The sequence below is a fragment of the Thermobia domestica genome, chromosome 7 (assembly GCF_964235325.1).
Source record: "Thermobia domestica chromosome 7, izTheDome1.hap1.1, whole genome shotgun sequence".
Taxonomy (NCBI): Eukaryota; Metazoa; Arthropoda; class Insecta; order Zygentoma; family Lepismatidae; genus Thermobia; species Thermobia domestica.
Window position 1 is genome coordinate 132,292,175 of NC_137460.1, and position 72,089 is coordinate 132,364,263.

General features: G+C 35.7%; 1 protein-coding gene across 1 annotated transcript; it reads left to right on the top strand.

Annotated features, from left to right (window-relative positions):
• Positions 1 to 23,125: 23,125 nt before the first annotated feature.
• LOC145690399 (uncharacterized) lies at positions 23,126 to 55,713 on the top strand. Its single transcript, XM_081765241.1, has 4 exons — positions 23,126 to 23,281; positions 33,962 to 34,083; positions 50,484 to 50,909; positions 54,695 to 55,713. The coding sequence occupies exons 3-4, from the start codon at positions 50,536 to 50,538 to the stop codon at positions 55,617 to 55,619; spliced, it is 1,299 nt and encodes a 432-aa protein (XP_081621367.1). The 5' UTR covers positions 23,126 to 23,281; positions 33,962 to 34,083; positions 50,484 to 50,535; the 3' UTR covers positions 55,620 to 55,713.
• Positions 55,714 to 72,089: the final 16,376 nt, after the last annotated feature.

Below are 72,089 nucleotides of genomic sequence, written 5' to 3' on the forward strand. Positions count from 1 at the left end.
TGGATCTTAAAGTTCATTTTTTTTCATGTTTTCGGCAGCCCATAACTCCGAAAGGAAGCATTTGTGCACCCGGGTTGGTCTATACATTTTGTCTTATATTGGTGTCAGGAATCACCTCTTAAATGTTGTCGGTATTGCTTGGTGGAAAGTGCGGACTATAGGGGTTTTATCTCCAAATTTGAACTACATAATGGCAGCTGATTTCACAAGACAATAATATCAACTACAATTTAGGTACTAGACGTGTTCCAACACCCGGTTCACTGGTTTGGGTTCGGTTGAAGCTTGAAACAGAATGTGTCCTTTTATTTAAGAAAACGAACCATAATTTGGTTGTTTTGTTTGCAGACACTATATTGGCACCAGAGATGGCGCGGGTCAATGAAAATTTGAGCCACTGTGACTCACAATCCACCAAAACACATAATCAAGTCAAGCACATGATTCACGGCCTCTTCTCTACCGACTAAAGAGTTTATACTTGTTATAAAACCAGGTTATAAAATTCTAACTAATCGGAGTTTAAATTTCTACGGTCAATCGCTCAAGCACCGCTCTGTTACAATAATGATGGATCTGACCTTTACGATATAAAATGGTAATTTGTTTATCATGTGCAAAATTACGATGGATTTCAATTAAATTATCATGGTCTAATTATTTCCTTGTTGAATTATTGATACTTTTCAGTGGAAAATCGTATGAAACTTGAAAGTCCTGACTCAAGGTAAGTAGACCAACGTACAAAAGCTTACATTATAAATTTTGTCTATTTTTCTCATAACTTGATGAATCGATTGCCCTCTGCTCTAAGCGCTCCATATAATAAACAAGCTTCACCAATTATTATAGTAGAAAGCGCATGGTAAACATATATGGATATATATGATGCAGAGCATTTATTTTTTCTCAATTAATATAAAGCATTTTCGATTATTTTTTACAAAGTAACCCACTATCAATTTACCATATATAGAAAGTGCAGCCCCTCCCCATAAAGGAGAATTTTAAAGAATGATAGGAGACGTTCCTGTTCATTTTCAGTAAAGTTAATATACCGAATTTCAGCTCCGTAACTTTAACGGCTTGTGAGATACTCAATTTTTTTCTTAAAAATTTCGGATCCCCACTATCCCTTAAGATATTATTATAATGAAAGCATATGATAACATCCCAGATTGGATTGAGGCCTAACTATACACCAAAATACTATATACATTTCATTTGACTCCAATTTTTCCGTGGTGATTAGGCACACATAGTTACATTCAACTTTTATATACTAACTTATATATTACAGTGATTGAAAAATGCATTTTTCTAGTAGTTAGCTCCTCTAAAAACTCGCAAGCTGTATGTCTCGAAAGCCAAGTAGTAGCATAAGTCCTATTGCTACTATTATAACTACAAATACCAGTATCCAAGAAAGCTTCAACTTTTTTTTCACTTAGAGATATTCATCTCAGTTAAGTAAATAGAAACAAATGAAAAAGGGAAAAGGAGGCCTTGAAAGTAAAACGTAGACAAATTCACCAGTCTTCAGAAGCATATTTTCAAATAACGCTCGACCCTACTCATAGGAGCTAAATACGCGGTTCTGGTTAGTAAGAGATCCGTTTTTACCATGTAGCAAAAATATAGTAGAAATCAAGTGTCTGTTATTGGCGGTCTTCGTGGCCGAGCGTACTAGCGCATGGGGCTAATAATTATAATTGCTTTTGTTGTGGGTTCAAACCCGGCCCAAGGAATGTTTTTTATTTTTATATTTCATTTTTTAAATTTTCATAACACTTTCTTCATTAAATTAAGATGAAAATAACACTCAGAAAAGTGATTTACTTACGTTACGTGTACAGTTTTGCTATACGAATCCACAGTATAATTGGTAGTAGTAGTAGGAACGGGTTAGAAGCACTACATGGCTTGTTTTGTTCCATCTTGATTGCATGTCATAAATTTAACTTCCACTGCTTCAATTTTCTTCTTCAATTCCAAAAAAGAGACAATTTTATTCTATTACTACTATAATACACAATACATATACCAGAAGGTTTGAACAATCCCAAACGGCAATCAATCAGAAACGTGTTTTTAATTTTTATGGCTAGGGTCGAGAGTTAAAAAAAGTATGCTGTTCAGAAGATGCTGTCTACAATGCAGAGTGGGTCGGTGGGTGATGGGTCGCAGTGGATTACGGTTGCTGATGGGTCACAGTGAGTCATGGGGTGGTGTGTCGCAGTGGGTCATTGTGGGTGGTGAGTTGCAGTAGGTTACATGCTGTTCCCCCACAACCCACTGACACTCAGAAAACTCGACCCTCTCCAACTCTGGTACTTTTCAGAATATCAGTTCATATTTCGGAAAAGTTCCAGACGATATGTAACTGTTTCGTTCTAGGTTAATGTATTACGAGTCTGCTGTTTCACTTTTGAATGGAATCACGATTCCCCATGCTTTTTCTCTACACCGTTAATGAGCAATAAAAAATACAACTGTTTTTCGGTTCGGATTGGTTTGGGTTGAAAATGAAATATTTACGTTTAATGTCCCACGATTATGCCTCTTAGGTTAAGAAAGACTATGATTAAAGCAAGTGGATTATGATGGACGAATTGGTGGAATGAGAAAGTGGGAGTGTCATGAGAAAACCTACGTGCACGACGTTGTCAGTCTCAAGCTTACTTGCCTTGGGAACGGACCAGATACTGCACCCATCACCCCATCTGCACCCCATCAGATAGTTCAGTATATGGGGTCTCACTTTCGATTCCCAGTGGGAGAGCCTTTGAAATATTAAATGCCTTTGATGTATCTGTGTTCGTGTCCCTGTCGTTCAATGTTACTGAAAATAACTGTAAAACGAGAATAACCGTATAAGAGAGATAAGTTACGGAGATACTTTCGGTGAATCAGATAAAAGTGGTCTGAGGCATCAGGTTCCAGTTAAGGGTTCGAACTGCTCTTATGACCACTTTCTCCTTCATGTTCTTGCGTGTCTGTATGCCTTTTTTAAATTTAAATTTGAATTATCTGGACTGTAGTATTTTATCATGACCGGAAGCAGTGTTTCATCGTTATAAAATATTGGAATCGTAAACTTGTGCAATTTGCTACATACACTAGTGTTTCTTGACTTACTTAACAGAGCAATGGTAGTGTAGTGGCTTAAGGATTCGTTTCGTAATATAGGAGTCAGCGGTTCGATTCAATCTGAGAAAATTAAGAAAATTTTTTATCATTTTCAATGTTGATATTTCCGATGTATAATAACTTAAAAAATAGTCAATTTCTCTCGTTCTTACGAGTTAGAGCTGAAACGACTTCCTTTACAGGAGAAAAACTGACATGACGTCACAATCTACACTTTCGATTCCTACTGTGTGAAAATTTAGCGTGTTTCGCAAATAATTGATGATTATAAAAGGTCCTAGTATGAGTCATAAATTTGTCTGAAGCGTCATTGTGGAATTTTTTAAAGTTCTCTGACTAGAAATAATATTTTCGTTGCCTCCCAGCCCCCGCCAAGGGAACCGTGTGCTTGGGTTTTCTCGAGCTTCTACTGTTTCCTCCCAGTTTCTTCATTCCACCATTTCATTCATTTCCCATTATCACAGTTTCCTTTACGCAAGCCGGCACAAGCGTAGGACGTAAACCTTAAAGATTTCATTTCATATTTTCGTTCGCCTTTTTCAGCACGTTCCATATAACCGTTCAACCAAAATTGGTAAATAGGAACATTTTTTTCTATATTTGTATGTACATTTTGTTAAAATATCAATCAATATTACGCATATATAACCCGAAGTATTTTACTCAGAGAAAGGGCGTTACTATCTATCATGTTGAAGACAACTTGTACTTAGTTTCTGTAAAGGCATCCGAAGGTTCGATTTTCATATTGTTCAGTAGCTGCACCTTCCTTTTCCGCCTCTTTTCCTTCCAAATTATCCCTTATAAAGCAATTCAACCTTATAGAGAGCCAAAACAAATTGTTTTCATTTTTCGTAACTTCAGTATGCTTGTTTGCGTTGGAATAGGACGTAATATTGAGGTCTCAAATAAGATAATAATAATAATAATAATAATAATAATAATAATAATAATAATAATAATAATAATAATAATAATAATAATAATAATAATATAAAAGACAAATTCCGTATGAGGACAGATTGTATTAAAGTCTGTAAATTCGTCCCTAGCGTTAGGAAAATGTTACAAAATAGTCGGGATTGGAGACAAATGTCAGGACGATCATGACATGCCCTCCTCATACATCCCTACAAATAGCTAAATGTTAAACAGAAAGTTTCGAGGCAAATTTCATGTAGAAAGTAGGGCTACTGAACTTACAAGAGGTTTAAGTAAATTTGTTTTTAATTAATGATTGTGCCGACTAAGCTACAGAAGACGTCGATGATGAGTATGAAAGTAATTTTTGAATCCAGAAAGTGAAGAAACCCGGACCCGGAGAAAACCTACAGAAACGGCGTTTGTCCAGCACAATGCCCACTGGCGGGAGCTGGGTGGAACAAGGTGACCCATTAAATTCACCACACTTCAGTAATAATAATAATAATAATGGTATTAAAAGTTTTGAACTTGCCCTAAAATTTGGCAAAACTTACTTAAAAGTTGGGTCTCGGGGAAGGGGTTCCATACCTTCAAAGCACACCTCTGCAACTACCCAAATTTTAAACGAAAGCGTTCCACAAAAGTTTCATGTAGAAAGTATTCTACTGCACGTTTTAAGGAAAATAACTGTAATAAAAATAACTGAATATCATTGGACAGTAACGCATATTATAAACTAACTTGTAGAATAAGCAGATGCAATTATAAAAGTTTGCTCAAAAATATTTACACAGACAATAATTCAGCGAGTTCTTTAATACAAAGTAATAGCGTATCAGGCGGGCTATACACTACGAGATCAATCCTAGGAAATATCTTAGGATTTATCTTCAGAAAAATGTTATGACATATCTTGTAGGAAATCCTACCCTTTTTGTGCCATACACGTGAAGAGTTTTCCTGTCTGACCAAATGACGTTTATCAACATTGTGAAATAGTTGTATTTAATAAATGTACAAAGTTGAAGAACTGCTGTGCTAACCATACTGCATATCCTACTGATATTAATACCAAGCTCTATATTGTTAAATTGGATACCTAAAAAAACAAATGTCAGAAGGGTGTGGTATACGTTTGGCGCACCACACTTTAGAAGATTTACAAATAAAATTTAATAATTTGCATGAAAAGACATATATATATATATATATATATATATATATATATATATATATATATATATATATATATATATATAAGGATCAAATTTCTGCAAACAGAATTAAATACAAAGTACTATAGCTGTATTTTATGTTTACAATTGTAGGGTTACTAGTGTAAAATCATTATAAATGTTTTAACGACCTATAAAAAAGGAGAGAGACAATGTTTAGCAGAAAGGGTCCAGCTAATTTTTCTAAGAAATGTTACAACTTTGGTAGTTTCTATTTACATTAGTTTAGTTTAGGCTGGTTCAGGTTAGTTACGGTTATGTTACGTTAGATTATATTAGTATATGGTTCCAGCTAATTTTCAAAAAGTGATAGAATTTCGCTTACTTCTATTCATATTAGGTTAATTTAAGTTAGTTAATTTCATTAGGTTAGATTTGGTTAAGTTGTGGTAGTTCTACGTACTTGCATCTTCCATTTCTCCTGTAAATTTTGTATGTTTTGCCTACTTCTGAACCCCTTGTGCGAAACATTTACCTAAGTGAATGCATATGAAAAATGACCGGTGATACTATTTTGCACCACCGGTTTATTTCTGTATAGTTTATGTTTACAAATGGAGCGCTACTACCACGATACCATGACAATTGCTATTCAAACTCGTATCATTGCCGAAACCCACTCGTTTTCACTACATTTACTGATGCGCCTTCTTCCTTCTCTTGCACTCCCTACTTGACACTCACGCCCTTGCTTCGCCCTGCTTTGGCTCGATTAGCTAGCATTCGTACTTTCCACAGGCCACCTAGCACAACTTGGTTTGCGTTTTTTGCACTATAGTTTTTATACTATATATCCGGACCCCGTATTTGTGCGCAAATTGTAAAAGAATTGTAGTTTAACAACAATTGCTTTTCATAGTCCCCTTGGGGGATTTTATCTATGCTATGTGAATACTTTTCATGTCGTTCAACGCTAATCATTTAGGAAACAGTGATAAATTATAATTTTTCAACAATTATTTCGAGTGGTACACCTAAAGTAAACCTGCATGATCAGAAGATAATATAAATTCCTCTTCTCATGGGCAACATTAAACAAAACCGAAATATTTTTTACCAAATGTCACGTTTCTACTTGCAATGGTATGACCTGAGCGATAATAAGTTTATAATTTTTAATCTTCTACGAGATTATTATATAATTCAAGTATTGAAACATCCAAGTATTCAAATATCTGAATATAATAAAAACATGTGTCATCGCCGATCAATCGGCATCAAAAATCCTAAAGTAAAAAAATATCGACGGATTCGATCCAAGAACCTCGAGATTACTGGTCGAGCGCCTTGACCACTAAACCACGATCACTACGCTGTAAATGATTCGTTTTTAATCTGGTTACGTTAGATTTCTTTGCCTGCGCTTTCAAAGTTGTATACCGGTATTATTTTTCTTCGTTTCAAAAAGCCTTTCATATTTCTTTTATGATGAAATAAATGAATAATTTTCGGCAAAGTTTATATTAATAACTTGAGTTGTTTTTAAGCCTTTCGTTCACAAGTTTGTTTCTTCTCCACACCAAACTATAGATATGACAGATTTAATTCTCATACCCTGCATGTTTCAAAGCAGTCGCCATTACCTGATCAAAGACTATACCTTATGAAGTTTATTGGATTCTCCTCTAATTCAGTAGGGTGTTACAAAGTGTGCCTTATAAGCAGATCTGCAATTTTATTATCAGTTTGTTTCATGTGTTCAGATTCTAAGTCAATTCTCTGTAATACTAATATTTTAGTTGTACTCATGTGAAAATTTTGAGGAGAGAAATCATGTCACGGTACTATTAACACAGTGAACCGAAACTTTTCGTCCTAGGATATAATATGAAAAATGCTCGCACAGAAATACCACATACAAGAGTTCTAACTGAAAAAGCGAATAAGAAATTTCGTACAACTTTAGTTTCCTGCTAGCATTTTCAAAAAAAAATCTGTCTTGTCATGTGTTAGCCAGGAAAATTTTCCAGGCTAGCATCCGAAGACAGATGGAAAGGCGTTTAAAAATCTGATTGACTTAAGATCAGAAAGTCGCTTCTCACAACTCTACAACACTGGAGTTAATGCAGTGAAGTTGAGAATGAATTATCTTCTCCATTATAAAACTCTAAGAGAAAGTCTTAATCTTTTCTTAGTTGTAAGCGTTGGAAAGTGTTTTATCGCTTCATATTGTTTTGAATTAGGTTTTGAATCAATGCAGTTAACTATATGGCGTAAAAGAATTTGTTTACAGAAACTGACATTTTTGAAATTAAGAGAGAAATTTTCAACATCGAGACATTTCTAGATTTGTTCCAAATGCGCAATATTTTCCGCCGCATTTGAGCTATAACAATTGTCTAAATACATAACAAAGTGTCTAATATTCAATGTAGGAATTCGAAATGGTTTGTAATATACTCGCTAGACCTCAGATTTATGGGAAGGATGCAAAATACCTATTAACGTCCCAGATATTTTTTTAATTTCGAAGTGAAAATGGGATTTGATCCATAGTATTCCATGATTGCGTCCATGAAACTAAACATTTTCACGCCGAAAATTCTCGAGAATCTATTGCCTCAATCTGAACTTTAGGAAAAATTTACTTTCTTATTTAATAGTCTTAAATCAATCACAGGCCTTACTCCGCAAGATGATTTGCTAAAGCAATGTATAGGATTGCGGTAAATATTAGGTATGTCTTCCGGAATAGTTAATTTGACCCATTTATTCACCTCTGTTTCAAAGATTTATGCATCACCTGGGAGTCTGAACACCGTTTTTAAATCTCCGGCTTATAGACTAATTCAATTTTGTATTGTTCACATTTAATAAGTTATGGGTACTGACAAGAGATTTTATACTTTGTTAACAAAGCTAATAATTTTAAATGTGCTTGAGGGTGCAAATCTTCACTCTCTTTAATATATTCCCTAATTTCACACTGAAATTTCACCATTACCTTTAGTTTCGAAAGAAAAACAATACATGTCATAAGTTTCATTGGATATCTGGTCACTACCTAATTGAGAAAGCAAACTTTGGGGTACGAAAATTTGGGTCACATCTCCTGTCTATTGATTTGGAACACTAATTTTCTATTTCTACTATTTAAAAACCTTAACGAGAAAAGGGGAGTCTAATAGTAAATCTGGTTTCATGTCTGATTACATAAAGAGGAACATTTAATAAATAACCTTGTATATTCAAGGTTAATTCTTATGAACAGTAACTGAAGTTGTCCGTTCGTTCAAAGGCGTTTAAGTAGATCCTGGACACAGGTTTAAAATTTCCTGTGCGAAAAGAATTTTGAATAGTTTTACAAATCTTATAAATTAATTTAGTTGATCTCTATGTCGAAGATTTACTTTACTTGTATTCCTCTAATCTCAATTTATAGATGGATAAGGAAAATTTTCAAAATATTGGTAATGATATATTTCTTCAAACCACAACTTGTTAAAAATTTTACGATTCCGAACCTTCGAGAGTCCCTGTTTAAAATTGTTCTGTATGAATCATCTGTACACTTTGGTTTTAGGTAGAAGTTCTATTGAGCAGACACCGTCTGCCCAAAGAGCTGCTGGCCAATATACACCCTTACCTTGAACTCCCATTGTGTCCATAGCTGTTTTCGGGTTCTCTCATTTCCTTCCACATTCTCGTTCCACTAATTCGTTCATAATCATCCATTGTTACTAACCACTCGTATCCTTTAACGTGCAGGGAATAACCCTTTCCAGTACCCGGTTTTTATGGCTATTTTTTAGACTTTCAGTCAAGCAGCTACTGCATCGTCACTATTTATCCTAGGATCATGGTTCATACTTCATTCTCTTCAGAATGGAGCTGGCTTTCAAATGGTACCACTTGCATCCTCATACCATATACCAGGAGCGGGAAAATGATGTCAAAGGTAAAATTTCGGAGGGAAAATTTTTTCTCGCACTTTGGCCCCCCTGGAGCGGCCCTGTGTGAACGTAGTCATCTAAAAAGTCTGAGAAATAGTACTTGGTATACTGAATGTGTGTGCCAAATTTCAAGTTTCTATCTTGAATACCAAAGGCGGGAGAAATTTTATCAGAAATTCCCACCATGCCCCAAATTACCGTAAAACACCATGATCTCAGGTAAAAAATTTCCTGATACATCCCTAATTACCTTAGGGTCATGTTTCGCCCATCGTTCTCTTCAGATTAGAACTGCCTTTCAGGCGGTATGACTCACGTGTCTCCGTCATGTATCTAAGGCGGGGAAATCCCGAAAAAGGGATTTTTGGGACTAAATATCCTTTTTTCAACTTTTAGCCCCCCCTGGACCCCCTGTTTTAACGCAGAGATCTGAAAAAATCTGGTAAATACCACTCGGTGTACTGAATGTTTGTGCACAATTTCAAACTTCTAGGTGCAAAAATAAGTCCGCAAAAAAATAATACCGAAAATGTCCAAAATTCCCCTATACAGAAGTATATTTTGATAAAAATGCCCTGACCCTTCCCTAATTACTCTAGGGTTATGTGTCGCACATCATTCTCTTCAGAATAGAACTGCCTTTCAGGCGGTACCATTCACTTGTCTCCATCATGTATCTAAGGCGCGAAAATCGCGAAGAAAGGGATTTTTGGTTAAAATATCCCTTTTTTCAACTTTTTGACCCTCTGGATCCCCCCTGTTTTAACGCAGAAATCTGAAGAAAAAATCTGGTAAGTACTACTCGGGGTCTGCATGTTTGTGCAAAATATCAATCTTCTACGTGCAAAAATAAGCCCGCCAAAAATACTTTACATAAACCCCCAAAAAATATTACACCAAAATATAAATTTTAGATTTATGACGTCATCACCTCCTATGTCTCGACGCAGGAAGGTGTGAAACCATACGTAATGTCTTCTACAATGCCTCTAGACTTGGAAAACAAAAAATCCGAACGAAAAAGCTCAAATATGAGAGTTATAACGCGATGTACCATGAAACACCCCGTATGGTACAAATTGTACCATGGGGTCCCCAAAGGGATAATCGTGTTACGAAAACTGAAATTCCATTTAATTTACTAACATTATAATAAGGATGAAACAAAGGGATACACGCCTAGGAGTATTTAATTATCAACATCGCGATTCCCACAATTTTGTATTAACATTACAAGCTACGTCCCTCGTGGGATATATAGAGTAAAATATTTTGTTAACTATATTGGACATACAGTGTACAAATCAATACTTTACCTCAGTTTCTCATATAGTAAGAGAAGGCAAATGTGAAGTGAGAATACCATGTCCCAAATGAGGTGATTGCACATCTTTGTTTTCGATAGCCTAGATCATACCTCGGCCGCCCTGAGGCAGGTGGGCTGCAACCAGAGCCGCAAATCTGTATTCAACATTGAAGGAACAAATAAGACCGTTTCCTTTTTTAAAAGCGATGCTGAAAATAATTGTGAAATTGAAAAACAATCTTATGTAGGATCAGGAATTAGAGTTCTCTTCAACATTAGGAGGCGGGCAGATTTGTGGTTTATTCTGGGGTGACATCAATTTCATTTCACTTTCCATTGTGGCAATCGGACACAAATCACATTTCCCCCCCCCCAAAACAATTCAAATCGGTTTATTGGGGGACATTCCCTCCAGTTCCAAGATTAGAGGGAACATGTCCTCATCCCCCCGGGATTTGCGCCAGTGGCTGGAACTAGTTTCTTTATGATTTCAAGAAGTTCCAAGACATTGGGTTGGCCTCTGCCGGGTTGCGTTCACATGGGGAATTCTGTACCTTGCGATGTCTGGAGCCTCTAGGCACAAAAGGGGTTGCTTTCGCTTTCCTTAAAATGCTCTGCCAACCCTGGAGACGCTGGTAGACTGCCACTAGCTAGTTGAGTACCCACTAGAACATCGCGTATAACTAAGAGATTGCCATATCTGTTAATCTGGTAAGAAAGGCAACTCCAATTGTACATGTGAGAATAGAAGTGCTGTTATCGTTTAAGTCCTTCAAACTCGCTAAGCTCAAAGAAACTAGAAATAAGTAGGGTATAAGCAAACTACATATACAAAATATCAAGAATTTTTTTTCTAAATATGAAAATGTTATCAATATATTATGATATATATGAATATTTTAAAAACCCTATTTTGTTCATCATACCATGCAACATTACGACTTGTTGCCTTGCGCGGCATGACTTATATTATTAAATTTCACATTTTGCCTCTAGTTCCGAAAATAATATTAAATAAACTAATACTTGTTTACGTGTGATAATTTCGGAAAGTAGCGTCTTAATATTTATACAATAATATTAAATAAACTGATGCTTGATTTCATGATATTTCCTAGTACGAAAATGTGATACCCGACAATTATTTATGTAAGAAATTCTGCGCTGTAGAAACTCAACAGCCTAGTGATATATTGAAAAACATTTTGGATGTACTATATTTACTCTGTAGATTTCCAATATTCTTTATTGTACTTGTGTTTATGATTAATGAAGTATTTTCACTGTGTAAACTTTGAGAAGAGCTTTGCAGTTTGAAATTAATTTTCAGACAGTTCTTTTTAAGTACTCTTGCCGGGTATTCAATCTGTATCTACCGAACAAAAATATCACTCACTGCATCCACCTAACTACTCAACAATTTTTCAAAGAAATAGTTAGAAATAATAAACTTACGTTGTTCTTGTCTCTTCTAGTATTATCAACATAAGGAAAGCATAATAAGAAAACTTTATAGTTGGTGATCTGGCATTGCTTCTCTTAGTTTGACTACCTGATAGTGAAAGAGTCCGATAATATGAGAGTAATTAAAATGGCATGGGAAGGGTTTGTATACTGGTAAATATTTTATATATTTTTTTCCGTGTGTGTGTGTTTTAGGTTAGAGATAGCAACAGTTACCAAGAACTAGTATATTAATGTTGCAGACCCTCAAAGTTGCAGACAAAAGTTTCTGACATGCTTTCTCCCTATTGTATTATTATGTCCCTGTTAGCAGATGACAAAACTTGTGTGCTACTTCAGTCAAAGCCAAGCCTCTTCCGCATGAAGGCGATAGTCAAAGAGCGCTTTACATCACCGCCCGCTGTTCTATATAGGTAAATCAATGAAATTGCAAACTAAAGAGAGTTTAAAAGTGGCTGCTGTTCTGAAAAGTCAGATGGGAGAGCAAATCTCAAATAATCCCGCCGTTAAACAAAACAACAGAAATTTTCAATCATTAAGTTTTAACGATTATAAATTAAACATTAATTCCTAAAAAGCTTAATTGATTAAGTTAAAATTAAAAATTTAATTGATTAATAGTTATTTTTAAAGGATTAATTGCAAGCCTGCAGATTAGTAAATAAATGAAATACCGCTTCCGACGAAACACTTGAATTTCGAAAAAATGCATATATAACACAATCTCTCCGTCAGCAAAATACGGAATCAGTGTCTAATCAATAAAGACCTCCATGACAACAGAAAAATCATTGTGAAGTCAATGAGGGAAGAAGCCTACATAAATTCAAATAAACAGAAAATTGTGTATATTTTTGTCAGTGATGTAAATACGAATGCGCATTTTACCTTCAGAGAATGCTCCTACGTAGTCAGCCAAGCAATTGTCCAGCTTTCATTTAAAAATATGTAACATCCTCAGGCTCCTGAACAAACTAAGACACTAAAGTGAGGTTTACCTTTATCTTACTGATGCACTTCGGTGCACTTCTGTGACCACAAGTGGCATAACTTCAAAATTGAAAATTTCCAAGAATGAAAGTTGAAGTTAAGTCTCACATGAACAACTCATGTTTCTGTTATATTGGCAACCATACCTATGTAATTTATAATTTACTGTTTATGAAAAACCTTTTTATAAAATATACCTATCTATAGTAGTGAATGTAAACATCAATTCATAACTAACTAACTCTATGGCTTATAGAATCCGCAGGTTCAATGTCGCGTTCACAAAAAGCTCTCCACTGACTTCTATTTTTAGCCAACTGGAGCCAGTTTCTACTTTGTATTCCTATTTCTGCGATATCCATCTTAATATTTTCTTCCCATCTGCCCCTAGGTCTACCCAATGGTCGTTTTCCGATTGGTCTTCCAGTTAAGACTTTGAAAGCGTTCCTACTTTCTTCCATTGGATGACCCTAACAATGTTTGGTAAACAGTATAAATTATATAGTTCCTCTCTGTGGTTTCCGCCATTCCTCACTCCCGTTCATCTTAGGTTCGAATATTCGTCTCAGGATCTTGTTCTCAAATACTTCCAGTTTATGTTCTTTCCTCAGAGTAAGCGACCATGTTTCGCAAGCATACAGAACAACAGGCATGATCATCGTTTTATATATTTTAAGCTTCAAATTCCTCAGTAGAATTCGCGACGACAACTATTTCAACTGAATAATAACACGAATCCCCTGCTTTTAGTCGACATTAAATTTCTTCGTGAATATGGTTTTCGTTTGTCAATATTGATCCTAGATATTTGAAACTACCCACCTTATCAATAGTATTATTTGATATTTTAACGCATCCATAATTTGCCGTGTTACAATCCCGACGAACTTCCAAGTATTTAGTTTTCTCTTCATTTACTTCTAAACCCATGTTCCTGCAAGCGTTTAATAAGACCTCTGCATGTATTTCTATTGTTCTCCTATCACCTATTAAATTTACATTATCAGCATACGCCATAACCTGCTGAATACCGTTCAACTCTAGGCCCTGGTTGCTGTCTTTTATTTTCTTTATAGGGTATTCCAGAACGAAGTTGAGTTAGAACGGCCACAATGCATCTCCTTGTTTCAGGCCATACTCGATGTGAAAGCTCCGTGACGGGGACATATAGCCGCCGTCCCCATTAACCCCCCTACTCTATCTATCGATGTGAAAGCTCGTGGACAAAAATTTTCCTATCCGGACTATTTTGGGATTCATTTAAACATATCTTGATTAATCTAATTAGCTTTTTCGGTATTCCAAGTTCTGTAAGAATGTTGTACAGTGTTTCTCTCCTAATAAATAAATAGTTGATGTACCGGGCTACTGTATTCCCATTTATTTTCGATTATTTGTCGAATGGTAAATATTTGGTCGATAGTTGATCGATTTCGTCTAAATCAGCACTGATAATCTCCAATAATTTCATCTGCGTATGGGGTCAATCTTGCTAATAGAATGTTTGAAAGGATTTTATAAGATGTTGACAAAACAGAAATGCCTCGATAATTATGACAGTCAGTTTTGTCGCCTTTCTTGTGAATTGGAACAATGATTGATTCTTTGCACACTTCTTGCAAATCTTCATTGTTCCAGATAAGGAGGGTGAGTTTGTGTATCTTGTTCCACAATTTTTCTCCTTCAGCCTTAATTAACTCACCCGGAATTTCATCTACACCCGGGGATTTGTGTTTCTTTAATTTCTTTATAGTGACTTCTACTTCTATTCGGTTAGGTTCTGGAATATACGGTTCTGCGGTGTGTATTCCTCTTTCTCCACGCACGTTGGTTTTTAGCTGCGTGTTAAGCAAATTGTCAAAGAAATCTTCCATCTATTTAAGATGCTATCTGTATCAGTAAGAATTGTTCCGTCAGCTTTCTTTAATATATAAGCACGAGGTTGATAGCCTTTCTTAAATTCGTTGATCCCCTTATACATGTCCCGAATGTTTTTAGTTTTACTATTCAAGTTCCTTAATTTTAGTTTTCAAAAAATCGCGTTTCTTTGTTCTAAAAGTTTTGGAAGTTTCCCGTCTGATATCTACGAAATTTTATGTAGTTATTTCTTTCGGATTTTGTAACCAACATAATGTTGCCTGTATTCTCTTCTCTGCTAGTTGAATACATTCCTGATCGAACCATGATTTGTTCCTACGTATTTCCGCGTGTCCCAATTTTTCTTTTGCTAAAATGTTAATGCTATCTCTAATTTCAATCCAAGTATCTTCAACACTAGTGCACTCCGAATCTTCTAAAGCCGAGAATCTATTCGAAACTTCAATCTGGTATTCCTCTCTTATCTGGCTCTCTTCTAATTTCTTTGAATTAAATGTCTCCCTTTTCACACATTGAATATTTCCTTTATTCAATGATAATCCCTCTCTTGCTATCGCTGTTAAACATCAACCCATATTTCATATTTTGGAGTTACGCCACTTGGGAACCACTTGTTTCCAAGTTGTTCATTAATTTTAATTCCACTATTAAAAATGTTATATCCATATCATAATATATGATATACAGCAAATATTACATTGTACATCTACCTAAGTCAATATGCTACAGCCTATTAAAGCCTCAAAATAGTTGGAAAAACAAATAGTATAGAAGTTATTCTGTAGGCATATTGCGTACATGGGAATGAAAGTACAATGAATATAGCTATGGTAAATTACTATAGAATCCCTATTGCCCACTCTAAGAATTAATAAAGTTCATTTACCGATATCGTAATAGTTTTCTTATACAAATTGGATATCTGGATAGATTCTTAAGTATTATTATTATTATATTTGAAGTACTATCAAATGTTACGGCATACAATTATTAGTTTTAATTAACTGAAATGAGATGAAAATTAAAGCTTATTGTGCAAAAGTTAACTTTTCAGTTTACGCATTCTGTGCCTTTCAAAGTAACAATGTTGGTATTGGTTTCAAGGTAGATAACTGTTCTTAGTCAATACTTTCTTCGGAACAATTTTAAAAATGTTGGTCTCGTTTTCGAGTTGAATCGAGACAAGATTTGAGAAATGTCTCGACTCACACGAACCCCTAGTGTCTTCCACCATAACTCTGGAACACTTGGAGCAATTTTAACCAAACTTAATACACACACTACTTACGATCTAGATTAGTACTGTGGGGGTAAGACCCTCTATCACACTTAGAGTAGTGCGAGTAGGAAGACATCAAAATGATCGAAAAAGACCGATATTAGTATCGAATCTGTAGTTTTCAGCGTCATTGGAATGAACAGTGGCACTCCTGATGACCTTCAAATCCAAACTCAGTCCCCGTTAGTACTCCTGAGGAGGAGTGGTGGCATGTAAAAATAACCGAAAAATGTTCAATAATAGTTCAATATATGTCGAATTCATAGTTCACGAGGTCCCTAATTTGCTCTGATGCCTAGCTCCCAGTAAAGGTAAGACACCTAACCTACCTAGGAATTGCGAGAGGTGACATATAAAATGATCGAAAACGACCAATATTAGTGTCGAATCTATAGTTTAAGGGGTCGCTAAGATGAATAGTGGAAATCTTCGTGCATTTTATTTCCAAGTTCAACCCCCATTAGCACCTCTAAAGGGAGAACGGTGATATGTAAAAACATTCGTAAAGTACCAATATTATTGTCGGATGTATAGTCTTCAGGGTTCGTAAGTAGATTGGTGACATTTCCAATACAATTTAAGTTCAAGTACATACCCCAGTGGGAATAAAGCCCTATAACACACCTAGGGAGAGTGGGAGGGGTAACATATATAATGTTCGGAAATAACTTATATTACTGTGGACTCCATAGTTTTCGAGTTCGCTGAGATGAAGAGTGGCACTCCAGATGACGTTTAAATCCAGGTTCAGTCACTATTAATACCCCTTGTAGGGAAAATAATGACATGAAAAAAGTTCAAAATCGACCTATATTAGTGAGAAGTTGATTGGTTGTACTCTGTATTCAAGTCCACAATTCAATTCAAACGTACAATTCAAGTCTACGTTTAATCCCGGTTAGCAAATCCTAGAGTGATTGGAAGGGGTTGACAATTAAAAGTAATTGAAAATGACCTATATTAGTGTTGTATTCATAGTTTTCAGTGTCGTGAGTTTAATAGTTACACATCACAATTCCATCGGTAAGGGGTGAGAAGGGGTAGAAATAAAATTATCAAATGGCTGAGTTTAGTGTCGAATCGCTGAACTATTAGCTATTAGCTTACAATCACGATGACATTTAATCCGAAATTTAGGTAGGAACGTGTATGTCAGATGCATTGGGAATATATTTAGACGCACTGTAAGACGGGATTACTTTGCACATCAGGGGTTACTTTGCACAAAATATGAAAAGAGTTTCACAGTCCTCTGTCGGCAAAACTATGAACAGTAAAGAGGAAGTTTCAACTGCCATCATAAGATAGAACATCTAACTGTACTTTGGTTATAATGTTGGTGGTTAACATCAGTTCTAATTACCGGAAGGGTTCGTTGTTGTAGAGGTATGGAAAGCAGTCACTTTAAAGGCCACCAAAATTTGAAAGACATCACGTACAAGAATTTCCGTCAAAGTTAAGTCCGTTTCGTAGAATACTACTGTGTATAATGGGACTTCGATGCAATAGTTGAAATTGAAATGTGAAACGTTTTAAAGTCATGAAAAAAGTTGAACTGGGAGAATACGGTTTCAGCCTCTACTCGGGGTTACTTTGCACCGGCCCAAAATAACCCTTAGATAAGAAATTATTACTACTTGGACCTCCTGAATTCTAAATTTAGGTAAATTCCCTATTAGGTAGATGCCGGAATGAATTTCTTGTTGGAAAATAAATTATGAACAGTGGCTGATCCACAAAAGTAGTTTGAGAGGGGCGTCACTCACAAAAGCTTCGTTTAGTTTTAGAAATCACTAGACTTTTTTTGGGGGAAGCTTGCGACTTATACGCATAGAAATGACTAACATTAGATTCTTTAAAAGAGAAATCATGCAATTTGGGTAGGCTTTAGCCTGAAAGTCCCAAACCCCGTAATCCTTCACTGATTACGGTTGGGGTGATATTCTTGGACATAAGGAATAACCAAGGCAAATCAGTTCACGGGGATTTTTTTTCTGTTCCTGAGTTGGCATCTTTGTGGGACATATCCTAAACTATTAGAATGTGGTTCCTGTGCCTGTACCAGAAAATATATACTTTTCTTTACAAATATCGATAGTTCAAAAAATTACCAGTACCATCATTCTAATATCAATATTTGTAGAGGGGGCCGCGGAGGCTCAGTGATAGAGCGTTCACCTCTAGTGTTAGGGGTCTCCGGTTCGATCCCAGCCCCCGCCAAGTGAACTTTGTAGTGCACAAACACCGTGTGCGTGGATTTTCTCGGGGTTCCCCGTTTCCTCTCACTTTCTTCATTCCACCACTTCATTCATTACTCATCATCACCATCTCCTTTACCTAACAGGCATAACCGTAGGACGTAAAACTCAAGGATTTCATTTCATTTTTTCAATATTTGTAGACTACATGCAGTTTTGTGTAGAAAGTAAAATGTATAAATACTGAAGGGAAAACATTGCACAGAAACGTTTTCGTATGTTGAACATACTTTTTTGCATGTTGTGCAAAGTAACCCCACCTACGTATATATTACTGAAATATAGTAAGAAAGTTTATATTTCAATAACTATGGTCATACTGAATGTTTACTAATGAACTTGAACTAATGTTTTCCTCATATATCTACTATGGGCCTTATGCAGAGTCGTTTTGACGTCTGACTAAAACCTTACTACAGGGTTGACTAACAGATGGTTATCAAAATTGTATTCAGAGTCTCTGATTAGGACCTAGTATTGGACGAAGTTAATCATATGTGACTAATTAATCTAGAGCAGAGCCTAATCTTTTACCCACGATTTAGCGTGCGACACAACATTTCGTATTTCGTAATTCATGTATTTTCATTTTTACAGACTACGCATGCGCTTATCTACTTTTCCGTAGTTGCCACGTTTACTTTACTCACCGATGCATTGGGATTCTATAAGTTAATAATACCTAAATCATCATTTTAGTTGTACTAAAAGTAGACTCTGAATACCAAAAAGTGCACCTTCCTTAGTAAAGAGTTAATATGCTAACTAACTAGTCTGTGACTAACCTTCGATTAACGAATTCTCTCTGAATACCGCCTTATATGTTTAAAATACAGAGTTCTAAATCATTATGTTTGTAAGCTACATGCGATTTTCTTTAAAATTGCTTAAATCTTGTGCAAAGTAATGTCTTACGGTATGTCTATGAATGTATATTCCAGAGTAACTACGGTACGTCTGTAACAATTTCAACTAAACTTGTTAGATATTTGACTTTCAATACGAAGAAAATACTGAGTAAGGCACCCCAAGGGATGAGAATTGGAGGGAGTGGCATGCAAAAATAGTGCGGAACGACTGGTATTAGTGTGTAATCCATAGTTTTCAATGTTGCTGAAATGAATAATCCCAATGCCATTTAACTCGAAGTTCATCGACAAAAGGTGTAGGGAGATGAAAAATAAAATATCAAAAATGACTGAGATTTGAATCGAATTCATAGTTTTCGGGTCGGGAAGAACGCTGACTCATTTGAAATGAGTTTTCTAAGGTAGATAGTATCCACTTGAAGCTGGGTTTTGTAATTATTACAATTTGATTAAAGACGTGTTCTGTGGGGATAGGATATTTCAATATTTATGCCAAAAGTAGAGTATCTTCTGTATTTTTATCATTACACTTTGAAAGAAATAAGTATCCTAAGGGGAAGGGGATTGGAATATTTCCCATAAATCTATTCTGTGCATTTCAGCTAGAATAATATAGCATAAAGGAAACAAATAAAATGTGGATCTTTTAGCAACCAACGTTATGGACATATGCATAGTAATACAGGGTTTGTCCGGGAAGTAATAGGACTGATTTTATTTCGCCATGACTGTACTTCGGAGCGTGCGCGCACCGACTGGATCCGGTAGAGGGCGTTCCTAGCTAACGAACGAGCGGCTGGTCAGCTGTCTCCGAGCACACGGAGAGTCAGGACAGGCTTTTTCGCGCGACGTGTTTCTGTGAGTGGTGCAAGCGTTCGTTAGAGCAGAGGTACGCGATTAAATTCTGTGTTAAACTCGGTAAATCTGCTACAGAGACGTTTGATATGATCAAGCAGGCTTACCCAGATGATGCTTTAGCAAGAAGTGGTGTGTTTCGGTGGCACAAGGCCTTTTCGGAGGGCCGGGAAGAGGTCGCCGATGAAGACCGTGCTGGAAGACCTTCGACTTCGACAAACACCGACAATGTGACTCGTGTGCGCGAAGTTTTGAACTCAGACCGTCGACTAAGTATTCGTTTAATTGCCCAAATGTTAAATTTACCAAAAACTGTGGTTCATGAAATTGTGACGGAGCATTTGAACATGCCCAATGTGTGCGCGAAGATTGTCCCAAAAGTGCTCACTGACGACCAGAAATTGCGGCGAGCTACCTGACCAAGGCCGGCATCCCAACACTTCCGCAGCCGCCTTACAGCCCAGATGTGCCCCCCGGACTTCTTTTTGTTTCCTCGCCTGAAACGCCCGATGATAGGCAAGCATTTTGAGACGACAGAGGGGATCCAAAGCAGCTTGCACCGCGGCTCTCAAGGCTATTCCCGACAATGACTTCCGTGACGCCTTCAATTCTTGGAAATCCCGCTGGCAGCGCTGCATCGACGCAGAAGGAGCCTATTTTGAAAGTTTGTAAAGAATTGTAACGATTGGCTCAATATTTTTTTTTAAATCGACTCACTCCTATTACTTTCCGGACAAACCCTGTAGATCCAATCTTTAACGAAGGTCTCTCTTCATTAGTAGGAACAATGTATTCACACTCAAATATTTTGTTTACAAAGACTTAATATAATACAAAATTTCCTTTTTAGTACTCTCGTCTTGTCCAATATATGTAACTGCACATGACATAGTTGTATTTTTTCCTAATCTCAACGTCAGTAGGCGCTTCCCACCTAGAAATCTGAACCATTTTGACTGAAGACGACGCTTCATTCGCATGAATTCGGACAAACCCCAGCCTATTGGGATCTTTCGCATTAGTACATTTTTCATCTATCTTCGAAATTTGCAGGCCGTGTGCACTTTAGACATGACAATTCATTTATATTCGCATTCACCTTCACAATAGCATTTGGATTAAAGGGAGGTGCATCTTAATACAATTGGAAAGATGTAGCTAAGTGTAGTTGCACAAGTCGTCCCACGTAAGCACTTTTGAGTTGAGTTATTTTTGAGTTTATTGTCCCTTTCAGCAGCGAGGCTTTATGAGACGGGACCTATTGATTAACGGGAATCCAAACCACATGAACTTCCGCCGGGAATCGAACCCGGTCTCCCACGCCAATGACGCGTACGCTAACCGCTTAACCACGAAGGAACACCTATGTAGTTTTGGTGAGTGTAACCTTTTAGTATTAGTTTCTCTTCGAAGTATAATTGTAGCCTCTCTGGTGAGAGATCGTGTCCTGAAATATTGGGTAGGTTTCTCTTTGGTGACCGGTCATAGGATATCATCGGCCTTTGTAGACATTTTCTAATTTTATTTTTAACTGATCTGGATAACATCACCTTACAGAATGACCATTGTCAATGCGATTGCCTCTAAGACTCCTCCCCTCTCTCTATCTCAGCATCCATAAATATCTTTCTTAGTTTCTTCATCCCCCTCCCATATACTGTGGCGAAGCGTGTCATGAAAAATTGGGTAGACACAACACACATACACACACACACAACACACATATATATATATATATATATATATATATATATATATATATATATATATATATATGTGTGTGTGTGTGTGTGTGTGTGTGTGTGTTGTGTCTACCCAATTTTTCATACACACACACACACACACACACACATATATATATATATATATGTGTGTGTGTGTGTGTGTGTGTGTGCTCTATGATCATTCCTACAGAGGGTGTGGGAAAATGATGCTCCTCATTTCTAGTTCGTCTTCCCCATCTTCATGAACTACCATCTTACCTTTTGTTCACCTACTTACTCTAGCCATATCACATGGATCGTTTTTTCTGACCCGTACGGTATGATCACTCCCCTATTATTTTACATAATACTGCTTCTCCTTCTATCTTTCCTTCGCTTTCCACCCCCATTCGTTCATCTTCTACCAATCTTGATTGGTCTCCTTATTCTTCCTATTTTGACCACTCTCACTCCTCACTCTGATTCAACCCACCTACTTCTTTCCTCCACCTAACCCTTCCATATCCCAAATAGTGGACTCGGGAATGCCAGCAATGGATTTTCTGAAGGCGCCAAGCTCTTAAAACTTTCTTTGCCATTCAACCGTATAACAAATTCCTCGCGTATCAACAGACTCAAGCTTCTACAACCTTATTCTTCATCAAACGTATCTTCATGTCTGGCGAAAATTTTGTTCCACTCTTCGTTGTGGCACATTTCACTTGTGACCCTTCTTCAGTATCAGTATCTGTTTGTTTGCAATGCCACGGATTTTAAATCTCTACTTCAATCCTTGCAATCCTCCTGGACTTCAAAATCCTCCTGGATTCTCTCTGAAGTCCGTCTCGTTCTTTAAGGCGGATTTTTTATGCAAGCGTCCGTTGCGTGCTTTCCTTGCGATGTGGTTGAATAACCAATTGAGAAAGTTGTTTAAATACGGTTCTACGAGTAAACTTTCTGTTGGCTACACATAGAAATCGCAAGCAGCAGACACTTGCACGAAAATCCGCTCTTATTATAGTATTTCTACTTGTCTAATTTGGTCGAAGAGTTGTGTAGGTATCTCACCACCAGTAACATCGCCTATTTTTTTTTTTTCTCCATACTCCATAAACTTCTTGGTTCTGGCCCCTTTAATGTAGATTAAATAATTTTCACCATGTCTCCACCTGTTCTTTACGCCTATTATCTATATTTACAAAACTCTGCTTTACGTCTCATCTCTGAAAATTCATTTCTTTCATCCATCTTTGCCTTTTGAAGTTACCGAGAGAGATCTTCGCTTAGGTAAGTGAATGTCGAAGAAGCAGAAGAAGAAGAAGAAGAAGAAGAAGCGCTTGATTTGTTGGTGGACAGAGTGTGTTTTGATGCTGCCTCGGTGATACAACACAGATGAAGTACACAAATATGAAAATTCGTTTTAATGGTTAAATATAGGTTCCTTAACTGGATTTGGATATTCAAGTGATTGTTGGAGGTAATAATAATAATAATAATAATAAAAGTGGTATCAAATAGCTCAGGTTTATTTCTGCGAAGCTGGTATTTTGAAAGATTACAAGTACAAATATTTCAATTATGCCCAGGATAAAAGCAATAAATATCAGTAAGAAGCGAATTGGGAGTATGTTTAGTACAAGGGGTCCAGAAGCACGTAAAAAACACAAAATTTACAGGAGAAATGCATGATGCAAGTACTTAGACGTAACATAACGTAACCAAATCTAAGCTAACCTAACATAAACTAACGTAAGCTAACCTGAACTAACCTAAACTAATGTAATATTAGTAGAAATCAGCGAAATTCTATCAATTTTTGGAAAATTATGAGGGAATCCTACACTAATATAACATAAACTAACCTAACGTAACCTAAACTAGCCTAACCTAACTTAAACTAACCAACTCTACCCTAAACTAACCGAATGTAGGCAGAAATTACAAAAATAGTAACATTTTTTAGAGAAAAGAGCTGGACCCCTTCTGCTAAACATAGGCCGCGAATTGATATAAGCGTTATTAAAATAAATGGTATATTTTTGGAACTGGGGAACCAGAATATTTTGCTTAAATTTCGTACTTTTTTGCTATATCTTCTGCATTTTTTTTTTTTTTTTTTTTTTTTATGATTTAGGTAGGTTAGGTTAGGATATTTGAATTTGGGGAGTCAGAATTCTTAGCTTAAAATTTGTACTTTCTTCCTACATTTTCAGTTTTTGATGGTTTAAGCTAGGTTAGGTTAGTAATGACAAGTAACATCAACTCATTTCTCCTGTAAACATGTTGATTCGCCCCCCCCCCCCCCAGTTCCAAAATTATCCCAAATAAATAAATCCTCAAGAGATCTTCTTTCCAGGAATAACATCAGAAAGTAAATAATTTTACCACAGGTAAGTATCCCCGAAAACATTTGTGCTGGGCGATGTGAATATACCGAAATAAGCATAGATAAAGTTTAAAGGGACCACCCAGATTCAATTTACGAGACGTGCAAAAACCCTAACTCTTGTAGGTTTACGATACATTACGTCGTGAAACACTTTTTGAGCTCTAATTGATAATTAACACATTCTGCATACTTATTTCCGTGGCGTTTGTCCAAATAATTGCGTACAGATTAATAGTATAGCCTATGTGTAAACTGATGTGAACTCTTACGGGTGTAGTTACGCGCCCCGGACCAATTACATAAAAACTATTGTGTAAGAAACTTACCGACCTGTCTGAGTCAGAGCAGGAGCGTAGGAGAAAGTCCAGCGCCAAGGTGCGTTCGTAGAAAAAGGCGCGTTGGTGGCGGAGGGTATGTGCACAGACAATGATAGTAAAAAAAAAAAAAAACTTTATATCGCATATAAATAACGTACTTGTATAGGTTAGAGCACTTGTCATGGTTTGACATTAATAACTGTATATTTGTAAATATGACATACACGTTTCCTATGTTGTGCAGAAACATTCCCCCAGTGGATATGTTAGACAGTAATTCACTCACTCTAATCGTAGTATTATGGGTTGATACTTGTAAACACAAAATACTGATTTTCTGCATTATGCAGAAGTGCTCCTCCAGTGGAAATTAATATTTTAGACAGATCTCTTACATATGCACTCATTCATTTTAACCGTAAAATTATGATAGTATATTGTAAATCTACATCATCTAACCAACTTTAGCTAAGTTGCCACTAAAGAGTATGAGTGTAAACAGTTGACTATAATGAGCGTCGAAGTGGCGATACGTTATTAGATATAATATGTGCCATCTCTGTGGATTTTCCTGCATCGCCCAGTTATTCGGAACTGCAGTAAGCCACTGGTCTTTCAGGTTGGGGGTTGTGCTCGGCCGATCACCCGGCATTTAAAACGTGCGATCGAGCAAATTACAAAGGTAAGCCTCGGATGCGGACTGCTTTCTTGTTTCGGCAACCTCGTTATGGCCGGTTTCTGATAATTGATTTGTGATTTGGAAGACGCATGAACTCGGAGTCATGAAACAGGGGTGTGAAGCGTATGCAGTCCCAGCAGGACCGAATAGAGTGGTGCCCTAAATGGTTGATGGGAGTCTTGGGAAATGGATAGACGTCTTCTTTCGTATAAAGTGGACGCGCACCCATCCTCACCGGCTGTTGTATGTGTCCAGTGTTCATGTTGTTCGGGGTTCAAGTCTTTAAAAATATAAAATACAAAAAAAAAAAAAAAAAAAAAAAAAAAGCTATTAAAACACAAAAATGTAAAATAATAAAAAAGCACAAAAAGGTGAAAAAAATCCGCACATTTTCTTCTTTGTGGACTGGTGGGGTCTATCTTCTTATTCAACAGGCTGTTTCTTTTTGTCCGTTTCTTTTTTTTCTGGGGCTATATTTAATTATATAAATGTATATTTAATATCAACTTTTTATGGATACTAAAGTTTTAAAGTGGAATCCGGGCTTTACCCTCTCGCAAAAAGCCCAAACCAAATGAGAGCGAGACAAGCTCTCAAGGTGTAGATATTGTGGAAAAGACAAGTATCGTGTTGCCTGTAGTTCGATATCTTGTAATTAAAGATAAAGATGCTGATAGTGCCAATGCTGAAGCAAATTTTCAGAGTGCTATTTAAAGCTTGCCCCCCTTTCTTCATTAATAAAATTATTACTTATAACGCTAAACCAGTTAAAGATATCAAGAAATTACGGAATGGCACTTTGTCGGGGAAGCGGTCGACGAGAAGGAAACAGCGAAAGTACTCAGATTAACCTGTCGGTAGAACCCCATCGTCTATTGAAGGTCTCTCGTGGTATAATATCAAGTTGGGACCTGCTAAATGCCAACGAGGAAGACGTGACTAACCAATATGTTGTAGAGATAACTTGCATCAAAAGTAAAAAGTGTGGGGAACTCGTTGCTACTCAGTCATTGATTCTTGCTTTCAGCTTACCTGCACTTCCGGAGTACTTGAAGGCTGGTTATGATCGACTTAAATATGGGGTTCCTCCTTATATTACCAGTCTCGTGCGTTGTTTCAAATGCCAACACTTCGGACACACCAGCATGTCGTATAATGCGAGTACTGTTGTCATGCGAATTGTGGCCAGAGTAATCATGGTGTGGAGCCCTATACATCGACTGAGTCCTTTTATATCAACTGCAAAGACGAACTTTCTGCTTGGTCTCGGGATTGTCCAGCCCTTCACCTTGAGAAACTTATCCGAGAGCTAATGATCGTTGAAAAAGTTCTCTGCTGGCGGTGCTAAGTGTCGCTTAAAATAAAGCAATCCTTCCTCGCTTTCTGTGCATTGTGCTACTGTTGAAGTTACTTCTTGTAAATCTGTGGCAATCCAGACGTCCGACGTTTCCACCTACAACAGATCTTGTTTCCAATCAAAGTCTAAAAATTCTGACTCCAGTCGCATCGACGAGTGAATCCCCTCAGAACCTACCTGTTTCTATTAGTTCTGCCGAAGCATCTTGTTCCCCACAAAAGTTCAGAAACTCAGATTCCAGTTGCGTCTACTAGCGAATCCTTCAAAACTCCACGTGTTTCTTTTAATTGTGATCTTCGACGAAGTCCAGCTTGTCGCTATTCATCTTATATGGCCGGCCTAAAATTTGGCCAAGATATACACCAGATCAGGGGATACGGTTCTTTCCTCGAAAAGAGCAAAATCTATACCTGTTCGTAGCCACCTGCAGTTTTTTGTAATCTGAAATCTAACATGGTAGAAGACGACCTGATGGATACTGAGAGGACGGTAATAAGGTTTGCCTTAAATGTTAGTCTTTGTTCCTATTATTACCATTTATTGTTGTTATATATTTTAATCTACTGTTACTATTATTACTACTTGTTAAATTTATATATTTTCTCTATTGTTACTATTTATTGTTATTGTTACATATATTAATTATTTTATCTCTTATGTTTTATTTCTAGTTTGCAGCATTATTCTTATATTTTACTATATTCATTTTTATATTTTATTTAAAGCGGTCCGTTTTTGAGCAGTCGTGTTGATCGTGACGGGGACAAATAGCCTCGATTATGATGTTCTCATTAAACCTCAATCAATGAATCTGTGGATTTTCGCAGTAATACCCATTCCTAGCATTTGTAATGGTTTCACGCTAATAACACTACATTTGTAACATAAAATTCAGCTTTTGTATACTGTGCAGAAATACTCCGTCTAAAGGCTCACATGAGCTTAGAACGGAATCCAAACAGCTTGTCGGCTTACATTCAAGAGAAATTGTCCTCCACTTGGACTTGGAATAGCAGAATGCAAGTTCCACTACTTCACTCCAACACCAATAGTATATTCGCCTATTCGGAAATCAGAACTGTCCCGTTTCATTAGAAAGTTCGGTTGTCCGGTCAGTAAATTTCTTAAATCGGGAAACTCCCGCCTTGGTCACCGGGAAAATCCTGTTATTACTTTGCATATAAAATTTTACGGTCAGCGTATGATAATCAGTACGCTAAAACTGAGGTATTACATTACAGATTTACTATGTAGATACCATTTATAAAATTAAAACTGAGAAGTCCAGTCCAAGCTAATGTGGGAAGCTACATAGGCAGTCGATAAATTTTGCCAATTTTTATCAACATATTGAAGCAACCTTGGCTTATTTATAAAACAACAGGCATTCAGGCAAGCAGAAATATACAATTTGGTTTTATTTCGTATGTTTAAGCTTAACATTCTTATGTAATACCGAGGTTGTCAAGAAGACTCGCTTAAAGTGACGTCCGAATCGTACTTGGTTTACACTTGAAAGAAGGGTTGTGGTTCGACCGAGAATTGAACGTAGGTCGCGTTGATTAAAAGGTGAGAATCAGGTAAAACTAATACAAATGATATGATATGTGGAAACGTCACCATGCAGTTCAAACGATTTAAAGCATTTTTCATTTTTTTTTTTTTTTGTTTGTTCAAACTTTTTTTTTTTTTTTTTTTTTGAAAGAAAAAACAGCTGGTTTGAAGGAAGGTTTAAACCAACCAACCATGGTAATAAATATTTTAATTTAGTTAGGGTTTATGTCACTTTAGATTAACGAGCTATTACAAGAGAGGTGCAGGTTAAGAATACGATTTTTTTAACTTGTTGATTTACTTATTTTCTTAAGATCTACAGGTAAAAACTGTTAATTCACGAAAGAAGAATATTTCTTAAGGAACTTGCCAGACGCATATTTACCAGAGAAAGGGCAGCCAAGCAGAGGCAGAGGTAAAGGAAGCAGGAGATATACAGAGAGAGAGAGAGAGAGAGGCGTGAGTACATTGATTAGGTCTCAGCGTTGGAGAGGCCTTTGTCTCGCACATGCAAAATACGAAAATTCGTTGCATTGCTAACACTACTGAAACACTCGGCTGCCCATTCTCGGATTAGTATACAGTAGGTTTAACAGTAGCTGGGCGGAACCATCAATAAACGTAGAAATAGCGGTTAAAAGGGTGGTTCATTATTCTACAATTGTGATTTAAAAAATAGCATGTGGTGATTTCTTATAACCCAGGAAATGCAAGGAAAAAAAATTCATGATTGTTTGCCAGTTGTTAGGACCAAACTAGAGATACATTTTCTCAAAAGTCCCCACCCCTCCACCCCCTTTAACATCTAATTTGCAAGATTTTCGATTATCGCTCATATCTCCGTTATTATTAGTCCGATCTTCAAACTCATTTTACACTTTTCTTCATTGAACCACGATCTAGAAAAAGTTATTCTTAACAATTTTCGCTAGGTCTAATACTTTAGGAGATATTCGTAGAAATATGTAAAATTTTATATTTTTATGTGTACTTTTTTTCGTTTTTTGTATTTTTAATTTTGTGTATTCGATAATTCGTAAAAATGCTTCAAATAAAAGTTGTAGAGTGCTTCTTTAGCTTTAAAACGATGTATACATTAATATACTTAGAGGTATGGGAGCAAGTAAAAGGGGTACCTTAAGAGAGCGCAGTACGTGCTCACTAGTACCACACACACTGGTGCCGGCCGGACAGCTGCTCCCTGCAAATTGTTTAGTCGACTTTAATATGTCAGCATAATAGTGAGTGTTTCATATGGTTTGCATCATAAGTGGTGTTGTTTTTGTTTTGTTATTTTGATCTGTTTGTGCTCATTAGGACAATCCATGGTTAATTAATAGTTTTATTGAGATAAAATTTTCGGTAAGTAGTATAGATTTTGGACGTACCTTTTGCTTAGATGTGACTTTTAAGTTAAAATCTCTTATTTATTCAATGTTCCAAGTCTATTTAATTTCATCCTTTTTTAAAATATATATATACTCTGAGCTCTTGAAAACACGCCAGTTGTTAGAGCTATATACGAAGATCAAAATAGGATTTTCACAGAAGTAAATGTACCAATTAGTTTTTTACATCTAAACTGAACTTTGTCAATTAAATTACGTCTCCTCACTATGAAATTCCATTGTTAGTATGGAAACTGGACTATTGTAATTTATCAAAAGTAATACGCAGAAAATTTAATGTGTTTTAATTTATCGAGTCAACTCGTATTGTAAAAAGGGACCAGAGTTACTTCCGTGAAGTTTCGAGAGTACAAACAAACAAAAAAACTCAAAAGCAGCAAGGATATGGAGTGAAGTTTTCTGATTCTATGTTCTCTATTATTGCCGTTCTCTAATATATACATATATATATATTAACACTCCATATATAAGGTGGTCGAATTATGCCACTCATTTCGGAGATATAATCGTGGGAAAACGAATTCCAGAGGCCTGTATTTCAAAAACTATACAACGTAGAGAGCGCAGCTGAAAAACTCAAAACTCATACCTGCTCTATTTAAAAGTGCAGATTTCAAAGCTTTGCAAGGCGTGCGCGAGGGATGTCTCAAGGGAACTGAAAAACCGCCGATGAAATCACTGTCGGTTTTTGAGTCCTTTTAGAATGCCACTGAAGAGTTTTTGGGAACTGCTATAACATTTACTGAACAACATGTGGAGATTAGAGAAAAAAGAAAAGGAGACCAGGCAAATTGGGAAAGTTCGCTACATGGCTTACAGAACACAATCCGTTCACTAATTTATCTAGAAAACTCCTTTCTTTATCATTTGAATATGTGTCTGATTATTCTGTCAAGTGTAATAAGGTTTATGAAATAGTCTCAGCGATGGAAAAAGTAAAAGACAAAAATTTTAGCGATTTACAGTTTCATAGAAGGGACATGGTGAAAACTCAACTAAATCAAAAAAAGTGAAAGTTCGGTCAAAGGAATTGACAGTCAGTCCTCAACATCTTTTCAACAGAATATTGTGTGTTTGTGACAATCCAAACAATTTAAAAGAATACTTATCATATGAGCTAGCATATAGACCACCGTCTCTTTTTGATGTGTCACTTCGTAAAGGCACGAAATCCTCATTGCTGAAAATATTCCAAGGTGGTTTGCAAGAAGATATTGATGTAATTGATGCGACATTTGTAGTCGATGGAGGGTTTCTGATTCATTATGTGAGATGGCCGAGTGATTTCACATATGAAGAAATAGTTAAATATTATTGTGACTATGTAAAATGTAACTATGAAGGAAATGCTACCGTACTATAACTTTTTATGGATATTTGGAGCATTCGACCATTAATGACGAGGAACAAAACAGAAGAGCTGCAAATAAAACTTCATGCAAAATAAACTTTGAGGATAACACAAAATGTTTAACACCCAAAGAAAACTTTTTAGGAAATAGGGAAAACAAGAAAAAAATGTTGCAGGCAGTAGCATCAGAACTGGCTGTGAGTCTACATGGCAGAAGAAGATGCTGATGTTCATATAGTGGAAGCTGTCATAGAAAAACTAAATCGGCGTTCCAAGATCGTTGTTGTAGGTTTCGATACGTATTTATTCCTCCTTTTAGTGGCCCTTACTCCTGAGAAAGAAGAAAAAATAGTACGTATTTTTGTAAACAAATAGGCGGTAAGGATCGAACCAAAGTATTTTATAACACTCAAATCTTGATTGAATAAAACAAATCAGAAGAAGTCTCTTATTTACCCATGCAGTGACTAGCTGCGACACCACGTCTTACTTTTATGGTTTAGGAAAGGTAAAACCAGTAGAAATGTTGAAATCCTTGTCTGACGCTAAGAAGGAAGCTTTGATGTTTACCGAGGATAATATATGCAAAGAAGAATTACTAAGAAATGGAGGACGTTGAGTATGATCTGAACAGATACTCAAACTTGAATAAAGCCCGATATTTCAAATTCACTATGCTCACAAGAAAGTCAAATTTGAAATCAAATTTCGATTTGGCTAAACTATCTCCAACAACAGAAGCACGTCAACACCACTCACTAAGGGTTTATTTGCAAGTACAGAGATGGTTAGGAGTCAATTTGTCAGCTACTGAATGGGGATGGAAACTAGAGGCCGTAAGAGGAAATGGATGAGGGACATAAGTACTTAAACCAGTTACCTCTTCAAAGCCTTTTGCACAAGATGATGATTTATTGTGTTTAGTGTCGTGTTCTTACAAAATGATTGTGGGGATTATTGTAAGTGTTGTCAGATATGAATTGTTCAGGTATGTGCAAACATTGTAATGGTCTCTCATGTCACAACGCTGCAACCATGGCTGAAGATCAATACACAATTGATTATGAATAATAGCATGTATATATTGTAAGTACTGTTAAATGCTTTCAATATAGACAGGAATTGTATATATGAATTATTGATAGGATGGTGTGTAAACAAAAGTAAAGAAATAAATAATGAACATAACGTGTATAAGAAACACAAAATTGTAAATAAAACTCCAACTGACCAAAGCAGTATATATATATATATTAAGATTATATATATATATATATATACATACTGCTTTGGTCAATTGGAGTTTTATATGCAATCTTGAATTTTCCAAGGCTGCAATGAATAATTTACAAGTAACATTAACTAGCGGTGGGTGAGAGGTCCGTGATTCTGTGAATGGCAATGATTATTTTTAATAGATAATATTGTCAATTAATTCACTTCTGCCAGTTGTGATAATGGTGTCAATTAATTCACAGCTGCTGGCTGTCAGTCCAGCACACGCCATACGTGGTGAATAATGGAACAACCCTATATCATATGGGTTAGGGGCAGAAGGCTCCATGAACCAAAACTGACAAAAAATATATACGAAATTGAGAAAAAATACGAGAAATATATTTCACAAAATCGGAAATATTTATTTACGATCATCATTAACCAAGAACGATCAGTGTGGCTTGAGGCAGAAACCGTAAATGTCAAAGCTCAGGTTAGCAGCAAAACCAGAAAAAGAAGAAAAGGGCCCCATTTTTGGATATTGCGTAGGGGTTCACGCGATCTTATGCTATGGTATTTGAAGTAAACGAGGCGAGCGAAGGCACGGCAACTCTGCGAAGTTTGCAATAATAATGAGCACACACTTGGCTCTCTTAAGGTATCCTTTTACACGTTCCCATACCTCTAAGTATATTAATATATACATCGTTTTAAAACTAAAGAAGCACTCTACAACTTTTATTTGAAGCTTTTCTACAAATTATCGAATACACGAAAGTTAAAATATTAAAAAAACGGAAAAAAGTACACATAAAAATGTAAAATTTTACAAATTTCTACAAATATCTCTTAAAGTATTAGACCTAGCGAAAATTGTTAAGAATAACTTTTTTTTTAGATCGTGGTTCAAAAAAGAAAACTGTGAAAAGAGTTTGAAGATCGGATTAATAATAACGGGGATATGAGCGATAATGGAAAACCGTCCAAATTAGATGTTAAAATGGGGTGGAAGGGAAATCACAAGGGGGACGAGGGGGACGTTTGGGAAAATGTATTTCTAGTTTGGTCCTAACAACTGGCAAAATTCAGCTTGTTTCGAATCTTTCCCGACAAAAACCCTTTATTTCCTGGACTATTAGGACAATTTGAACAGTGTTTTTCATATTTATGTTCCTTTATACGCATGCTCAATACCGGTAACGTTCCTGCTCCCTACAGACGCACAGTTCTTCCGGCTTTGCCTTTCTCTAAACAGGAATAAATACTTAGTTTACAGTAATCACCTCAGTTATAACAGGTTATGTGTTTTTCTCACAAATAATCGTTTTAATAGGATGCAAGTTTTCAGACATATCATAAACCTGTATGCCGTTGGTAGGCTGGCGCCAGAAGCTATTAAAAAATTATATGTGAAATAATTCAAAGTTTTCAACAATTATTGCCGGTGGTGCTCCTCTGCTTTGCCTGTTTCAAGTGGGATATGCGTCGTCGCCAACAAAAGAAAATCGTAGATGTTAGGTTATTTCCACTATGAAATATGAGCTTCACTGTTACATAAATTTGACCTTGTTCTTAATCAGTACAACATGAAATTCAGCAGCTATAAGATTAGAATTTGTTATGTAAGGAGAGCTAAATGGATGTGCTGTATAAGGAACTAGTTTGGATGTAGATTCAAAATTTTTTTTAAAATCACAAGATAGATACTTTATTGTAAAATTGAAATATTTCAGACGAGAGTAGCTAAAGTCCTTCTGTTACTGCTGATTTTCTCCCATCCGCTTGCTATTTCGGACCTGGCTCCACATACATTGACTTGAAAGTGCAAGTGTTCTGTGAAAGTAATTTGATCCAGGAATTATTTGAGCTCATTTTCTTTATAGGACAGACAAAAACAGTTAATGGTTAGAATATAGAAACCCCATCCTGCAAGAGATGCGAACGTGAGTCCTGCGCAAGTCGAAATATCAACACAAACTAAAAAGAAGAGGACCAGGAAGCAAAGGTGAGCACATTGTTATAATTCTTTAAAAACTTTTTTAATTGTACGGATAAAGAAAACTTACAAACCTAATTTTTTGCATGAGATTTTGATCAATGAATTAAGTTAAATTCTAATCTTTTTCTCTATTATCCTCCAAGAGCCGTGAAATTAAAATATCTGTGTTAAATTGACAGATTTGTTCTGTAAAACGGCGTATTATACTACGCTTTGTCACATAATATACTTTTGATTACAGCCACAAATGCTTATGCATTATAAACAGTTGATCACTTTTATTATTATTATTATTATTATTATTTTATTTTATTTATTTATTTATTTATTTATTTATTTATTTTTTTTTTTTTTTTTTTTTTTGTCACGGTGAATCATCATTTTGTGGTACAATCAAATCATAGTATTCTAGTGGAAAGACACTTTACAATAAATAAAACGTTTGAGTAATTTATGAATGTAGGCGCGTGTTTTCTGCATAACATCCTATTTACAGCTCGAATATCTCAGTGTCGCTCTAATTCCCAATATTAAAGAGTCATACTAATAGATTTAGAGTTGCAACAAACCACGAAAAGTCAGGAAATTTTAGAAAACTTAGAATAGTGAGGAAATTGGTTTTGTGGTGTACAAATATCGTGTGGATGGCTTTTCTCGTGGTTCTCCCTTTATTCCACTAACTCCTCCAATGTACGCCATAATAGCAATGTATATTCAGGAATCTCTATCGAATTAACCATATTGACGTAAATAACTCACAAAAACTAATTTTTAGGATAAAATAAAATAATAAATAAATAAATTTTCGTGTACATAATGCGTAGAATTTTTCTCATCTTTCTTTGTCAGAATCTTTCTTTGTCCGAAAAATAAAATGAAATTTTCCTCATCTTTTATTTCGAGGTAAATGTATGTTTTGCACCTTACAATGGGTTTTTCCGTTTCCTCCCACTTTCTTCGGTCCACCGTTTGGTCACTATCTTGGGACAACGGTGGCTCAGTAGTAGAGCGCTTAGCTTTAGTGTAAGGTCCCTGGTTCGATCTCCGGCCAAGTAAATTTGTGGTGGACAGCGTTGTGTTCATGGGTTTTCTCGGCGTACTCCCTTTTCCTCCCAATTCTCATTCCACCGATTCTTCTATCATCATTCATTTTTCTTAAGAGGCAGCAAAACAGCTAGTGTGGATTGAGAGCATCAATTTCACATGAGCCATAAACATTTTATTTTATTTTATTTTTTAATGGCACAATAGTTCAATATAAGCTACAGATACGTTAATGCAGCTGCACCAGTAGAAGTTTCATGCGCATATTAAACTTGTAATTTATTATAATAATAATCCAAAACTCCGTAAGGAATTCAATGATAAACAAGGAAACGCTAAATAATTTTAATAAGTTTAGGATGCCGGTAAAATATTGTTTTAAATGCACATAAATTGTTTTCGGAAAACAAGATTGTGAAATTTATCCCAAATAATAATACCAATTGAGAATGCTCCAAGATCATTGCCAGAACGAACTTAAAAAGTAATAATAGTTTTGAAATTTATATGAAATTGTATATTATATTTATTTGCTTAAATTCAGTAGATAATGCACTTACATATTTGGAACCTGCATATTAGGGAATCTATTGAATTAGCTATATTGAGCTGTCATTTTCTATCACCGTATATATACTGAAAATGCAGATATAACCAATGGCCACCGGTTACTATTTGGTACCACAATGTTCACCATCCTCTTAGTTATTGATCAACACCAATATGATCACTCTATGACTTACGGTTCCCGAGATGTGACTCCTTAAATCTCCCGAAATCGGAACTTTTTTGGCCAATATCTCAGGAACGGTAAGAGTGAAGCGAAAAGTTCCATCATTTCTTTAGTTTTGATGCTCTATCGAGTGGAGGGCTTAAAATTGAAAAATTCGCAAATAACAGACAGACAGACACACACACACACACACACACACACAGACATAGAGAATTCAGTAACGTACGAAACATTACTATTATTTCAAGAAACTTTTCAGTGAAGGATTAGTTGCTACAAGTAAAAATACCTCGACTTTGGGTTACAAAACAGTTTTCCACTGTCTTCCCTTCCCTTTATCGGTTTATTGCTAGTGGGTCATCCTTCAGACCTCAGGTTTCGGGTCATGCTATTCTTGTTTCTGACTTATGTAATTAAAAATAAAAAATCCCTTAAAGAAAAGGCAGCAGAGAAAACAAATTTAAACTATATTGGACCTAGCCAGTATATGGTGTAGCATGAATAGGACTTGGATATGATTAGTAAAATGCAGTAACGGCATTCTTCAGCGCCGAAAATATAGAAAAATACGACACTTTTCACTTTTCATTTGAAGTACCCATATACCGACTGATATATCGAGTGCCCATTTACAACCCTTGTAAAATCCAACATACAGTATTTTGTATTCATTGGACTTCTGGTATGAATCTATAATTACTCATTATAGTACAGAAAATGCGATACAAAATTTACAAATTGTAATAACATAGATGCATCGATTTTCAAGTTTTTAAAATGTTTTTAAGAGTATGCTTCCGGTTCCATACTCTTCCGTATAAATTTTGTCAAAATGTAATGATAGTTTTCCGAAGTAGACCAGGAAACACCTTAATGGATGCGGTGTGAAAGCCGACTTCAATGTATAAATGTTCACACATATCTTCGATATATGTGCACCGACTGACTCTGTTTTGGTTTCAAAAAGTGTACTTTCTCGTTGATTCCATATAACTTTTATCAGGATCTATAAAATAAAAGAGTCATGGGAGCTAGACCATGAAACTCTTCAACAGCTGATAATGTTAATACTGTGTGTATGTTATGTATAATGTCATTACGCGTGTACCGATTTGATGGAGAAATGTTTACACATATTTCGTAGGCTGACCCCTTTATAGGAAGCTAGTGTCCCACCTTTATATTAGGTATCCATCTAAACTACTGGGGTAACAAGAAAAATAGAGACGCTAAAAATTAGAAAAGAAAAAATAACTTCTTTTAAAAAAAATATTAATTGATTTTAAAAATGGCGCTAGAAAGCAAGAAATAATTCCTCATTATTATTATTATTATTATTATTATTATTATTATCTATAAAAAATGAAGTTCGTGCCGAGTCAAATAAATAAATGCCTTACAAAATTACCATCGAAGCTATAATATATATATACATATTTGGCACAGATTTTTTATAGATAAATAATGAATTAGGACCTGCTTTTCAGCGCTGTATTATTATTTTTAGCTGTTCAACGTTATTTATTTATTTATTTATGTGTGCGTTTATGGTGCTTTCTTGAAGACTGTTAATATGTTTCCTAAATTTTTTTATTGCCATACATACAGCACATATTCTACGAACAAAATAACCCGCAAATTATTATTGGCAAAAACGATATACTTTTTTTTTTCGACAAGATTTCACTAACAACATGTACTGTGATTTTTTGTATTTTTTTTTTTTTTTTTATTTGCAATATCAAGTTTCTATGTAATTTGCTGATAAGGCGAGTGTATATTATTGATAGCATTGGCGTACCAAGGGTGGTTTTAGGTTTGAAATAAGCCCTCGAGGAAGATGTTATGGACAAATAAACATTGACTATATATATATATATATATATATATATATATATATATATTAAATTCACACTTGTCCTAAGAGGAGATGAAATTGAATGTTTGAACCAGAGGCGGCTCGTAAAGAAGCCACACTGGCAAAAATTTAAGTCTTATACAACAATTAGTACACTAATGAAAATTTCTTCGTTTAGTTGTAAGTGAAAATTTAATTTTACCGGTGTAATTTCCTTCACGGGCTGCCTCAGCTTGAAACCCTCATTACGAAATTAGTGTTGTCGACATGACGAGAAACTTTATCACGTGAGTCAAGTCGGGAAATACCTTTTAACGTTCGAGACGTGACGAGAAACATGAAAATTCCGTTTAGTAATGAATTGGTGGTGCGCTGGAGTCCTTGGTCTTGGTCTGGATCTTGGTTTTACACACCTAGTCTTGGTCTTACTTCCAAGAGTCTTGCAAGTCTTGCTTTTAGGAAATCTTATGCTTTCCATATGTAAATTTTACAGTGGATAAAAGAAGAAATAAGAGCTACGCGTACCAATGTCTGTCTTAATGCATCAATAATAATGTAAATCTTTTTTTTTTTTTTTTTTTTTTTTTTTTTAATGTAATATTGTTCACCATTATGTGAATGTGATAGGACAGTGTACAGGGTTGCCGAAGTTCGATGCCACATTTCGCTTTAGTTTTAGGAAAACCAGTAACATGTTTTGTTAGTTTACTTTTAGTTTACCTGTTGTCCTAAGCATACAACTATTTTTCGTATTATTTCATAGAATCCAATCATGCGCTATCGTAAGTGAATCAAATGATGATCAAAGTAAATCAGACACATAATTTCTTCCGTTGTAACAGTTTATAGAATTATGCCTTCTGTCGTCTTCTGTCACTGCCATTCTCTTTGCTCAGGGTAAGTTGCAAAGGAAGACCAAAGATACACGGAGATTTCTAATGTTTACTCCTATTGCTTGCTTTTACTAAGGAGGGCTCGTGTCCGCAACCCCAGGAACTAACAATGAGACCAGTCATAATACAAGACAGTTCTGAGAAACAGAAGCCATGATGGAAAGTAAAATTACTTCCGAGGTTGTAGAGCAATACTTTGTTGTAAAACAAATGTATTAATATAAACCGTCTCAATTTGAAGCCTTTTTGTGGTGAATACACCCGTCTGTTACAACTTACCTACTCTAAAGAAACTTTTGTTTTCATTGTAAGTTTAGTGTAAGTATCCAAATAAGAGAATAAAGTGCAAGCACTACATGAATTTTTGGAGTTGTACTGAGTGAAACATAAAAGTCTGGAAAGTAATTATCCACACTGTATAAATCGAAAAGAAGTCTTGTACAGTTCCGTGAGATTTATATATTTTATATTTAGCTTCTGTTGATAAGAAATTCAAGTGAAGGTAATAATGATTTTTTCCCCTTTCTTTCCCCTCCTAAAAAATTTTCAAGTAGTACGTATGCAAGATTCTCTCAGCTTGGGTTTGCATCGAGATCCCTGGTCTTGGTGTTCGTCTTCGACACGAGAGGAGAAATGGTACTACTCTCATGGGCAACACTGTGAATCCAAGTCTTGGATCTCAAACTATGTTTCAGTGTTAGATGATTCATAGTATAAAAACTATACATTGATAATCTGATTCTATGAACACAATGAAGGTAATTTATTAACGTTTAGAGGTGCACAAGTTATTACATAATATACTTCAAAAATAAACATGGCTTAAGTGTTATTGGATCATACCCTTCATGGACTTCTCGTGACGCGAAAAGATTCTGATAACTTCTAGATGAAATTAAGAAAAAATTAGGGCATAAATTTATAAAATGAGACGACAAAGTTTTCGAGATGAAATGAAAAAGCTTTCCGAGAATCGAGGCGAGACGAAAAAATTATTCGAGGATCAAGATTTATGAGACAAGACTACTTTCTTTCTAGTCTCGTTTCATAGGCAATGTTATACGAAATTCTGCGTACGCCACTAACAGTATGTGTATAAACATCCTTCTCGAGTTTATTTGTTTTAAAAGTTCAAAAACTAAATAAATTTACTAAGAGTTTATATGGATGTTAATCGTAATATTCCTTATATGTATTTTCCTTCTCCAACCTAATATGCATTGCTTTTCACTATGTTTGCATTATACAAAATGGTTTCGATAGAAAATTTCCTCCATAATTTTTGGTCTTTTACAAATTTATCAATTCCCGAAGGTCGGTATGAATTTTGACTTTTTTCGGGGGGAGCGGGTAATAGTCCCGTTCCCTTCCATTCATCCAAGACTCGCAGTTGTAAGAAATCTAAGAGTGGGAGACAACCTTTTAAACGTGTGACGTCGGGTAGTACAGTAGGTTAAATGTTGATTTATGAGTCATGGACCGTGCGACACCCGTCAGTAGCATGGGGGAGATAAATGAGTACAGACTATAAATAGTTCCCTCCCGAAACAGAGCCATCTATTGAGTGAAAAGCATTTACTACGATATCGAAAATTTCTGAACGAACAAAGCGACCAAACCACGAAGTTCTTTTTCTCTGTCTACTCTTAATCGTCCATCTTCCTTAGCGTAAAGGGCATAATCGTGGGACCTTAAACTGAAAGTTTTAATTTCATTTTAGTTCACTATCATTATTACCGTCTCTTTTGGCCTCGGAGCACAAACGTGGAACGTTAAACTAGTTAAAATTAAAAAAGATAGAACAATTGAAGGGATGTATTAACAACAAAATTCAGTCAAGAATTTCAAGCGAAATAAGGATAATTATAAGATATTTACAAATTTATTCCAAGGTATCTGTAAATAGATATTCGTACCATCGGCCTTAATATGAAAGTGTCAACAAACATACACTTATTAACGTGATGTTTTGTCATGCTCAACATGCTCAACCTGTCATGATCTTGTGACAATTTTTTGTTGAGGTCATTGTTTCTTTTCTGGGCGAAAAAGTGTTTGTACTAATCAGGAATATGTTATTCTGCCAAAGCATCAAAATTTTAAAAAATGGAAGAAATTACGAGGTACTGACATCTATTGACTGTATCGCCGTTTAAATGCATGTCTTCAGATTGTTTAAATTGAAAGAAAAAAAAACATAAATGCAAAAATAAAAATTTGGCTAAAGAAATTGTATTTTTTAAAACTTCAGAAAAACGTGCTGGTACTACACACCGTTGCATACCGCCCAAAAAAAAAAAAAAAAAAAAACACTGATTGAGATACTGTAACATGTCTTAGTGCTAGGCAGACAGCCTTTCAAAACAGTTTTTTTTTTTTCCCTAGCGATAAAATTTTTGGCATGATCTGCTATGTAGTTCATTTATAATTTAAAAAATGTTTCACTAACTTAATAACCTTGCACAGTGGCGTGCATCTATGTCTCTAAAGGTATATCCAGAACTATATAGAAGAGAAGTGTATCTACCACTTTAAAAAAAAAAAGAAAGAAAGAAATCTGTAATATTTATATCTTCATAAATCCCGATTCTGTATGTTCTATGATGTTGAGGATTATATCGTTCAGAAGGATATTTCATTATGTAAAGAACAATTTACATGTCATCATCATAGGTTAAATATAATGCAGTTACAATTGTTAGAATCAGTTAAATAACATATATCACATGCTAATATAAAGAATTTGAATGGTTGTAACTTATCAAGATTTCCTTTAAAACTATGTTCACTAACGAATACCGTTTGTAATTTTTGATGTGTTAATTGCAGTATGTTTTCTGGACTCCCACAAGTTTGTTCCGTGAGACACGTAGTGTATACCGGTAAAAAGTTGAAATATTTTAGGATCCATTCATACCTGTGTTCTTTGGTGATTGGTAACATTTTAAACACTTCGAAAAAGTATTTACTTCAGCTGTAATATTCATAAAATTTATTTGAATAGAAACGCTTGACATATAAAATATTTCAGGCTTTTTATTGTTATTTTGCTTACGATTCTTTAAGGAAATGGCGAGGCGAAAATACCGTTAAATGACCATTATGTGTTGTGAATGACTTTTAACATTTAATATTCTGCTTTAAACTGCATAATATCCACTAGTACAAAGTTGTCATCAAAAATCTAAGGTAGTAGCATGCAATTTAATAGGACTAGATAGAGAAAGTAGAAGTTCCAGCAGACGGAGAACAGAAAGATGTGGCCTATCCAACGAACAGAGATCGGAGTTCGAGAAGTTGCTGAACCTGCGCTCTCTACACAGCGCATCAGCATGAATCTCCTTGTCATGCCTCACAACATCTATACATGTCCCTTTACAGACACAAGTGAAGGTCGTCTTCGTAAAAATCGGCAAGAAATATCATAAAGAAGATTTTTTTATTATTATTTTTTCAATATCTCGCACCATTTGCAAGATTTGAGCCTACTTCCGGTTGGAGTTTCTAATTCATGTATGACTAGTGTTTTCTTTCTTCTTGCATGCAGTATGTAATAAGCAAATACATTACACACACAATTAATTATAACGTCAGTGATATATCGTGTTCATTGGGCAAAACACTCCAAACAATAAAGATTCATCTTAGACTGGGGAAATAGTTATCCTTCTTTTTTCATTATCATTTGAAACAAACGCCGGAGAGATATACAGGGTGGCCCGAAAGTAGGTATACCCTCCTTGCATTGATTAAGTATAACATTCTAGTGTATGGATTTATTTTCTTCGACTGTTCTAGGGATGTACCGATACCACTTTTTCACCGATACCGATACTGAAGAGGCCGATACCGATAATACTTTTGGACACATTTCTTATATACCAGGTATTATCAGGGATTTTCAGAATAATGAAATAACATGGTGTCCACATTCTGGAAAGTCAGGGAAAATCAGGGATAGTCAGGGAAATGGATTTTAGTCAGGGAAAGTCAGGAAAATCACAAGAAAAGCTTGCCAAGTCAGGGAAAATGCACAAGAAATTGTACGATCAATTACAAACATTACAATTAGAAAGATTTCTTGTATGTTTTGCAGTTGATTCCTGGAGGGACAAACACCATATGTTGATGGAAATGTACAAGTATTTTTGTATTAACCTTCTGATGCTTATCAGAAGGTACTTTCCCGCCTTCCTAGCGGCTCATTTTTTTCTTCCGTTTTTTTTTTGTTTGTTTTGTTTTCTTTGTTTGCTTTTTACTTGACAGTAGAGTATTTTGAATCTCTTCTTGGTTTCATACATACTTTATTTTCATCTTTTTCTAACACCTGTACTATAGGAATACCAATTCAATATTTCAGGCTCTTTGGTAGGCTAAGCGAAAAAAATTCAGTTGTTAATATCAGTTGAAATGTTTCGCACGACCTGAGCCCAATAATGAAACATACCAAAACTGAGGGCTTGTCTAGATACTTAATAGATTGTTTCGCATGGCCTGTACCCAATGATGAAAAGCAACAGGATGATTCAAAAGACTTGCACCATAAACTACATTCGTGAACATGTGATTGTGAGTCAATGATGCAGGCATAATGGGCTTGCTTATTCCGTGAGCGCTTGCTTCCCGTAAACAAACTTGGCCTAGCTGTCAGTCCAAAGTCCTTATCAGTTAACTATAACACAGTGGTTTTTATATAAACAGGGCTCCCACTTGTCCTGTTTTCCTATATTTTGGAAATTTGTGACAATTATTATAGGACAAATATATATGTCCTTTATTTCCTTTATTTTTCAAGTGCAGTCCCAATGATGATTTAAATTGCTACATATTAGCAATATGCTAATTGTGTCTTAGGATTTTTTCTGAGGGACTAGAATATGCATATGCCTTTATGAGCTATACATATTTGCTAATTTAATTGTATTTAAATTTTTCTTGTATAGATCATTAGTTTACAATGCAAGATCGATTTTGCGATCAGTGGCTAAGTGATCAGTCCATATTTATTTTATTATTATTTTTAGATTAGATGAGTTTTACTACAAGATGCTAAAGGATGATGTCAAGTTTGCTAGCCTTTTGAATGTAGTGAAAATTTGCTTGATAATGTCACATGGCAATTCACCGGTTGAAAGTGGTTTCTCCATCAACAAATCACTACTTGTAGAAAATCTTGTAGAACACTCTCTGGTGTCTCAAAGACTTGTGCATGATGCTATCAGCAGTGCTGGGGGTGTAGGTAATATATCCATCACCAGGAGCTTACTACAGTCTGTAAAATGTTCCAGACGAAGGTACCAAGATTATCTGGACAAACAGAAAAGTGTACAGCGCGAAGAAGAAAAGAAAGTTGTAGAAAAGAGAAGGATTAATCAAGAGCTAAGAGATTTAAATGACAAAAGACAAAAATTGCAGAATAACTTGAAATCAGAAGAAAGTGCTCTTCAAGCAAGAATCGATGAGCTGGAAAACAAGAAAGGCAGTTTGTAATATGGAACACTTATTAAAAATATAAACTCTTTTGTTCCCCACTTTTATGGATAGTTGTGCAATCATAAGTGAGAAATTTTCATGTGAACACATTCTCCATATTGTACAGAAGACGCTTTATTATTATTATCATTATTATTTTTTATTTTAAACCATGATATTTTTCAGTTTTATGTCAACATGTGCTAATATAATACATTTTGTAAACTTGTAAATGTACGTTAAAAAATCTTTCTGTATCTTTGTAATCTTGTGTGCATAATGTGTAATAAAATGTAATAATACGACAGTAAATAAGGTGAGAGTTGGCTGGCTATGGGGATGGTGGAGGCCAGAAAAAGTCAGGGAAAAATTGGAAATGCAGTCAGGGAAAATCAGGGAAATTGAGATGGAATTTTCTGTGGACACCATGAATAATCAACATTGTAATAGGATGTAGATATAAGACCTTAAATTTTGACAAACAAAGACAAAAAGCAGAATTTCATATTAGGTTCCACACACAAAATATATATATATATATCCTCTAACTTTAATCCAACTCACATAAATTAAACTGAAAAAAACAGCAAATATTTATATAGTGTAAACTTAATTCTAAGAGTCAGTGATTGATATTTAGAGTGATAATGTTCTTTGATAGTCACATTGCATTTACTAGTCTCTGTTATATACATACAGTGGCAGCGATTGGACGTTAAAAGTGGGGCAGGGGAGCAAGATAGGATCTGAATATTTGTATATCAATGTTGGATTTCCACTTTGTTTGACGAAAGGTTGTATAATTAATGGAATACTTTTTTTTCAGTTAAAATACCGTATATCGTATTTCATATTTTATTAAGTAAATTGACAAATTGACAAGAGCAACGCAAGTAGGTGCTAGCCCTTTGTGCTCTTAAACAACGAAGACCTAAGAAGAGATTTGATTCCTTGCTCATGAACATCTTAAAATTCTGTCTGGAAAATTTTGTGATTTGGCCAGTCACTATTCGGTACCAAAATGTTCACCATCCTCGTAGGTATTGATCAACATCAATATCATCTCTCTATGACTTACCATTCCAAAGATATTGGCCCAAAAAGTTTCGATTTCGGGAGATTTAAGAAGCCATATCACGGGAACCGTAAGTCATAAAGAGATGATATTAGTGCTGATCAATACCTAAGAGGATAACGAACATTTTGTTAACAAATAGCAACCATTGGCCACTGCTTATATCTTCATTTTCAATATATATATATGTACGGTGATAAAAAGTGACAACTCAATATAACTAATTCAACAGATCCCTCTAATACACAGGTTCGAAATATGTAAATGTATTATCTATTGAATCTAATCAAATACATTTAATATAGGGGAAACTGTTGTACCATGGAACACTTTTTGCGTTTTTAAAGATATAATATTACCAACAGTTATTTCTGCAATTGTATTGCAGTGCATTTAAACTTGGATGTCTTCTGAATGTAACTGTATCATTATTTAAGTTTTTATTTCTGTTCTTCGTTATGTTTTTAAGTTTTCAAAAATTCCCAAGAAAGTGTTCCGCGGTACAAATACTCATGTACCTTGGAACACAGCCTCATGTACCTTGAAACATATATTTCCAATATGGTAATTCACAGAAATAAAGTCACAAATAATTATTCTAACATTTATTTTGTATATCCATATTTGTTGTTTTTGATATACAAAAGCGTGTGAAAAAAAAAGAATGGAAATTTTAATACTTACTCTAATCAGGCAAGTTTTTACCTTCATATTTAACCTATTATTAGTCGGAAGGTTAACCTTATTTATTTATTTATTGAAAAATTCGTAAACCTAGCAATAACTAAAGTATGAAAAGAACACTATAACAATATTCTATTTGTTATTCTATTCTTAAAATCCTGAAGAAAAAACAAAGAACAAACGCTCTAAAACAGTTACAAAATTGATCATATGTTGGGCATACTATGTTCTAATTCTTTCAACGTAAAGTAGACAGACCTATCAGAAGATAACATAAGGAATTACTAAATTGGGAAACATTGACTTATTCGTGGAAATGGTTTCGGCCTACGTGCTCTATTACTTATGTAACTCAATGTTTTTTTCAATTATGAAAACCAAATCCACTTGAAACCACAATTGTTCAGACACACTACTGGAGCCTATTGGCCGAACGAGTGGTGGCAGTCTCACTATAATATCAGGTGCATTCACTTCAGACTGTTATGCAAACTCTTCATAAAATTTATTTGCAGTAGATGAAATATGCTTAAATAACTTAATTTTAAATTCGTTGTAATTAGATTCAACTGAACAAATCTTTCCTCCATAAAATTCAATGCTTCGTTTTTTCTTAAACTGCACCAACACATAGTCATCCGGATTAACATTATGACTTCAATGCTTTAGTCTAATTCAACTTCTGTGTCCATCTGTTCTGCAAGCATAACATCACTATCATCATTTTCATACAGGCTTATGTTCTCAGATTCTTCATCAGATGTTTCGAAATTATTTTTTCTATTGGATTTGTTATTTCCTTTTCTTTGCTGTTCTTGCTTCTTATTTCCTTTCTATGTGGCTGTGTGCTCTTTCTTATCTTTCAATACTTGCTTTGCAAGTGTCTCTCTTACTACCCTACTTCTACCTGTGACAGTCTTTCTTCGACATTTTGTACTTTACCAAGTTTGTGGTTTCTGGTTTGACTGTACTTCCTCTTTAAAGACTGATGTAGAAAGCAAAACTTGCACGAGTTGCACAATTGTTTCGTTTCGTTCATGTACCAGACTGTTGTCCTTTTCACGTATATCATTTAGATGACAATCCGGCCGATGGTCTGTTAGTGAAGCTGGTAAAAAGTCTAACTCCAAGAAATTGATTTGCTATCCTATATCCTATATATATCCTATATCCTATATAATGGATTGATATATAGGATAAATTCCTGAACAGCGAAAACCACTGGTGATATTTGATGTGCTGAAGGCACGCGTGGAAAGATAATTCCCAACACTTCGGCCACAGCATAAATATCAAAATGTTTCCCCGGATTATTATGTAAACATTATTCCACAGCTTAGTTATAAAAACATTTAAAAGGACCATAAACAGCCACATCCAGTGATTGTAGTCCTGAAGTATGCGAATGGGGAGTCAGCATGACAACTCCAGCTTCAGCAACCATCTCAACAGTCTCGACAGATAAGTGCGTTTCATAGTTATTGATGTGGCCATTGGGCATATTTGTTATGTATGTAGTTAATCTCTCCCCTCCGTCCTCACATTTCACACTATACTCAAATGTTTCTTTCCTGACTGTCTAAAATATTTCAGATGTCGGGATAAAGTAGCTAAAGACACTTGGCAAACTTTGCAAACTTCACGAATTGAAATACGCTTCCCAGGCTCGGGAATGACTGCTTTAATTGCATTCTTGATTGAATTTGGGTTAATGACAGGCTTTTTCTTTCCTATCTTGCCTCTTGGCATTTCGATTCCTGCAACGATAGTAAAAGAATGTTCATAACATACACTTGACAATGAGTTCATGTACCTTGGAACATGTTCCAAGGTACAAGATATGTTTCTGTTTCATGGTACAAGAGGCTGTAGACATTTACTAAAATGGCGCAATAATGATAACGCTACATTCAGAGTAGGAAAGCAAGTCACAAAAATGCTCACCTAATCCCTCTGAACTAATAGATTATTACAGATTATACAAACAACAAAGGCACTAAAAAACAATATTTCAATATCTAGATAGTTCGTTTTATCCCTGAAAAAAAATTTTTCACTTTCATAAATCACATACACTTCTTAGCACAACGAAAGCCACGATGGCACTGTCTGACAATGTTAAAGCATCATGTAGTTCATTGAATCACCTCTAGATAGTATAGGAGCTCAGAAACATGCGAGTGTTCCAAGGTATACACTATGCTCAAGGTACAACGGTTTCCCCTACAATTTCATATAAATTTCGAAAAAAATAATTGTTTTTAAGTTCGTTCTGGCAATGCTCTTCGAGCATTCTGAACTGTTTCTTTCTTGTTTTCTGTTGAAATAAAAAAGCCAGCAAAAAGGGCTTTGCTGCGTTTGCAAAAAGAGCATTGTTGTGTATGCTAGTAAAAAAAAAGTTTTCTTTCACCATCAAGTTGAAATTGCGGAATATCATAAATAATGTAGGCAAAATAATGAAAAAAGTAGTTGATTCTTATTACTCTCTTTTTAATCAATATTCCTTACTATTAGAAAGAAGAAAAGATAGTCTACTTTAGGAACTGTCAGTTATTGTGCAATTAAAGAATAACTTGTGAAATACTTTTTTTTTCCTTTTTTCTATTTTTTATTTATTTATTTATTTGCGAAATGTTCTCTCAATTAGTTTCAAAGCGGCTGACTAACGTATCGAGCCCTTGTAAGAAGAAATGAAAGTACGCTGGAATTATTGCGCTCCAAAAATTTATTTTTAGGCCATTTCCGTGGCAATTAAAACGCAATTCATGTAGTTTTCTTAACTCCACGGGAAGACAAATAACTAATAGGGTCTACGTACTCACGCCACGGCAAATAATATAAGACACTATTTTTTTCTATGAGCCAGTCATACGTACAAAAACTTTACATTTCCATATGAAACTAGATACATTAAGGTGTTACTTCAGAAAAGTGGTAGGCAACTGGCCCCTAATCGCCACCCCTACATACATATAATGCAAACTGATACTACCGTTACAAATTTTTATTGTTTACAAAATTATGCGTGGTGAACCATGTGTTGCTGTGTATACCATAAAAAAAATAGGAGGGTTACACTGAGAAAAAAATCTTATTTTGCGTACGTAAAAATGTATATTACATGTATAAATCCTGTAGTTTTTGGACTTAACATACAGCAAATATATGACTGAAAACGCATGTTTTATAATACTTCCGTGTATTATATCTATATGTACTTTCCGTATGAAACAATATAGACTGTCATAATCTCAATGCAAATGGACGTATATAACATACAGCTGACAAATGTAACATACGTATATGTATGTAATATACGTATATGGAAGACTGTTAGATGCCAGACATCCTGCAACAGCATGATGTAACATCTAAGAGGAGTGCGTATGTAGCATATGGATAACGTATGCTCCATACTGATTTCTGAAGTAAGCAAGATTATTCCGTATTTGTACAATATACCGTCAGGATAAAGGATTTTTTCTCAGTGTATTTAAGCAAAGTCGAAAATGATAAAACTATTTGTTAACTTTAGAACTAATTGTTTTTAACCAGTAAGTAGGAGAAAATAATGACAAAGTGAGCGTTTTGTGGGTTTCTTCCATGGCATTTTCTTCTGAATCGAAACCTCTGTCTCGTTTGAAATTCAAATGACGGGTCTGCTATCCTAACCATGGGCGCCCGAAGGAGGAGGGCAGGGTTGGGCTTGGCCCTCCCTGGCTCACGAAAATGTATACGTAATATAGTAAACCTCGTATATTAAATACCAAACGTAATAAAACAACCATGGAATGGGACTTTCGTAGAAAATTTTCTTCGGGTGCCCATAATTCTGATTAAGGACCTTTGGCTTTTCTTCACCAATATTTTGGCTTGAATTGACTAAAAATATCAGTTGAGTACGAGTAGTGCAAATCAAAGGCGTACGGATGCATAAAGAAATCTATTGTACGATTGACAACAATTTAGATCAATTTTGAAAGAAATCGATGAAATATAAGTGTCATTGTTAATACTAAAAAAAATTGAAAATAATTCGGAAAATGTATCGGTAAATATCAGTGTCCATTTGCCGATACTCACAAAAGTGGCTGATCACCGATACTGATATATCGGTATATCCCTAGACTGTTACAGGCTTAAGTTATAAGTAAAAAGACGTTAAGAACAAATAATAATTAGGTCTATCTGTTTGATAACAATAAGAAATTATATAAAATACAGTGAGCTGATCAGTACGGAACTGTATAGCTACTTTTGGGCCACCCTGTACTAAGCCCGTATATAAATGTGTGATGCTGGGATGTGTACCTCGTTAAGATATGATACTTTACTATTTAAAATTTCAATACTTCCAGCGTACCCCTATAAAATGTAATAAAGAAATAACAGTCATTTTCTTTAAATATTCAATTAGAACTGAACAATCTACACAAAATTTGCAATCGACCAGTGAAAACGACATCTTTCTAGAGTTTATGGTTTTCGAGATATCTTTGGCAAAAGAATTTGACACAATCATATAAACTTTTCTTGACCACAAATATATAAACCTAGTATTTTAATATATAGATCGTTAGGTTTAGAATATCTGTCACTTCCTTTGTTAGCTAACAATTCTTATGTATTTTTCATTTTATTTTCCAGTTCACCTCGTTTAATTCTGCTTCAGATCTGAATACGTACAAATTCTGGTGCAATGGACAGGACCACTAATTCATCAACGACTGAAGTCGTATGCGAACCTAAAATAGAGTGTTACTTGGACAGTACAGTGAAAGTGAAGACTGAAGCGAATTGTGATGAAAATGAACCTAATGACGATGAAAATGTCTTGGATATAAAAACTGAATCACCATTAAATATGAAGGCTGAGTCTCCTGGTGATTTCGAGAAGGAAGCAGTTTACTTTAAAACTGAAAGTGAAAATGAGAGCAGCGTTGATTCTGAGACATGTATAGAGTTGCAGAATGAGAAACAACCACACATTGACAATCGCAGTGAAGCTAAAGATCATTATCCATTAGAATCAACTGATGATTGTAATAAAGATAATGTAACTGCGAATCAGAGGTAAGTATATACCGTATTTTACGGACTATAATTTTTAAACATTTTTTTAAAATACCGTAACTATTTTTATTAATAGATTGCAAAGCCAGACTTTAAAAAAAATCTTAGTTTATAAAATCGAACTGAGTTTTAAAATCCCTGAAAATCGTCATCTCTTCTTCTTCTTCATCTTCATCGTCATCGTTATCCTCTTCATATATAAAATGGTCTTCACTGCCATCGAGAGCGTTATAACATTTTTATATTAATTTCGAGTATACGACGCACCTGAGTTTTGGATGCAATTTTTCAAAGAAGAAAGTGCATATTATAGTCCATAAAATACCGTAGATATGATTTAAAAGAAACTTGAAAAAATTATAAGCATGTAGCTCTCACTTTTTATTGCATCAAAAGGATTTAAGGGGGCAGACTACTAAATATTTTTCAAAAGCTAATAATTTTTCTTTTGCCAGTTTTTCGTAAGTGAAAAGAGATAATGAAATGTAACTTACCTTAGTAATAGATAATGTTATTCTACACCCGAAAATACGAATCAGAAGAATTTTCAGTGTTGCCATCCATAGAAATTACAGTTTGACAAGAATTTGAATTACCTAAACATCTAGGTTATAACAGCGACTGGAAAAATGAACTCAACGGCAATTGATGACTTATCATACTGTCTACGTTCCTCGTTAACTACTTTTTAAATAATATTTGTATTTTAATTCTACTGTTTATTAAAAATTATTTATTTTGTACTCTTTATTACAAAATAAATACAAATAATATTTAAACAGTAGTAAACAACGAACACAGACAGCATGATAAGTCATCAATTGCCGTTGAGTTCATTTTCCTAGCCGCTGCCATTACCTAGATTTTTGGGTAATTCAAATTCTTGTCACGCTGTAACTTCTATGGATGGCAACATGGCAACACTGAAAATTCTTCCAATTCGTATTTTCGGGTGTAGAATAACATTATCTATTATTGAGGTAAGTTACATTGCATTATCTCTTTTCACTTACGAAAAACTGGCAAAAGAAAAATTGTTAGCTTTTGAAAAATATTTAGTAGTCTGCCCCCTTAATACTGAACTAGCTTGGTAGTTTGTGCTACTACGTTTGTTAAGAGAACTTCCTTGTGGCTAAGCGGTTAGCGTATGCGCATTTTGTGTGTTCGATTCCGGCGGGAGCTCATGTGGTTCGGATTCCACGTTAATCAGTAGGTGCACGTCTCATGTAACCTCGCTGCTGAAAGGGCCGCTAAACTAAAATCAACTCAACTCAACTATCTTTTTCTAGAGAGTTGGGTTACTCGACACACATCTTAGAAAAGATCTTGCACTTTTCTGGTGCAGGGTGAGGTTAAATTGAATCTATCAACTTTAAAAACTTAGGTTACCTGCAATAAATAAAAGAAACCAGGTTTTCAAGCTTGTTGGATTCAACTGTATTGTACCTTGTTCCATAAAAGTGCATGATGTTTTCATAAGAATTATTATGACTAACCCAGTCTTGTTGGTAGAGATAGTAGCAAGAAGTACTGAAACAGCTCAGTATTAACTTCTCGTGATGGAACAGAGTGTTTGCTTTAATACTAGTTATTTTTCAGTAAAATGCGTCAATTCTCTTTAAGTAATTATAATTGGAAAAGTACACGAAGAGTGAAGCAATACATGGCCACGATGCGAACCCGGATCTCCTGCTTAACCATAGTGGCCCCACCTAGCGTAGTCACTAACGCTTTCACCTGTGGTGCGAACGGTCTCGAGAAGGATTCCGAGATATGGAAATTTTAATATAATAATTGCAACCCTCACTTCTTTATCGTCCCACTTCTTTTCTTCCCTTAAGGTCAAATATCAAATACGCTGAAATACGTATTATTTATTTTAATGAAAAGTCGAAATACTAAATTTCATGTTTCTAATTATCTAGGATATTATTCTCTTTTAGATTTGCATCTGTCCAGACTTGATTTAGAAAAAGAAAAAAAATTCCGAAAAAGTTAAAAATGCTATATACCTACACATTAAACTACTTGTACCACAGAAAAATTAATAATCAAAATGTGCATTCGCGATTTCAATAGAAGATCTCAATACAGTCATCAATATTGCCGTCAAGACACGCTTACAAATAATAGTTAATTCCTCGAGGCTTCACTCTGTTATCTTCGGGATTGCTTCTGTGCTACCCACAATAATAGGCAAAACTCTGCATTCTTTTAACCGATCAGAAGCTTCTTTTAATATATTTATGTGTCTTTTCTTTACTTGCCATTTCAAAACTTTATCGTTTAAATCTCACACATACCTCTTAATCAAATTAACTATCTCATCGTGGCCATAAATCCGTATGTGCAAAGCACTCATCCATGACATGTCCCGAGGTCTCGTTGTTGTAATAACATTTCCGACAACATATATTAGTTGTCTGTCTGGCCCTGGCCATAAATACCCGAACGCCAAATGTATTACTTCTTACTTTAAGGGCATCAATGAAACGGTTATCATTCATCAAATTTCGCTCAGAAATTTATTAGATATAATTGATCTCATAAATTATTTTCTCTCTTTTCCTTGGGACTCCTACCCATTCTTTGAACATCGCATTCTTCTCTAGGCTTTTATTTCCACCTAATTTCTCCAAGTAACTGGTCCCTTTCTTTCGTATCTTATTATCCGGACTCTTACAGAATCTTCATGTTTGGCCTCCATTGCAAGTTTTCTAATCACATCATTCGTATTTCTTGGAAGTTCAAGCGAATTCCTCAATATTTCCATCTTTGTATAACCAAACCTCCAGTCTTTTTCGTAGATGAGCATGTCCTCTACCATAGACTGTAAAGTAACATCCGAGCTTCCTCAAGTGACTTTACCCGCTTATCACCTATTCATACATTCGAATTTTTAACGAAGCACTACTTACCCCTAGCACCCCTCTTAGGATTCGTAGATCTACTGCATGGTCCTCTATGATTGTGTAATTATCGAAATGTAAGTTCCTACCTAGTCAGATCTATAATTTTACGTTCTATCAGTGCCTTTAAAATTCCCTCGTGAGGTACTGAGTCAAACGCCTTCCTTACGTCTAGAATACAATACGAACCAATCGTCATTTTAGCTTTTCGAATCATTTCATGTAATAACAAACAATTCGAAGCTGTAATTTTATTCCGTTGAAAGCCTTCCTGTGTCTATGGTAATTCGATCACTTCTTGCAGTCTGTCACTAATGATACCTGCAAAAGTACTCATTCGTAGGAAACCTGTTATTACCGATCTCTAGTTGTCTGGTGAGCTGCTGTTACATTCTTCTTTAGGTATTATTACGGTTCGATTTTGCCGCCAATTCTAGAATGATTCCACTGCTCACAATTAAATTAAAGCACAATTTCTCATACAAATTCTTAACTTGATTACTGGCTGTGTAAATCTAGGGATGAATGAGTATATAAGAAGTTTAACACTGCGTCGTCGTCCCTAATAACTTAAAAGATCAAGATACTTATATCCGCATTCCTTTACTTAGCTAACAGCAGATCTACAAATATTTTGTGAAAGAATGTAATCTTCGGATATTTGATAGTAATAATTAATAAAAAGGATTTTTTTTAAAGTATCTTTTTAAGTGTTAATCTTTTTATCAAATATAAGATAAGTATTCCAGAACAATATGAACATAATCTGTTTATTCCTTACTGTAACATACATATCAAGAATAATTTCACATACGATATATGTTTAAAACTGTTCATAATTTCATGTAATTTAATTATCTAATTTACTCATTCCAGGGAAGAAGAAGCATGTAGCGGTATGCAAGATTGTTCTTGCTCTAGATGTAAACAAATGCTGTACTGGAGAAATAGTGTTTATCCAACGGATGTGACAAAAGACAATCAAATCAGCTGTCCTATGTGTGGAAGACATTTCTCTAACAAATTAAACTGTGATAAACATAAAGTGCTCTGTCAGGGAAGTATGTCTTCGGTGATTTATTCTTTGGTTGATAATAAAAGGACTAAATATCAGGTAGCAGAGAAGCGATTCTCATGTTCACAGTGTGACAGATGGTTTGCGTATGAAAGTCATTTAAACGCTCATGCAGTGGCACACACCAGACAAAACATTTTTGAGTGTACTGTTTGTCACAAGAATTTCTCCCGCAAAGACCATTTTAAATCACATTTAATAACACATAGTGATGACAGGACGTGTTACAGTTGTTTCTTATGTGATAAACAGTTTTGGTCTAAAGTTGGTGTTAAAGAACACATGAAACTGCATAATAATGAGAAGCAATATTCTTGTTCCGTTTGTAATAAGTCATTTGCCAGACAAAGCGATCTTAAAAAGCATTTTAGAAGACATAGCGGTGATCGTCCCTATCTCTGTTCTGTGTGTGGTTCGTCATTTAAGTTAAGAGAAGTGCTGCTTCAACATTCTAGGATTCATAGCGGTTACAAACCTTATGAGTGTGAAATATGTAAAAGTTCCTTTATTAAGAAGTCCTATCTGACCCAGCATCTAAGGCTACACACTGGAGAAAGACCATATACATGTACAATTTGCAACAAGAGTTTCCGGGTAAAAGCAGTCCTTCAGAAACATGCCACTGTTCACACCAAAGAGAGACCATTTCAATGTACTCAGTGCGATAAAGCATACGCTACAAAATGGAACCTTGTTAAACACATGAAAACACATAACGGTGGGTGAATGGTGTTTAAATTAAGAAAGACTGAGCTCTAATCGTTAATTTCAATTTTCTGTAATTACGGCAGCAAATTAAATAGGTAACTTTTTCACAGGAGTATTGACTAAATAATCAGAGTAGATAAAAGAAATTTCAACTGACTAGCAAAATTCTGCATTAAGAAAACGGGAAAACGTAGAAGTTTAAAAATGACAGCGAGCATTTTTTCAGAAACATGTCAAATACAATGTGTAGTGTTACTTGTTGCCTTGCAAGCGAGAGTTGCCGGACTGGTTGAAGTCCGATTATTAGTAATAAACAAAGTAAATGCATTTTATTATAACCTCAGACGAGTTCAGCTCAACTATGACGTGGTCGCTTGCAGAATTTGAAATTAAAAGTTAAAGTAACAACAAGCTATTTCATCGTCAAATGCAGAACATATCAGTCAGATGTTAGTTGATGTGCCAGGTCTACGCTATATAGTGGATGCATTAAAACCTCCAAATCAAGAGTTACGGGGTTATTATTATTAACGGCTTATAATAATAATATATATAACATTAATAACATGTCCAAGTGGGCATGCTGCACAGTTGACGAAATGCACAATCTAGCTGTGCAAAAGTTCAAAATGAAGTTGCTTGGAATTGCACCCATTGTACCTGTAATGAGTCACAAAGAAACCAGATAATAGGAACAAGAGTAGAAAAAATATACATTCTACAAGAAAATGAGTTTGCATTATAAAAGACGGGTTGTGATACAGCAGCAGGCATTACTAATAGTAATCAGATTTAGAGGGTCAAAGTTAATCCATCGTGCTCAATGTTTGCTCTACTGTAAGGAATCGAGAACTGCTGCATTTGCTGCTGCAGGTATGTACTGTGATTGAAATACAAATTGACTGAAAAATTAAATGAATTTACCACAAGTAGCACGCGTACAATATCGGAAGTTGCTGTTTGTATAAAAATAAAAGTATGTGATATTGCATTTTAAGGAAAATAAAGATATCCACCTCGAAATATGTGTATGTGCAATACATGAATGTTCTTGTATACAATAATAGCGATATTAGCTGCAGCAAACTGCAATATGATTATGTGTTTAATTATTCCAGATACGATGTCTATATCCTGGAGAGAGCTGTTTCAAATTTGGCGTAAGGCAAGAACCATAACTACCAAAAATGTTGCAGTTGCAACACATGTCTAGAGCAGACTGGGACTGGAAAAGATAAACACAGATGAAAACGAGTACATTCAGCAGCAAGTAAACAATTTTAACAGCAAGTTCTATCAAAAATGGCAAAAATCGAATCGTGTACTGTAGGTATTTCTATCACGAGAGGGTAAGTGGCTGGATATCAATGTCAGCTTTATGCCTCAACAGCAACAAGATGAGATCTCCGAAACAATACCCCACAAGTTTGCTGCGTCTCTTCTCCCAGATAAACGTAAACTACTTTGTGCTGCAAATGCTAATTCTTCTGTTGAATATGTCTATTAAGGAGAAAAATTTCTCTTCTTCGCTGATACAGTTGTTTACATTCCTTCGGTGGTTTTCCGAGTGTGCTGCAGGATGATGACCCTGGTTCTGGATCATCTTGTTGCAATTGAGTCACAAAGCTGACATTGTTATCCAGCCACTTACCTTCTCGTTATAAAAAGCCTTCAGTACACGATTCGATTTCTACCATTTTTGATAGAACTTGCTATTATAATTGTTTATTTGCTGTTGAATGTACTCGTCCAAGTCTGCTCCAGACATATGTTGCAACTGCAGCATTTTTCGTAGTTACGGTTCTTTCTTCAAGCCAAATTTGAAACAGCTCCTTCCAGGATACGAGCTCCCTCGTGGCTAAGCGGTTAGCATACGCAGCTTTGGCGTGGGAGACACGGGTTCGATTCCCGGCGGGAGCTCATGTTCGGATTCCACGTTAATCAGGTCCACGTCTCATATAGCCTCGCTGCTGAAAGGGACGCTAAACTCAACTCTCTCCAGGATATAGACATCGTATTGAAGTGATTAAACAAATCATCAGATTGCAGTTTGCTGCAGCTAATATCACTATTATTGTATGCAATAACATTCATGTATTGCACATACACATATTTCGAGGTGGATATCTTTATTATTTTCCATTAAAATGGAATATCACATACTTTTATTTATACACGAACAGCAACTTCTGATATTGTACGCGTGCGACTTGTGGTAAATTCATTTAATTTTTCAGTCAATTTGTATTTCAATCACAGTACATACCTGCAGCAGCAAATGCATCAGTTGTCAATTCCTAACAGTCGAGCAAACGTTGAGCACGATGGATTAACTTTGAAGCTCTAAATCTGATTACTATGCCTGCTGCTGTAGCACAACCCGTCTTTTATAGTGCAAACCCATTTCCCTGCAGAATGTAATATTTTTTCTACTGTTGTTTTTATTATCTGTAGTTTCTTTGTGACTCATTCCAAGTACAATTCCAAGCAACTTCATTTTGGACTTTTGTACAGCTAAATTGTGCATTTCGTCCAGTGTGCGCTGGCTCAGTGATAGAGCGCTTACCTCTGGTGCTTGGGGTCCTTGGCTCGATCCCCGGCCAAGTAAGTTTGTGGTGTACAATAGCGTGTCCGTAGGTTTTCTCGGAGTACTCCCGTTTCACCCTATATTATCATTCCAACAGTTCTTCCGTCATAATTCACTTGTGTTAGTCATCTGTCACCTTTACCCTAAAGGGCATAATGGTGGGATGTTAAACTGAAAGATTTCATATTTACATATCGAGGTCTATGAACATTAGTTAATTTGTTTAATTCGTGTGTCTTCGTGATACCAAACTTTGTACGAATTCTGATTCAATGTAACCGCAGAGTAAATAATGGACCGATGATTGATCAAATTGGTATTATATACTGTACACTACCTTTGGCTTTAGCATTCTGTTTAGAAAGATGAAACAGCTTAGTATTATAGAATACGTATCTCTGGTACAAGGATTTGATCTTATGCCCTGTGAGTTCGTGGTGGCCAACATTGTCCGTGGGTTTTCTCAGGATTTTCTAGTTTTCATCTATATCCTTTATTCTAAAAACACGTTAAATTAAAGATTTCATTTTTTTTTTTTTCGCTCGCATTTCTCTGTTATCCGGAATTGGTAATTGGATCTTTTATGTAAGCTTACATAATTTATGAGGTTGATATTCCAGTTTAAGAGGAAAATCTGCTACATTCTTAGAAATGGTTGACTAGTGGAAATCTTATGTTTGGGAAACCTGTAATAATAGTTATAATACAAAGTGTAATATAATATAAAATATATTTGAGAAAGAAGTCTCGAAAGGCTCAGAGAAGGAGGAAAAATCAAGTTAGGTCCGCAGCTAAAAATAGATTGAGTTGATCAGTTATCCATAAATTATCTCTGGGATAAGATATAGTTGAGAAAATGTATTGGGCCATCTCATAAATAATGTCGCTTTTCGACAGCGCGCCGAAACACTATATATGACGGGCAAATAAAGAAGTACATGGAAATTACCTTGATATTGCTGAATAGGATAGTACCATGAGATTGCTTCACGGCAAGTTGTGAACAGGAGCGTGCTTAGAACTTTTCAGTGGCAAAATATTGTACACGTCATGCAATGCTATATGAGTTTCATGGATGTCGTTTAGTAATAGCAGTGGCGAAAAACAGTGCCGCATGTATGCAGGAACTCTCATGTGCAGAAGTGTAAGAGACTTCTTCAGAATTTCCGATCGGGAGATATTAGCCTCACTGACATATGACAAGGGGGACCTTCGAACAGCAGTGCTCTGGAACCTCGCTTACGTGACGAAATTGGGAAGATGGAAATTAGTTGATACTGCAGGAAAAACAGCAAGTGTGGACATATATAATTCCGCGCTCCCCTGTCACAGAAGGGAACTATTCTTTGGACAGGATAGTGGCGAGTTGTATCCTTTACCACACCACTAAACACAAACCTCATTGAGTTGCACAGGAGTTGTAGCAGGTGTAATCGCGAAACACGACTTCCATTCTCGCAAAACAAAATATGTAGGTTATTACATGTAAATACCTGTAGTGAGTTACACTGGACCCTTTATTCCCATAAAATAAAATATGTAAGTTATTACGTGTAAATACCGATGATGAGTCGCACTGGACCTCTTTATCAGTCCTCTCACCACCGATACAGCAGAAGCATTAAAATCAGCTCTCAACCCCGGAGCCTCGAATCGACCCGTTTGTATATTTTTTCGATTTTTTGAAGTGTTTGCGTGAACATTCCGTACATTTTTAGTTTGTACAATAAGGCAGTTCTGCTGACGGTGTCAAAAGCTTTTTCAAAATCCACGAAACAGCTGAACAGTTTGCCTCGTTTCTGCGTTAACGCCTTGTCAATTAAGGTGCGCAGCACCATTATATTATCTATTGTGCTGTGGCCTTTTCGAAACCCTGCTTGTAGTGGTGATATTTTGTTATTGTAGTTTGTCCATCGTTCTGTTCTTGTGGCCAGGATTCTCGTGTAAATTTTACTTATGACCGGTAAAAGTGTGATTCCTCTATTATTGTTAGGGTTCTGTGCATTGCCTTTCCTTTTGTACAGTGGAACAATTATACTCCTTCCCCATAAGACCGGTAAATCTGCTCCTCGTAACAGTTTATTAAACATTCCGGCTAACGATTTCATAAATTTTTCGCTCTGCACACTGTGTTTGAAAAATTTTGCCACAATACCATCTACCCCTGCTGCTTTATTATTTCTCATGCTTTTTGTAGCGCGCTTAATTTCATAAATTGATATTTCTTCGTCGAGGATGGGATCAGTACTTGAAACTTGAAAGGGAACTGACTGTGTTGTTTTCCATGTGTCCTTACTACCAAGAATTTGCCTAAAATGTTCCGCCCATACTTCTGTAGTGATGTTTTGTTTCGGCGTTTCTTGTGTATTGGTTCCGCGGATCATACGCCATACTTCCTTATAATCGTTTGTATTTAAGGCTGTTTGTAAACTCTGGAACCACAGTTCAGTCCATTCTTTCCTTTTGTTTTTACATACCTCTTTGTATCGGTTCCGCTGTTTTAAATATTCCGTTAAGAAATAAGGCTCCCCCTGAATCGTTTGAATGTACGTAATGCTGAAGTTGCTTCCTGACGTGCAGTGACGCAATCAGCATCATACCATTGATTTTTATTTTTGATTGGTGTTGTGTTGTCAATCCTAATGATTCCCCCCACTGAGTAAAGTAATTTGTTTAGAATCAAGTTTGCAGATTCGATATCTCTGTTGTTTACATATGTGTTTATGCCTATTAGGTATAGTTCTGTTACAGGATTGTCCAGATTTTGTTTGAATTTCTCTTCATTGTTTTTCTGACATTTGTATTTCAATACACTTTGTGTTTGCTCCTTATCTGATTATGTGGGTGTGTAATGCCCATTACAGAGCTGAGAGATTGTGTGGTTGTGTTCTGTGCTGTTTAATTCTACTATTATAGCCTGATGTTTGGAGTCAATCAGGTCACCTACAGTAAAGCGAGTTATACGATCATATGTGTGCAATGCACTCAGACAATAATCTATCGCGCTACACCCCTGCTCACTTAGGTATGTGAATTTCCCTTCCTTGTCACCCTCTACTCTACCATTTACAATTGCAAATTACAGGCATTACAGAAATTAATGAGTTTTTTTTTTTTCCATTTTGGTTAACTATTTTATCTTGATTATTCCTCACTGGTAGTGATGCACTATTATTCAGTTCTAGTCTGTCGTATTTATCAGTTGTAATATTTGCACCGTCATCTAGTTCTCCAGACCTAGCATTGAAATCACCCATGATTATTATATCTCTATTCCCATCGTCTTCTAGTTGTGAAATATTTGCTTCTAATTCGCCAAAGAAATATTCATTTGTAAATTTAGAGTTTTGCGGGTGGTTATATACAATTCCTCACCATAAACCAATCGGATTCGACAGTTTTATCCACATCACATCTGAACACTGTGTCATTACAATACAACTAGCATCTTTAATTGATTCCCTGATAAAAACTATGATACCCGATGGCGCACGCCCATATTTGCTTGCCTTTTGCTTTGTTTGGTTGTATACTTTGTAACCTGGTAACTGAAAGTCACTATGTTTTGTCCCCCACGTCTCCACACAGGCAAAAATGTGGAACTGTCCCACGTAACTAACGAAATCTTTATTTTGCATTTTCCCTTCTAACCCTTCCACATTTAGACAGCATATCTTCAATATCTTTGACCTCGTATTATCTTTAGAATTGCATTTCTCACTCACCTGCTGGACTTGAAGGGGTGGTACCTGCGGTGCAACGACATTGCGCAAATTTTTCTAAAGATTAGATCGTTGATAATCTAAGTAATTTATGTCTTATTAACGAGGAGCAGAAAGTGCTGAAATTGCGCAAATTTCCGCCGCGACGTTGCCAACAACAGGATTTAAGGAATTGTGTGAAATTTTGCATCGAAATGAAATGTATAAAGCTATTCCTTTATGAGATATATTTTATTGCATTCTAATATTTACAAAGCAACATACTTATTTACAGAAAATTTCATTTTACAGTTTGAATGCTTGAAATTTAAATCCTACAGCTTTTAAAAATGTCATACGTGCCTTCTCATAGTTTCTCTGCGAATTCCTGAACTCAGCATACTTCCTCATGACAAACTCGCTCCTTTTGACTTCTGCTGGTCTTTGGGCCTTTGAAATTCCTTTTAATATGGACGTTATTTTCATGGCAGTTTCCGTTTGGATCTCTAACAAAGCAGAAATCACCGTATGAATATCAGGAGCAGGGAAGTAAAATTGACTATTATAATGTCTGTGAAAAGCTTCTGGTCCATTTGTCGTCCGACGCATCGTGGATGGTATAGACGCCCACATGACAGGTGGATACCTAAAATTAATAAAATAAAAAGATCCTTAGTTCATGCACACAATTATTGACAATTTATATAAAACACTAAAACATTTATAACACTAGATTCAAGAAATATTTATAGTCTTGGTCCGTAATTTGTTTACAACTATCAAAACCTGCATTTTAATCTACGTCTTACATGAAGACAGAAGAAAATTTCACTATAATTAAGTTGCATTGAGAGAAAATACCATATCAGCACAACCATTAATGTTGTGTTCAAACTAGGACAACAGTTTTTGCAGTATTAAGAGTTATTGAAGCATGTGCTACTATAGATGAAATTCAAAAGGAAGCTACTTACTTGCAACCGTCTTCTATGTAGTTTTCTAGGACGTAATCGGAAAATTTATGCCCTGTATCATCCGGCGTCATTGATATTAGTTGAGTAAAGGCATCTGATACTTCTGTTGGATGTAAATATGGCAACCCAAAAAATGCCTTTATCCATGAACCTGTAAGAAAAGCAATAATAATAATAATAATAATAATAATAATTTGTTAGAATAAGCAAGCATTGGGAAAGTAGTGAAATTGATGGATCTTACTGTTGGCTTTATAATTTCTTCATTTCGTACATTATTAGAACAGCAGTTTATTTGCTTTTAAGAATGGTGACTGAATTAAGATTCTTCAGTCAAACAGAATAAGATTCTATTTTCAACTGTATTCTGTATTAATATATAACAAAACAAAGTCCACATGGTATTATTAAATTAATAATAAAGAATAATAGACCATAATAATATCAATAATACCTAGTTCAGATTTTGGATCCATATATGCTTGTCGCAGATCATTGTCGGCTTGAATCCTCCGCCACCATGTTTGTCCCAAATGGAATCTGCAGCCACGAATGTCACAATTTGGAAACACATTCTTGATGGCTTCGTGAGCAGCTGTTTCAAAATCAACGTAAATGATTTTCAAGTCGAATCTACTGTCTAAGTTTCTTATCATCTTCCACATGGCCACATACGTATTCTTGTCTTTCTTCGGCAAAAATGCAAAACATAGAGGTAGATAATATCCATTTTTATATGCATGTATTGTATATAACTGTGTGAAATGCTTAGGAGCATAAGTGAAAGTTCCATCTGCAAATACTTCTAACCCGCTGAACTCACACAGAAAACTGAAAAGAAAATAAGATTAGTGTCAGAAAAGAAAATAGTAAACAAGACTGTAGTGTCATATCGTTAGGTGAAATGCTATGTTACGATATATTTTGTGAGAATCAAAAAAAAAAAAAAAAAACTATTTTACTATAATTTGGAAATAAGACGGAAAAAGGAACTTTTCTGTTCAAGCAACTACTTCCTATTCTACTTCTTGATGCTGTAAATGAAACTCATTTCAAAGTTAATGGTTATAAATGAAATTATACTTACTCGATATTTTTCTTACACGTGAAAAGAATTATATTAGCTCCAAAACTGGAAGATATAGACAAATCTTTATTTCTGATTGGTCGAACGTCTGTTCACGATATTTCAAGAGAACTTCTAGAAATATTTATATATATTGTTTATTTTATATATGTTTGTTTTCCTTACAGTATTTCAAAACTATTTGCTTTCAATAACTATATTCTTACAGTTTTAATCTTACAGTTAGATATGATACGGAAAATGAATGACTGGGACACATTCCCCAGTCACCCTCTCTAACGACGCCATTGCACACATATAATATAGATGACTGAAAATGCTATTGTTATCCATTACTTTGTATTTTTTTTTTTTTTTTTGTTAAAACGACTTGCATTTTGGTGACTGTTTTTATTAGTCGATATACTTATGGTAATGATGGCAACGTTGCACAAGATTTTTTTCGCAATTTCCAATTTTGTTGCCTGCTCATTAAGGCTTTATCTGTGTCAACAGATAAGCGTGGGAAAATTTGCGCAATGTCGGTGCACCCGGTACCTGCGCTATCTTATGCCTTATCCATTGTCCCTTTGCCGCGTCGTCTCTTGGTCCCCTGGGGCGTAACCATCTGTCTAAAGTATTTGTATGTTCTGTATGTTCTTTGTCACCAATGTTGCTGACCTCATCAGCGTTGCCAATTCCACTAAAATGTTTACTTTCACTTCTTCTAGAAACACCACTCACTTTAAACACTACATTTTTTGTTAAATCTGCTTTAAATGTTTCTCCGTCTATTTTCAATTTATTAAACACTAAAGAGGCAAATTTTCCTTCCTTTCGCGCTGCTAACATTTTGTCTGTTAATAGTTTCCGTTCCTGTGATATCTTTTGCGAAAACTGTTCGTGAATTATTATTTTACTATGCTTCAACTTGGCCTCTAACACCTCTTTTTTCTTCGTATATCTCAGAAATTTCACCACAATATCAGATGTTTTACGACCTGACGGAATAAAGTGTGCGCGCTCGATGTCATCATCTTTTATAACAACACCTAATTTATCAACTATCACTGCTTTCACCGCGTCCTCCAGTGTTTCCATGACACTCGGCCCTCACTCCACACTTCCACATTGTGAAAGATCAAATTATTCCGTTTACTTTGATTCTCCATATAGACTTGTTTTGACTCCAATTCTGTCAATCTTCTCCATAGAAGATCGTTTTCCTTTTTGAGCTTAATCATCTCGTGTTGTAGGTTTTTTACTTCTGATGTTAGCTGGTTCATCTTCGTTTCTATCCTGTCAATTTTGCAGTCTATGTTCCCTATCTTTTGCATCGCCGGTTCCATGTTAGTAATTGTTTCCAGAATGTCCTCTATCTTCGTTCTATGCTATCTTTGTTTCCTGGGCCTGGATGTTATTCGACGTTTCCTATCCATAGTAACACCAATACTACCGCTAAATACACTGCCCTTCCTGTCCATCCTTGGCTATCGGTAAGCTCATTGCGATTTACATGCTGCTTGTATTTGGTTCTGTTGAAAGTCCCTATTCTTGCTCTCCACTGGATTATAGAAACACCCATGATATGGCTACACTTCTCACTCGCAGAGCGATCGTCAAGTGCGTCCGTCCTCTGTGACTTCTCAAGTGCAACTCCTTAACATATTATTAACATGCTTCCTTGATATTTCATGTTTATGGCTTTTGTCATGAAGTCTCTTCAAATCCGATACCCCCTTTTCAACCCACGCGATGTTCGCTGCGTCATCGTCAATCCCGAACAAAAGACAAGGGAAACAGAAAAATACGTTTCTTATTTCACACCCACATATCCACTCATATTTGTTATATAATTCAGTATTGAAACACCTAGTGTACTGTTTTTGACGACTTACAGCAGTTTGTGTTGTTTAGTACAGGAGTCGGTCTCCCATATGCTTTAATTTCACACTTTTCTGCCAATGTTAAACTACCAAATCGAATAGATTTTAAATATTTTACTGAATTATTCATTTTCTCTATACAAACGCAAGATGTGGAACCACAACAAAGCACGAAGATACACGCACGTCGCCACAGAACACCAATGCACTCACAAGAAGACAAGGACGAAACAGACCACCCTAAAAGAACTGCAGGAATTCTAATTGTATAGTTTCATAGTTGTTGTATAGTTTCACTTGTCTTTTGGAAACACTGATACAGAAGGCAAAAATCACAAGTAACACCAGATCACTCACACGACGCAACGCAAATACTCACGGAACGGAATACCGCATTTTCAAAGAATTAATATAATGCACTATTGCACAGAATAAATCACTTGCCTACTAGAAACACCCCGCCAGTAGACAAACAACACAAGTATACTCAGCGTTGCTAATCAAAGAAAGGGAGATTATGCCACTCGCAGCTAAAAATCAGAAACAAGATTTTATATAGGATTAGCCAGGGGAGATTTCCCTAGAATTGGCAAGTCTGAATATACGCGCGCATCGTCGAACAAAGCAGATGGACACAAATTGAGAAGAACGCGCTTGCGCAAACTGTCAAAACTCCGAAAGGACTGCAGGGAAAGCAGTCCACACGTTATCAGGAAAGACATGCTAAAAAGAGGAGGAAGTATAATCACAACATCCTAAGAAAGGCCAGGAGATTGTACTGACAGTCCCAGGGAGTGAAGTGGAACAACAAATTTGCTAAAAGTAGGCGAAAATTGAACAACAAAACGCGCGTTAAAAGGGCATACATATAAAGATTGATTATTAAGTCTCGGATCGGAAATATGGAATTACGGGGGGGGGGGATGCAGTCCTGCAGCCTACCCCCACCGTCCGCCGCTGGTCAAGACTCTTCCACGAGATGACCATCGAATTTCGGAATGTAGCAAGAGGTGTTGTTGGTCACTTTCCATTTCATTGCACAGTGAATTGAATAATCGAAAGTTAACAGGACGAGACTTGATATGATTTTCAATTTTCCCTGAATCGTCCAGAACACTTCATTTTGCATAGCACATCACGTGAAGCTAATGCTTCTCTGTGAATACTACAATGGGTCCATTTCGCTAAAGAAGCAACCGATTGGATGCGTACTATCAGTCCTTTATGATTGCCAGTCATTGCTTGAGCACCGTCTGTGCTAATGTCAACGTGACCATTCTATGTGATTCTCCACAACAAAAGAATTAAGAATTTCGAACATAGCTTCTGCCGTTGTGTGTAGAAGCCGGAAGCTGTTAACAGAACAAGAGGTCTTCTTGTATGGTACTGTCATGTTCATATCTAACAAAAGCTAATAAATTCGGTTTATCAGAAATGTCCGTACTTTCGTCCAGTTGCGAAGTGAAGTATTCACTGACCATCACTCGTACTATTAACATGACCAGCCATTTTTTCGATTCTTCTTTTAATAGTATTGTTAGATAATGAAATTCAAGATAACTTGTTTGATAGTTTTTCCCCGAATATTAGGCATGTCATCACTTTAGCAGCTGGAAGAACCTACTCCTCTCCAATTGTGTAAGATAATCCTTTTTTCGCAATTAATAAAGCCACTTCATAAGAAGGCAACATTGCCGTTTCGTTATTTCGTCCAGAGGAAATGTCCTTAACTATCTTTTTCGAAGCACTAAGTTCTGTCAGTTTATTTCTAAAATACTTAATCCTCTTTTTTTAAACCAGCTCGGAATATTTACTTTGAACATTTTATTACAGTTTCGATGGTTTCATACACTCATTCGATAACACTTCGCCACAAACAACCCACTGCGCTTTTTGAACACCGTTTTCCTCTACTACAGTAGAGCCCATCTCTAAATATTTGTCACAATATTTGCGTAATTTCTTTTGAACTGGCACTTTTTCCTTGTTTTCTTCTTCAATAGCGTCCTTGCTTCGCTGTTTCCGCGTTTTAGCGAACCTGATTTTAGCCACCGATCCATTCACTCACATATACTCATAAACGCCCGATAAACACGTTGCCCTGGCTTGAAAAGTACACTAGTGTCCACTAACACGAACTGGGCGGGCTTGTACTAGCCGCATCTCACTCGCCAGATTTTCTTTTACCACCTACCTCATGCGGCGATTCGGTAAAATCATTTGTAAATAAGTAATGCGAAGGAAACACTTCCCGCACTTGAAACAACAAAAACTATGTGAAGGTTGCAGGAGGGAATGGGGAAGAATGTATGTACCACAGGAAATAGCTTAGGCAAGGGTTTTTGACAAATGAAAGAATGCCGGGCAAGAATTTCTCATTTCCTCTTTCATTTTCGAGTCACCTGTCAAAGATTTTCGTTTGAAGATATGAAGGGCTCGGTGCAATAAGGAGCTAACCCTCAAAAAGTTGTTTCCGAGATAATAGCTTTTGAAAGTTTGAAAAAATCCATAAATCGGAATTATTATTTTTATGTTGTGCAGTTCATTCGAAAAGCTTCACTAAAGTTTCTAGTTTATATAAAGACATACAATTATGTACAATTAAAATGAAAAGAGGTTGAATTTGTTCTTTTTGTAATTCAATATTACTCATTGTTGGTTAGCTCCTTATTGCATCAGAATTTTAGGAGTCAGTTCTGTGGGATAACAACTAACATAAATGCACAAGAATTATATTGTGAACAAAAAATATACATAATAATGAAAAATCAAACTGAAGTATGTAAGGAAAACTAAATACTTTACAAGTTTAATGAATATGTAAGTCAGTCACAATGCTCTTAGCGCTGACATGAAATAGTGGCATATTATTGCAGGTCACAAATTACATTGAATTCAACCAAGGTTGACCCTTCTTATGCATCAATCATTAAGTCCATCCAACATTTCTACACACTCTTCTCCAGCTACTTCCGTCGGAACAAGGCTACGATAAAAATTATGGTATATTGGGGGGATCCATTCCAACAGAGACATTAGATCAGAGTATTTCCGGATATCTATAGGAATTCCTTCCTGGTACTTGCATGGCAAATCGTTGAGGTTCACTTCTGGCTGTGGGCGGCCTCGTTTCTTTAGGTTGCACGTAGTCCATACAGGTGCTTCCTTCTGGTACGAATAGCTTACATGCAAAACATAGGGAGTAGCTGATTCCATCTTAAACACGGCTGCATCTGAAAACTTGAGAGGCTGTTTGGTGTCTGTGGTTATTTTCTTGGAAATTGATGACACAAGTGGTGTGAAATCCTTGAAGTCGGTTTGCTGCATGCGAGTTACATGAAATTTCTTCTTTCTGTTGGCACTGCTGATTACATGTGCCCACTCATCTGTTGTATACACAATGGGGTGATGCCTACGTGCGTACAGTTCTATGCGGCCAAAATCACGATCGCATGGCAGTTGTGTGTGGCCTACGACTGGAAAATGATGAAAAATTTTCTTAAATCGTCCACACCGAAGCAGTGCTTCATATAAGGCAATCAAGGTCCAATTCTTATTTTGCCCTTTGCAATTGTCACTAATAATATGAAGTTCTTCACTTTGCACGTTATTTCCCATAATGTATTTAAGTATGCAACTAGAAATTTCAGAGGAACCGCGTTTAGCTATATTTTCACTCCAGAGAAACATAAAGCCAATGTCCGAGCCACAATCATGAACTGCGAAATTATAACTCCAGAGTTTTCTCTTGTAGAAAGCAGGACCAACCGTTAATTTTGGAGTTGGGAGGGTCTTTTGTAAATCAACGCAGATTACATGATATTTCGTAGGATCTGAAGAAGCAAGCTGTGAGAGATAGGTGAGTTTCTCCTTAGCGGCTTCTGCCCTAGCTAGGTGTAGCGCTCTACTGGCTTCTAACTGTTTGGCTTCGTTTTCGTCATGTACAGATTTAGCATGATCCAAATTTATTTTATTCGAGTCGCAAAAGGAACAAGTGTCTGACTTAGGTAATTTAAACCCTATACAAAATTCCTCACAAAAAAGCCTTCGGAATCTGTCAGAACTAATGGACGTTGTCTGCTGAGATGCACACCACGGAATATACTTTGTCTCATATAGAGAATTTATCGTGAGATCGCAGTCCAGGTACTGCTTGTTCGCGTTTTGGCTCCGGCTGTAGTGACTGGCATATTTCGGTATGGATGTTATAAACTTCCTTGCAGATTCCAAACTGGCTTCTGTAAAAGCATTTGGCCGGTTGTGATGCCTACCCCTTCCATCACTTTTGGCTGTGATGTTTCCACCCTTGATTTGTTCCTGAAGTAGCTGTATTCGTTTTCTGCTGCGGTGAAGTCCATGAACTGCAAGAAAGGCCTTCTTGCACACACTAACATCTACACCATTAATTTTCAAATTATAAGAAAACGTGAATGATCTCCTCGAAGATTGTCCTTTTGTGTAGGAACGTTTCGTATTCTGAATTCTCATATTTTGCATGAGGTAGGTGTTTTGTGTTGCATAATCAGCCAAGTCCCAGAATGAATGAAAAATAAACTCTATGTCCCCTTTAATTTTTTTCCAGCAATTTTTTGGACATTTACATGGTTCACCCACTTTCCTGGCTGAAACAACATCCTTCGAATGACTGGAGGTATATTGCTCCCCTTTATTTCTTCTTCTCTTACGCTTCACTCTCTCCCAGTTATCCCTCTCACATCGTCTCTTTCTGGCTGGAGGACGTTTGATTGGAGATCCCTCTGTCGTCCTTGTGATGTGAAGGTCATTCTGAAAAGGATAAGAGTACGATTTTAATAAATACACACTAGGTTCTTTACAACAGGAAATTAGAAATACCTAATGAAAATATTCTGGCCATAGTGCTATTGAATCTACTGTATTTCTAAACCGATATGACGTCTCAACCCCACTGCTATTCTGCGTGCGCGAAATTTAGCAAAAATCCTAGTCAGTAACAAAAATTATTTCCATTTGATGAAAATTGTTTCGTAAATAACTTCAGAATGTAAGGGAAATTTGAATACATTTTTAGCAAATTGAAAAGACTGTAATTTTCTGTACATTCCAGCCACACTAGCATTATTCCCAAAATAATTTTACGAAATGGAAAGAACTTTTGTCACTGACTGTACAATCCACTCGAAAATCATAAATATTCAAAACAAATTCATTATTGAAAATGACAAAACAATTCTGATCATTTATCGTGACACAGTGTTGTCACACTTGGTGCAATTGTACCAAATTCAGCACTTTGTCATTCAACGGCCCATTTTCATCCCCTTTTGTGAAAAAGTTGGTACAATTGTACCCAATGTAACAAATACTTCTCACATTTTCAAAAATGTCAATAAGACTTTTCCTACATTTTACAGTACTCATACTGTGTGTTGGACTCTTAAAAAATGCTGTTGGACATTCATTCTTTGACGTTGCATCGCTTAACGCTAGAAACTATACCAGGAAATAAATGACGATACATTGGCGCATCCGAGCCCCGTATGAACTAGACGAGAAAGTAACAGTGTTGTGGAAATATATTCTTAAAATAATAATAATAATAATAATAACACACAAATACGTTGAACCAAGTGTTGAATATTCTGAAGAAAACCAGCCTATGCTCAAATAAGTCTATAATTTATGCGTCGTTGCAAAGATTTTACACCAAACGAAAATAGCACGAAAAATATATTGACATAATTCCTGCCTTACCGCGGTAAGTTGTTTCTAATTACGCCATATTGACGTATATAAAGATACCCGAACATTTCTCCGTTTTATAGATCTGTATCGACGCGTTGATTTGGACCCTTGAAAGAGGGGGGGGGAGGTCTAGAAATTTACTTATTTTAGTTTCGTGTTACAGAGTCATGTATTACACTGGAATAAATTCAACCTTTTTTGTTTCAATTTGGTACTATTTTTCAGCTCCCTTCAGACCTAGGACTGTGGCAACACTGTCCTGACATGATTGCTTTATTACCTTTCTCATTTCATAGCATTTACAGCACCGTTCTTGACGCTACATTGTCAGAATTTGTCATAATCAGAGAAAAATGTACATGTGTAATGTCGCTTTCTTTGTGGTTAATTATTTCAGCAATATGGCGCTAACCAACATTCATTATATTAGCAGCTGTTGTCATCAGAAAAAGTTCAAGATTTTTCTGTACCAACTCGCTAGAGTCCTGACGAATGCATAGGGAATTGATTTGCGTATTAAGATGCACGTAAAAACTCACACTTAAAGACC

Excerpts from the sequence above, each read along its gene's own strand:
- LOC145690399 (XM_081765241.1), top strand. The coding sequence starts at position 50,536 with ATGGACAGGACCACTAATTCATCAACGACTGAAGTCGTATGCGAACCT. Across the intron at positions 50,910-54,694 it reads AATGTAACTGCGAATCAGAG|GGAAGAAGAAGCATGTAGCG; the intron begins GTAAGTATATAC and ends TACTCATTCCAG.